At 42.3% G+C, this 71,498-nt stretch overlaps 4 protein-coding genes across 7 annotated transcripts; 2 read left to right on the plus strand and 2 right to left on the minus strand.

The window, feature by feature from the left end:
* The first annotated feature begins 13,769 nt into the window (after positions 1-13,769).
* Positions 13,770-17,067, plus strand: LOC121567437 (calcineurin B homologous protein 2-like). Of its 2 annotated transcripts, none has more exons than XM_041877479.2 (7): positions 13,770-14,047; positions 14,663-14,735; positions 14,862-14,942; positions 15,114-15,238; positions 15,333-15,394; positions 15,792-15,914; positions 16,139-17,067. In XM_041877479.2, exons 1-7 carry the CDS (start codon positions 13,981-13,983, stop codon positions 16,190-16,192), a joined length of 585 nt encoding a protein of 194 aa, XP_041733413.1. In that variant the 5' UTR covers positions 13,770-13,980; the 3' UTR covers positions 16,193-17,067. The 2 variants fall into 2 exon arrangements, with proteins under 2 accessions (XP_041733413.1, XP_041733414.1); XM_041877480.2 differs by having other exon boundaries at positions 13,982-14,063.
* Positions 17,068-17,376: 309 nt separating this feature from the next.
* On the minus strand, positions 17,377-20,721 carry LOC121567438 (cytochrome c oxidase subunit 7A2, mitochondrial). Its single transcript, XM_041877481.2, has 4 exons — positions 20,615-20,721; positions 18,262-18,348; positions 17,652-17,736; positions 17,377-17,538 (listed from the first exon to the last, which is right to left on the minus strand). Exons 1-4 carry the CDS (start codon positions 20,627-20,629, stop codon positions 17,483-17,485), a joined length of 243 nt encoding a protein of 80 aa, XP_041733415.1. The 5' UTR covers positions 20,630-20,721; the 3' UTR covers positions 17,377-17,482.
* A 411-nt stretch (positions 20,722-21,132) lies between these two features.
* Positions 21,133-26,771, plus strand: LOC121567440 (ribonuclease T2). Its single transcript, XM_041877485.2, has 10 exons — positions 21,133-21,222; positions 21,568-21,671; positions 21,905-21,962; positions 22,055-22,122; positions 22,305-22,362; positions 22,445-22,512; positions 25,278-25,391; positions 25,511-25,559; positions 25,973-26,053; positions 26,343-26,771. Exons 2-10 carry the CDS (start codon positions 21,580-21,582, stop codon positions 26,538-26,540), a joined length of 786 nt encoding a protein of 261 aa, XP_041733419.1. The 5' UTR covers positions 21,133-21,222; positions 21,568-21,579; the 3' UTR covers positions 26,541-26,771.
* Positions 26,772-26,825: 54 nt separating this feature from the next.
* LOC121567439 (transcription elongation factor SPT5) lies at positions 26,826-49,220 on the minus strand. 3 transcript variants are annotated; one of them, XM_041877482.2, is made up of 31 exons: positions 49,078-49,220; positions 48,592-48,707; positions 48,017-48,176; positions 47,822-47,887; positions 47,491-47,496; positions 46,736-46,747; positions 46,475-46,544; positions 46,295-46,360; positions 46,117-46,182; positions 45,979-46,009; positions 45,823-45,891; positions 45,384-45,635; positions 45,174-45,263; positions 45,012-45,082; positions 44,798-44,903; positions 44,574-44,667; positions 44,319-44,455; positions 42,679-42,834; positions 42,412-42,558; positions 39,589-39,735; positions 38,428-38,553; positions 38,205-38,289; positions 37,924-38,034; positions 37,474-37,576; positions 37,229-37,356; positions 35,085-35,190; positions 34,716-34,874; positions 34,397-34,565; positions 29,429-29,632; positions 27,383-27,478; positions 26,826-27,229 (listed from the first exon to the last, which is right to left on the minus strand). In XM_041877482.2, exons 2-31 carry the CDS (start codon positions 48,676-48,678, stop codon positions 27,089-27,091), a joined length of 3,261 nt encoding a protein of 1,086 aa, XP_041733416.1. In that variant the 5' UTR covers positions 48,679-48,707; positions 49,078-49,220; the 3' UTR covers positions 26,826-27,088. The 3 variants fall into 3 exon arrangements, with proteins under 3 accessions (XP_041733416.1, XP_041733418.1, XP_041733417.1); XM_041877484.2 differs by lacking the exon at positions 47,491-47,496; XM_041877483.2 differs by lacking the exon at positions 47,491-47,496 and having other exon boundaries at positions 46,736-46,750.
* Positions 49,221-71,498: the final 22,278 nt, after the last annotated feature.

Raw genomic sequence — 71,498 nt, forward strand, 5'->3', positions numbered from 1 at the left:
CCATTGCTATTATAGTTCCCAACACAACTCAATGTGTCCGTTATTACTCCCAACACTGTGGACCATATATGACTGACTAGGCAAACACTACCACCAAGCTCTCTCCTGTATGTAGAGCAGTCTTTGCTTGGTGTTTCAATAGTATCCTAAACTCTCATGTATGCTTTTGTGATTGTTAAACAATTCCTTAAAACATGTTTAAATAGTTACTTCCTAGATGCAGGGAAGCTGCTGCAGGTGTAGCTCACAGGCCCTCTCCTTGGTATGGTCTAGATGGACCATAGATCTGGTCCAGGGCGTTAGTGCGCGTTCCTTTACTAACAGTTAGTAGAGGAACGCGTATGGTAACACTTTATTTGCGTCCTTTATTTAAATGGGGAGATCAAGCTGATCCTAACTGTTACAGGCCAATTTCTATCTTGCCCTGTTTTTCAAAAGTGTTGGAAAAACTTGTCAGTAGTCAATTGACTTGCTTTCTTGATGCCTATAGTAATCTCTGGTATGCAATCTGGTTTCCGCTCAGGTTATGGATGTGTCACTGCAACCTTAAAGGTCCTAAATTATGTCACCATTGCCCTTGATTCTAAGCAATGTTGTGGTGCTATTTCATTAACTTGGCCAAAGCTTTTGATACGGTAGACCATTCCATTCTTGTGAGTCGGGTATTGGTGTCTCTGAGGGGTCTTTGGCATGGTTTGCTAACTACCTTTCCCAAAGAGTGCAGTGTGTAAAGTCAGAACATCTGCTATCTCAGCCACTGCCTGTCACCAAAGGAGTACCCCAAGGCTCAATCCTAGGCCCCACACTCTTCTCAATTTACATCAACAACAAGCTCTCTCATCCAATTATATGCAGATGTTACAGTCTTATACTCAGCTGGCCCCTTCCCGGATGTTGTGTTAAATGTTCTACAACAAAGCTTTCTTAGTGTCCAACAAGCTTTCTCTGCCTTTAACCTTGTTATGAACACCTCTAAAACAAAAGTAATGTGGTTCGGTAAAAAGAATGCGCATAGCTGATGTTTTGGTGTTGTCGGCGGTGTAGCTGTGTTGGAGCTGCCAAGGCGGATTTACCACTTCTGTTGAAGGTGAGTCACATGGAAAAGGAAGATAACACGTGTCAGAAATCATCGTAAACATATGACTTGACAAAGTGTAGGGAAAGATATTTCAAAAACTTTCCATGTTCTAGATCTTGGGACTGGGTTTTCCTGTGGCCTTGGCCTCAAAAGTTCTTTATGGCATAACCACAGCCGTCTACTTGGGCATTTAACCTACTCTGCCAATTAGGCCTACAGTATGCAAGCAGTAAAAAACAACTTTTGAGTTAATAACAACTGTATAAATTAGATATTGAAGATTGATCTAACATAAACCAGATAAGTAGCCTAATGCAATGAAATGTTCTTTAACTTTTGCATTTAGGGCATTACACGCATTTAAAAATGAACTAAATACCTAATCTCCATGTGGATCAGGAATCTCAGGACAATATTTCTAAATATAATTCAACCAGTATAACTCTGATTCTGTGGGAATCATCTAAATTCCACAGTTCTTGCCATTAGTGATTCTTATCAAAACAACAACAACATATATTCAGATAAGACTAGATAGGGTACAGTCAAATGTGACATGATACGTTGTTTGGTTCACCCTTTGGTCTTTGAGAACAGTGAAGCACAGAGTTGATATCAAGCAGCGTTAAGTTCCTTATAATTACCCTGATTATTCTACGTCTTTCCTCTTCTTTCAAAATCCAGAAATTCCAGATGGGCTTGGCATAAACAAACACTTTGGTGATTTTCTCCCATGAAATGCTGCCATGAAATAGATGGCCACTGAAGGGCATCATCTATTTAAGTGTTTGGAGTGTGTTTCAAAACTGAGGGCCATACCAAACCAAACCACATACCGTAATGGCCTCTTGCATATTATGAAATGTAACCCTTTATGTTCCAATGGCTATTCAAAACATCATTCTTCATCTCCTCACCTCTCCACACCTGTTCTCAGCTAGCTCACACATAGCATAGCTCTGAGTCATAGAAGCACACCTCTGCAATATGCAACCAGTCAGAGATGGAGAGACAGAGGTTATGATGCATCCATCATTGAGATTGTTCCTTGGAAAGACATCGCCAACAGGCTAAGTGTTGTCACCGAGCTCCTTGATATCTCAGTTTTCTCTCTGACTGTACTAACCACTTTCCCCTATTCTGTCTTTACCATGCAGGTCACAGTGAAGAAATCACACCAAAGCGCTGCTCTCTTTTTCTATACAGGTAGATACTAAGGTATTCATAAAGGTATGCACACGCAAGCATTTGTGCACGCCCCCACATTTATTTTCTGTGTCGGGAAAGGTTGATTATATCACGTGTCAATAAACTGCATAAAGGTTGTGAAAACAGGTATTTGACATGTATTAATGCTTAAACATCATTAATAGATGTGTAATACTGTAATATTCCTCAAATGTCTGGTTCACCACATAGGTTTAATAGTGTTGTAATGACTGTGATGGCTTGCAGGGCATTTATGTTGACATTGTGGCTGGAAAATCCAATACTTTTAATATCTTCCCAGAAAAGGGAAGGGGGGAGCTTATCATAATGCAAATCAGTAACTTATCGTAAAAAACAGGAAGTAATGTGTTGCTGACTCATAACTTGGGCACCAGCCAACAATAGTTTATGTGAGACAAAGACACTGCAGCCTTGTGCTCGTAAATATCCATTAAACATGACATGACATAAACATAGCAGTTAAGATAGCAAGGGTGTTAAATACCATGCCACACTGAAAACATTCAGCATCATAGTGAAACTGAGATGTGGAGGATTATAGCTTAGGATAAAGTCTGTCTTACATGTACCTGTTTTAGTAAAACTAAATGTCAGATGAAATCCCTATGATATGCTTGAATAGTTTCACAGTGGCAAAAGTAATGATAGTGTGGAATAACTAAACAGACGTGGAACAACATTACTTACTAATGAGGCCAAATGTATTCACTAGGTCTAGGCTAAGTACGTTGCCTTCAGCAGCTTGTTATGAGAATATCGTAAGAATCTGAGTTCTCCTTGGAGGAGGAAGTCTTAGTAGGAAGTCTGAGAGTCTCAGTATCAGTCCTGACATGTTCCTTCAGGAGAACCGTGATTCCTTAGAACATCCCTCAACAACCCCCCTTTACCAACGTTTTAACACCCTTTGCACTGGGCTTTCCCCCTTTTCCCCATCCACTATTAGATTGGACAGAGAGTCTGGTGAGTCAATGCTGACGGAGTCAAAGAGGAAGTTAAACCGGAAGCTATTATTTAATCTTCTGAGTCCCAACCGTATCCCATAATGACTACTTATCGTAAATCACAGCTCTGAATGGAGCACGTTACGTAAAGAAACCAGTTTCAACTGAAGGGACTTGGAAAATCCCTTTCGTAAGGTGTTGACAGGTTGTTGTGTAGATTACTTAAATTTTTTACATTTTTAGTCATTTAGCAGACGCTCTTATCCAGAGCGACTTACAGTTAGTGAGTGCATACATTTTTCATACTGGCCCCCCGTGGGAATCGAACCCACAACCCTGGCGTTGCAAAAGGAAGAGATGTTTTCACGCGTCTATATGGAAATATATCTATGGCTTTGGTAGCCTCCCACTGTTAGACATGGCTGACCTTATACCTCTTCAAGTCAGATGCCTAATCATAAGAAACCCACATACACTAACTCAAGAAAATATCAAGACCTAGGGCTGGATTCAATCCGTATTGCTGATGTTCAGCGCTATAGCGCAATTGAAATGTAAAGGTAATTTTAGATTTGAGCCAACATATGCAGCGTTTACCATGAATGCAGTCTCTGCTAACGCGGGAACATTGCCTATCACTCTGTAGAGCAGCTCTTGTCATCCATATGTAAGCCATTAACTCCGCTGTTTACTTGGTAGATGCTTACATATTTACTGAAAATGCAACATCTGTTCTACATTGGTTCAGCAAAATTTCATTGAAATGACGTGGAAACAAAATTAATTCAACCAGTATGTGCCCAGTGGACAATGTGTCCAAAAGCCCCAAGCAGGAAGAAACAGTGTAGTTTACAATAGTTACACAGTGTGACTCATTGCAAAGGAACACTGTGGTTTCCCAGTACCATGATCAAGGGACAAACACCTTTGGTCCACATTATCTATTCCCGCATCTGCCACATGCTAGGTGCTACCACAAATACCCAATGATGCGGACAGGATTGTAGGTGACCTCCTGAGTGGCGCAGTGGTCTAAGGCACTGTATCGCAGTGCTAGCTGTGCCACTAGAGATCCTGGTTTGAATCCAGGCTCTGTCGTAGCCGGCCGCGACCGGGAGACCCATGGGGTGGCGCACAATTGGTGGAGGGAATGGCTGGCAGGGATGTAGCTCAGTTGGTAGAGCATGGTGTTTGCAACGCCAGGGTTGTGGGTTCAATTCCCACGGGGGGCCAGTATGAAAAATAAAAAAATAATGTATGCACTCACTAAGTCGCTCTGGATAAGAGCCTCTGCTAAATTCCGTAAATGTAGGTGCTTCTTTGGCCACATTGAGGACGTGTCTTTGAGAATGTGTTGAGACATCCAAATGAGAGCAACAAACATGAATATCAGTACTGTGCTGACTTGGTGTAACCCAGACATGGGGTATTATCTGGAGTGCAAGGAATACCAGGATGACAGTTTCTCAGATATATAGTGGCTATGGAGGAGGGCTTACTTGGAAAAGAGCCTACTCAGACTGGAAACAATTCTGGAATGAAATAAAACACTGGTGGCCGTTAAACATGATGCAATACTGATCCGTTACCTTTCTTCTTTTGGGGTAGTTTCATTCCTGCCTAATACATTATTCACTTGTTTCCTTTCAACCCCCCCACCCCTTTAGTGGAGAACAACCCATTCCACAGAAAGCTAGCTAGTGTTTAAACCAACAATATGTGTATAAATCATTGGTTTAAACAGACTGAACCAAAACTATTGGAGCACCACGGCTTTTGCTGTCTCTCCCATTGGGTTCCAAACGTAACCAATTTATCCAATATTGTATTTTCTTTGGCCCAGTAGTATCCCACACTCAAGGCCTAAAGTTACATAAGTGGAAGGTCGCTTCTGGCCTTGAGACCTGTGGGGCAACAAGGGCGTAACTCCAAACCCCACCCCCATCTCCACCACCACCAATCACCCCAAACCCCCCCCCCCCCATCTTCCAACACACACCTCCCGTTCTGCAGTAGGCCAGTGTGGTGGTGGGGAGGCGGGTTGGCAGTGACGGTGCTCCAGCAATTTGCGCAATTAGGGTCAGGGCAGGGCTGTCAGCCCCCAGCGCAGCGCGGCGCGGGGAGAGCCCATGTCAGCCTGCTCCTCGCTAATGAGTCCAGCGCCTTCCATTCAGACGCTCAGTAATTAAGAGCTGGTCCTCTTCCAAGAAACATTCTCCTCTCCCCGCCATCTGTCAGCGAGGCAAGAAAGGAGCCCGCGTTGTACTGTTCACTCCTCAGCTCTATTACTTTTTAAGCTCCAACTTCCAAATGAGAAGAGAAATCTCAGCCTGGCACTGAACGTCCCCTCAGAGAGGGGGTAGCTGGGTTTGGAGCCGTCACAGAGTTATGTTAAGCACTTTGACTTTGAGGTGCGTTTGTGTTGAGGAACGAAGGAGTTGTTTTATAATCCATCATTTGGCACAGGGGAGAGAAACTTCATAAACTGGGAAATTAGTGTAAACAAGCAACAAACATGACACCCTGCCCAACCCCCTACAAGGCAGCACCTCTCTCACAATCACTCCAAGGACTCTCCTCCTCTCCTCCTCTCCCCTCACCTTTCTTTTCCTTTCCTCCTCTCTCATCTCCTCCTCTCTTTCCCTCTCCTCTCTTCCTCTCTCCCCTCAGTGAGGGCCCTGTCTGTCACAGATGAGCCCTGCTCCAGGGCATGTCTTGATTAAAAGGCCTTCCACAGTGATCAACACCCAGGGTCCCAATCCTTGGTCCCGGAGAGCCACCTCCCTGCCCACCTGGTGGCCCCAGAGAACCTCTACCATTTCATCTAGCTCCATTCTGCCCTTCTGTTAGACGAAAACGTAATCATTAGCTGAGAGAGGGGGGGGGGCTTGTCTCCTTACAAGCCCCAGGAACCCCCTGGCCTCAACTCGTGCCCCCCATGGCTGCCCTTTCATTTGGATGGCAATATTAATTAGCCAGAACTGCTCAGTGCATTGTGGGGGATAGGGTGGTGCATCATGGTCTGATGGGCCTCAGGATGGTGGATGGGGTTTTGGGATAGGGTGCTTCATCTGGATTTTGGTTGTTGTAAATTGTAGTTCAGATATGCTGTGCCAAAACAAGCTGGTGGATAGTTATGGTGTGTTATGGAGTGTGGTCTGTATCCTGGTGGCCTTGGAGTGTGGCCTCAAGTAAATAAAGTGAAAGGGGATCTTGTTTAGACAGGGCACTGATGTGTCTGAAGTGAGGTTTTGGAGATAGGTAGTTGTAGCAGAGCGGCCCCCGCTCACTGTTATTTCCTGTGCCTGTCGCATTGAGTCTGGTCTCTCCTGCACTCCACTGGCCCTGAATGTTCTCCCTTCATTATCAGCCTGCCCCAGCCCAGCAGGACTCCCCTTCCTCAGCTCCACGTCACTCCCCCACCCAGCCCAAGCCCCCAGCCCCAGCCCCAGCCCCAGTCCCAGCCCCAGCCCCAGCCCCACAGACGAGGGGGAAGACAGACAGGGCAAAAGACTCCATCTCCAGCCAAGGTCAATTGACCCAGTTTGTGGCTGAGCATACTGGAGACGTTGCTGGTGTCGCCTGCTCAGGTCGCATGGCGGGAGTTGGCCAAGGATGGCGCCTAGATGTGTGAGGGCGCCAGCGAGGACCACCAACAGAGGGAAAGGATGTGGAGCACCATCCTCTTACATTATGCATTATTATTTATCCATATTAATATTGGCCATTGATATTAATTAATCAAAGGGTAGACTATTATTTAGACATATTGATTTTTTTTAAATCATCATAGTAACTGTGAGGTATTGTTATTAAATTCTCAGGAAATGCAGGGGGTGTAAAGAAGAAAACTGGCTGACAACCTGGTATGACACTAAACGTTGAACTGCTCTTCCTGTTTTTTAAAGTAACATAACATAATTTCTATGCTTAACCTGCCATGACATGTAGGACAATTGAAAATGTTCTACTTTTCCAGTTCAGACAGACTGAGAGGGCTCTCTGCTTGTGAGGCCGTTAGTTTGAGATGAATGTAACATGGACCAGAGTTGACCTTCCCATTCACTCAGACTGGGGACAGTGTTTACAAGTCTTTTATCAGCCATGGCAGTTCAAATAGCCAGCAAAGCTTCGTTCTTCCCCAATTGGCACACTGCCCATCTCTGACATGCTTTCACTTTCATTGCTTGTGGCACCAAGGACAAAACCGCGAGAGGTTTGTGCAAATTACTCAAAACGAGAGAGGCGGGCTTTCCTCAGTCCGCTTTTATCTTTTTATTTTTATGCACGGTCATGCTCTCTTGTTCTGTTAATCGGTTCTCTGTAGTTAGTAGTTGCTTTGGACAGACAGGTTCCAATCAAGGCCTTTCTTGTTGGTTAATCCTTGCCTTTTGTTGTCATGGGCATTGAAGATCCATTAGTCTTAATGCATTTGATGGTTGAATGCAAAAAATGGCCAAACAAAGTTCCCCATGAGCGACTACTAGACGGCTGGAATGAATTTGAATCTTTGTGTTATGTGTCACACCTTGTCAGTGACCTGTGGCACATGTCATGAAACGGAACCTAAGAGCCTAGATAGTCTCACTTTGCTGGCTGGTAACAGAAAGTGAGATTGAAAAAGGTGTGGATTATAGAAAACAAGAAATATAGAACAGAAATGAAAGATAAACATGGAATAATCTCCTATCATAGAATAAACATTATGAAATAATCTATAAATACTTTATATTTGGTGGTGAAAGACTATCGACACAGAACAATGCATGCCTGTAAAGAGTCCAGACTGCTCAGATCAACTTTTCTTGTTTCTGCAAAGTTGTACTGAAGGCAACTCACTCCTTTGGCTGTTTAAAACACTGCTTTATTACTGCACATAGGTCAACATCTGATAGGGAGAAAAAAGTAATGGGGGCTCTGAGTTAATGGTCTCCATTAAGATAAACAAACTGTATGTGGTGAAAAAGGAGATGTTATCTGGGAAAAATGGCAGCTATCAAAAATGAAGAGCCTTCCAAATGTAGAGGCTGCTTACTTGTGTAACAATAATAATAAGCATTTGTATAAGGCCAGGATTCAATCAGAGGCACGTTATACAGCAGCACACTGGACAGCCGTCAATGTGCTAAATTTGAGTCTGACTTCTTCTTTGTGTTGTGTGTGTGTGTTTGTGTATAGTCTGGAGGAGGCCGATGTGTTAACATCTAGTGAACCACCCAGTTGTGTAAAGTAACGAAGTAGAAATAAGTAGTTTTTTTGGTATCTGTACTTTACTTTACTATTTATATTTCTGTCGACTTTTACTTTTATTTCACTACATAAAAAATAAAAAAAGTATACTTTTACTCCGATACATTCCCCTGAGACATTCGTTACTTGTTACAAAATCAAATCATGTTGGGAAAAAAATGCAAGCAACAACGGCACACTCATGGGTTAACAGGCTAGCTAACTAGTCGTTTCCGAATCTGGGCACATTTTAGTCAGCTAACGTTAGTCTAGCCAAATACCTTTTCTCTAAACATCTGGTCAAGCTAGCGAGCTAGCTAACTAATGTTAGCTTTCGGGTGTTAGCTAGCCATTTTAGTGCTAGTTGATAAAGTTGTTCTTACCTAGCTAATTACTGTAGATTTAAGTTATTGACGTAACCTACTAGCTAGATCAATTAACATCGTTTTTTCTCATTGTAATATTAAATGGTGGTCACAAACTCTCACTTAACTAATGTTGTTTATAGCTTTAAAACTAGGATCCTATACCTTAAGTATTTGGTGATGGTAGTTATGTAGCTAAGTAACGACCTTTCTCTTTTTATTTTCTTCTTATTTCAGAGAAAGCATGTATACCATCTTAAGAAGTATGGAGAACTGACGGCAAACACACTGAAGAGAAAACATGCCCCTAAGACGCCCTCCACCATCAAGCAGAGCACATTACTGAAGACAGTGTCTCAAAAATCCATTGACAAAGCTGTGGTGAAGTATGTGGTCCAAGGGCTCCAAACATTCGCTGTTGTGGAACAAGAACCGTTCAGAGTTTGTCCAGGATCTGCAGCCTAACTCAAAGATCTTATCAAGGCCCACACTGCGCTCCAGGATTGATGAAGCCTCCACAGAAATGAAGAAGAAGGTGACTGAGGCCATGAGAGGAGTTGACCACATCGCCACCACCACCACCGACTGCTGGTCTGCAAGAAGACGGAGCTTCATTGGTGTTACAGCCCACTGGATAGACCCTGACAGTCTCAACAGATGCTCTGCAGCCCTGGCCTGTAAACGGTTGAGAGGATCGCACACCTTTGATGTGTTGGCAGGCGCCCTAAATGACATCCATTCTGAGTTTGAAATCCGGGGTAAGATTTTGAGAACAGCAACAGACAACGGCTCTAACTTCTTGAAAGCTTTCCAAGTTTTTGGAGAAGATGAAAACAACGAAGCAGTGGGTGGTGAAGCAGCTCAGCCAGGACAGGAAGATGGTGAAGAGGAACAAGAGGAGAGTGAAGAAGTGGAGTTTGTTGATGTGGCAACAATCCTGAATAAAGATGATGGTTTTGAGTAACAGCTGCCAAAGCACCAGCGCTGTGCTTGCCACCTACTCAACTTAGTATCTACAGTCTATGCCCTGAAAGCAACATCCAGTGAGGTTTACAAAAAAGTGTCCCGTTCAACATTTGGCAAGTGCCAAGCACTTTGGAACAAATGCGGAAGATCCACACTTGCAGCCGAAACGGTTGAAGATGCTTGCGACCTCCAGCTGCTGCTCCCGAATGCTACAAGGTGGAACTCCTGGTTCATGGCTGTAGAAAGACTCCTGAGGATCGTCAAAGACAAAGGAGATGTGGCCGTCAGAGTTCTCTGCACAGACTTTGAGGTTCCAATGTAAGTAAGGATTATGTATTATTTTGTTATAATTTAAGGTTTTGAATGTTGTCTAAATCTGTTGCAGTGTTTCCTGACCCTTTGCTTGGGGACTAATAACTGTTTCACATGTTGTAGCCATACACTATCATTGATCCATTTAGTCAACTACTCATCCAGCCATTGATTACTGTAGTTAAATAAGGTGAAATGGTTAGTGGTCCCCTTTGTATAGGGTTAGGAAACAGTATTATAAAAAAATATATAATCATAGGTTCAATCCAGCTGAACTCGCCTTCCTCACAGAGTATGCTGCCACCATGAGCCCAGTCGCAAAGGCCATCAACATCCTGCAGGCTGAAACCAATGTCCAGATGGGGTGGCTACTTCCAACTATCAACCTGCAAATCACAAAACTTGACCGAATCAAGTTGTAGCTGAAGTACTGTAAGCCTCTGGTGGATGCGCTACAACTGGGACTGAAGAAGCGCTTCAGCCACATGTTTCACAACCCTGAGCTGATCGCAGCTGCAATCCTTCTCCCCAAATGTAAAGCAACGTGGACAAAGGATAACGCCACCATCAGAATGGGTAAGACAACGTGGTTAATTAACAGTATTTTATTATTCGTAAACAACTGTATGGTGTACATTTTGACACTTCATAGATTTGAGATCCACCCATTTAAACTACAATCCTGACTGTGGTTCAGTCCAATGGGTAGCCTACTTCGCCCTGTTGCTTGGTTTATATAGATAGGGGATGGGGATGGATCATAATGGCATGATTTCTATTGTCATCTTTCTTGTATTTCAGGAATGGACTACATCAAGGACCACCTGGAAGAACCCTTGCTGCAGCTAGGTGATGGCACCAGTTCATCAGATTAGGAGGACTTCTTCTCTGCCATGAAGACATCTTAAGCACAAGAAAGCTCCAAACAGGTGGACGGATACCTGGCCTGTTCAGCTGATCATATGGAGTTGCTCAAGTCCTTCCCGGCAGTCTGTAAGCTGTCTCTGAGGCTAAACACACCCTTACCTGCATCAGCTGCATGTGAAAGGCTGTTCAGCATTGCAGGACTTGTTTTCAGCCCCAGGAGAGAAAGGCTAGATTCCAGAAACTTTGAAAACCAGCTTTTACTGAAGATGAACCGTAAATTCTTCAACTTCAAGTAATGACAGCTTAACGCTAGCAAGCCCAAGGACATGGATGCCTTATGCGTGTTGTTAATTTATGTTTAAAATTCACAAGTTATAGGTGTCCTTGTTACAAAGGCATGACCTGACACTGATTTCTAATACAGTTCTATCAGTGGTGATGTCCTCATATTCCTACAGTGAGGTTGTGTGCAGTTCTGTACATGTACTTTTGATAAGCTCATCACATTTTTTTATTTTTATGTATAGGGTTCTATTATAGGATGTTTTTTCTAAAGCAAAGTGACTGTGATTGTAAGTGCTTACGTTTACTGACTATATTCCTTCATTATTAAGGCATAATACTATTTTGTCTGCAAGAGATGTATTTTGAAGTGTTGCCTATTTGAGAATCCACATTCTTCTGTATCCGTAAGACTGTTACCTTTCAGAAAAGCTCAAACCAAATAAAAGGTCTGGCTTTTTGGATTTACGGCTCTTAGGTTTCATACTTTTACTTTTGATACTTAAGTACATTTACCTTACGGCTATTTAGTATCAGGTACTCTAAGACTTTTACTCAAGTAGTATTCTAATGGGTGACTTTTACTTAAGTCATTTCCAGTAAGGTATCTTTACTTTTACTCAAGTATGGCTTTTTGGTACTTTTTCCGCCACTGCTTAATATAAGGAATTTGATGTATAACATTTACTTGTTACTTTTATTCAAGTATGATGATTGAGTACTTTTCCCACCATTGTACTTAAGTACATTAAAAACTGATATTTTCAGACTTTTACTCAAGTAGTATTGTACTTGGTGACTTTCACTTTTACTTGAGTAATTTTCTATGAAGGTATCTTTACTTTTACTCAAGTATGACAATTGAGTACTTTTTCCACCACTGAAACCACCTTGCATGTTGACCTCTGCCACCAATGAGAAATTGAACAAAAAGGGAGAAGAAAAACACTAGCTATCTCACTCTCGTTGAGTGGAGAGCACTGATTGGACCACTCTGACACTTGCTTCCTAACTCTCTGTACATTCCAATATGGAAGGAATGTCCAGCTCCATCCAGTGTGTGTCAGTGCTGTGGCTCCTGAGTGACTCGCCACATATGGTGTATGTTAACAACTAATGATAGAACAAGACATGGGGAGCAGCTTGGTAATGTCTCTCTTGGGCACTTGGGAGTGTGATCATGAGGGCTGAGAGGTCTTTGCTGGCTGGCTGCTTTGGCATGGAGCCCTGGACTTGACAAGCACATCTACTCAGTCGTCCTGGTTACATCTCTCATATTTACATGTGTTATTACACTACTGTTTGGTTGAATGAAGGTAGCCTGAATTATTGTATCGAACAATTTTTGGGGCATGACAGCAGCAGAGTGGATGGATTTGATGTCTATTTCATGTGAGACCATGAGACATTACCCATTGTATAAACACCTTTATTTTCCCGAAAAACATGATTCAGCTACAAGGGAGACATGTTTTATATTTATGGACAGAAAAGGAGCATCATTTTGTTTGTTTTTAGTTGTTAGTGTTGAAATCTGATGTGAGTAGGCCTACTAAAATGTTTGTGTTGTTGGCCGCAATCTTTTTAGCCCACAGATGCTTTTTAATGGTTCAAATGTCAGCAAAGAGAATGATTTGAATCTAGGACTATATAAATACATGAGCAAGGCAAGCGTCACAGCTGCCAGTAATGAAAACAAATTGAAACCGTCGCTGACAAATTATCAGCAAAAACGTGTCATCCAGGATGCACAAATTGTATGTATTTGTTGATGAAGAGAAAAACATAATTTTGTTGATGTGGAAACCTGTTGCCTAGAACTTATATAAATATGAATATTTTTGAAGATCTGGATTTTATAGCACCAGGTTAATTCAGAAGGAACAGTTTCTGATGGACTTGGAGCCTTGAGTCTAATAACGGTTTGGGAAAAGCAGTATGCAGAAAATGCAGAGCAGTTCATTGACTCATGACACACACCAGCTTTCCAACTGATAGCTGATGACTCTCAGAGCTGCCCCATACTAAAACTAGACTACTCAGGATGCACACATTGTCCTACTATGCTGTAGCCTGTTTCCTTGATATCTGAAAGGGATGGTGCCATCTAGTGTCAAAGGACCAATGTAACAACGTCTACAAAGCATGTTTGATTTGCAAGTAATACGTTGTGTTGGACAGTATAGTGATTGTCAGGCTACTCAGGAGCATACAGGCTAGTAGCCTATTATAATCATTGGGTTAAAGATTCCATTACGTAATGGATTAGTGTTGGTAGTAGGCTATTAGTGATGATATAGCTATAATGCAAATATATTAATCAAAGATCCACTTTGCTATATATAATGCTATCCATGCTGGATAGTAAATCCAGGCTGTTGCTAAAATTATATGTCATTCTTGGAGATCTGTTGTAAGAACAGACTTGGTTGAATTTGTGTTCTTGAAAACATATGTCACGACCCCATTGGTCATTTGGTCCCCTTGGTTTAACAGCGGTTGGGTAGATATGATGCCTATCATTAGCGCTGAACTGACGTTCAATAAACCCTTGCTCTAGTCGAGGATACTAAAGTTTATTTCATAGCTACACTCGTTTATCATTTCTAAACCACAGGCAATGGGAAGTTAACAGGAAAATCTGAAGTTCTGGGACCTGACGTTTATTTATCGAGTGAAACAGGTGTTATTGTTGTTTGTTTCTGTAGAAATGGGCTCGACAAACTCCAACCTGTCAAAAATTCCAAACGTCGAAGAATTAATGCAAGAAACGGGTTGTAAGTTCTCGGATGGGTAGGACTGTAATTTAGGGTACTAGAAAAACTGTATTGAGATTGTCATGATTGTACAATAACGTCATAGTTTATGCCAAATTCGAGGACAAATCTTTGAGTGGGCGAATAACGGGATTTCATTATAAATGTTATTGTGACAGCTGTATGGAGCCCAAGTTTTCTATTGCTTCTATTGCATTTCGTCCTCAAAGTTTTAGAGTGCAGATACGTTGAAATGTGTGCAAATTATTAATCGCTTTCGCAACCACAAGATTGATGGTTGACAGGTGCGCAAATTGTGCGCGCAACTTTGGCTGGCCAAAAGACGCATGCGTCTTACCCGACCAAGTACAGTATTGAATATCTAAGCTTTGAACAGATACTTATTTTGACATATACATGTGGCTTTGAGAAGTTGTAGGTAAATGAATAACTTGGCCTTTAGGCTACTTTTACAAATGCTTGAATAATTCATGGAGTGTTTGCTTGAATGGAATCCAGAGCAATGAACTGGCCTCTATATGGTTATTGCATATATTGATTAAATTATTTGGTGTGCCACTGTCCTGCCCCATTACTAATAGCATGAATCGATGTTCTCTTGTTTTCTCATTATAGTCACCCCTGCACACATTGTTCGACTTTATGACCGTTTCGAAGCATTGGACAAGGAGAAGACAGGCCATCTCCGGTAAGTGGTGGGACCATGTCATCTTTATGGAGTTTGTTTGTTGAACCAGTGTTGACTAAAACAGTGCATTTCAGAATAACTTATGTCTGAATGTCCTGTCTTTGTTCTATCCCCATTACTGTGAAGCCCACAGGATTTCGGAGCCATTAATAGGTTGGCGATGAACCCCATTGGGGATCGGATCATTGGGGCTTTCTTCTCTCCAGGGTATAGAACAACATTTCTTACATGTTTGAGTAACATTACTGACTTGATAACCTCGCCAATGAAATGGTAAGGTGAAGGTTAATGCCAACAATTTCTTTTTAAATCAAATGTCCATGTATCCTCTACTTTTGGAATGTAAGCGTTCTGGTCTTAAAATAATATCTCTCTCAGACAGGAAACGGTGGACTTCCACTCCTTTGTGAGGATCCTGGCCCACTTCCGGCCTGCGGACAAAAACCGTCCCAAAGATCCCAGTATGCCTGAACCTGTCAACAGTAGGACCAGTAAACTCAAGTGTGAGTCCTCTGGCAGATAGTTGACTCACAAAATAAATTTTTGCACTAAAATTCAACTCAGTCAGTTCCCCACTGGTTTTCTCCTTCCTTTCAGTTGCCTTCCAACTATATGACCAGGACAAGGATGGCAAAATCTCCAGAGCTGAGCTTCTACAGGTCCGTAATAACTGTTAGCTTTACTGACAATAATACTCTGTATGTTGAGCAACACAATATACCACCAATAGTTAGTGATGCAAATTGTTTCTCTGTTGTAAACCAGGTCTGGTATGTCCCTGCAATTGATGGCTAAAATGCCAACACCCTATACCAGAGGTATTCAAATCTTACACTATGAGGTCCGGAGCCTGCTGGTTTTCTGTTCTACCTGATAGTTAATTGCACCCAACTGTTGTCCCAGGTCTAAATCAGTCCCTGATTAGAGGGGAAGTATGAAAAAAGCAGTGGAACTGGCTTCAAAGTCGGGATTTTGAATTTGAGGGCCCAATACAATAGAATGAAGCCATTCTCCAATGGGTTTGGAATGTGATTGACAGCTGAGGGTGATTGACAGGTGCTACGGTCCATGCTGGAGATGCAGGTGACGGAGGAGCAGCTAGAGAGCATTGCCGACCGCACCATCCTGGAGGCTGACCTGGACAAGGATGATGCCATCTCCTTTGAAGAGTTCCGCAAGGTACCACCGGGAGGAGCTCTAACACTGACATATCAACATGGTGCATTGCAGCACAGTGCACCCAGAATTCTAAGACATACAAAGTTCATGCACATAGAAAATGATGTTGGCCATTGCAGTAGTCAAACAGCATACTGTACATTGTACGATGACAGTGTTTTGCCTATCCTCTCTCATATTCCACCATTTGTTGGTCTACCTTTGGCTTTTCTTTTTCCTTACAGTCCCTGGAGAAGGTAAACATCGACCACAAGATGAGCATTCGCTTCCTGCGCTAGCTAGAGTGGTTGCATTGGGTCAACTGACCGTTCACAGAGATGTAGCCCACTTTGTGTGTACTCATCCCTCCATGGTAAAAACAAGGCTTCAGCAGGGAACTATTACTATGCTACTGATTCCTTTAACTGGATGACTAACACTAAATATCGTAAATGACTGACTAAAATGCTGTAACTTAATATGTTGTTTACTGCATACTGGAATATGGGGATCATGTTCCAAAGTCTAACCGCACTATAGGCCTACTGTATAACTACATAATAACTGCTTTTATATAATACAGTAAAATGCCATTTAATAATAATAATTATACATGGGACTTATAGCACTTTTCAAGGACCCAAAGTCGCTTTACAATTGTAGTTTTTTTTTTTGTTGCAGAACCTACATTTTAAATTATGTTAGTTTTGACAAGGGCAAACATAAGCTTTTAGGAAGGGAAACAGATACTTGAAGTTCACTCTTCCTTGAACATTTTTAAAAAGTAAGACTTGACTGTAATAAGTCTCTAGATGTAGCAGTCGGTGTCCAAATACACTGAACATGAGAACTATACATATGAGTATGAAAGTGATAGAATATTTCTACAAATAAATATTTTTGTAAATTATATCATTAATTTACAGAGTTGCTTATGAGGAGAAAAGGCCATGAAAAACTTAAGCTTGGCTATAATTGTGTTTCAATAGATTTGTTTTAGAGAGAATGACAGTCCAACAAAAACTAAGGTGTACATTTTGACCCAGAGTAATGAAAGGGTCTGTTTGTGACTGACTGGATGACATTGAACTAATGTGTGCCAAAATCTATTTCTCAAATCTATGAATTTTTTTTGTCAGATACATGGAATCATAATTAAATAACGCTATTGGTGTTTGAGTGGAGTATTTTTGCAACTGATTTTCATATTTCAAGCATCAGTACATTTAGCTTTTTGATGTTACTGATTAAAATAGTCACACCTCCTGTTGCTATCTATGGCCGTATAACATGGGGTTATTTCCAAAGTTTGTTCCTTGTGAAATGTTCCTTATAATTTCTCTGATTGAACACAGGGTGGCAGGAATATATATTTTCACTGAGGTTAAGTGAAATAGCACATGGGTGATAGTGGAAAATAAAGTATTTCTTAAGTGGTTGACATTCACACACACTGACATTCAGGCTTGCCTTGAAACAGAGGCATAATGGATAAATTTATTTTGTACATAAAGTGTGCCATAACATTAGAAGAAGGTCATAAAGAGGAATTGATTTCAACAATAAACACATGCATTAGCAGGGCTTCCTCATTTGCCCTTAGGCTGACAGGCACATAGAATCCAGAATAAGGAGTATCCAGTGCCTAAAAAGAACAGAGAGACACAATGATTAGAACGTATATGATGCAGCATAGAAAACCATCAGCACAATACTCCAAATGTACAGAGTGCGTTGATGGAAGAATGTAACAGGGACCTGCGAGGGTGATGGTCATTGTTAGACGGTAGAGAAGGACATCAGTGGTCCCTCCCTTGATGTGGACTGGCAATCCATTGTCCGCCTGTAACCAAAGTTAGGGGTCAAATACCTATTCATGATCATGAATCACTGGGCTTTCATTGCAAGCCAAAAATAACTTTGTGATATGTGATGATAAACCAGACTGAATTGCATTCCAGACCATTAATCTGAAGAACGGAACAACTATCCCGTTAGGTCCCTTTAAAACCCGTAATGCTCTTTTTCAATGTTCAATACTGTGATAAGACTGAGGTGCCGACCAACAACGGTGGACCTCAGGCAATTCATAAATCTCGCAACATGACACATACAGTAGATCACAATCAGGTCAATGTTGCTCTGAAGAACTTGATTAAACATGTTCTGTACACATTGATGAATGATGTGACAAAGTTTACATTTGTTTGCTGCCAAAATCACATATTGTAGACATTGTTGGCCCATTGGTTGCCAATAAAAATCTAAATTCACTGATAAGACACCTCTTGTTTTCTTAGTTTGGGATTGTTTCTCATACAGGTTGGGATTGTTTCTCAACCAGGAATCCTAACGATGTCATGCTCACCTGGAATAGCTTCTGATGATCTGGCACCTTGTTCTTCATCTGTTTGGTTGTTGTGCTGAAGGCTCTGGTAGCCAGCCGGGGCAGCTTCTGAAAGGATCCCACAGTCATAAAATCAGCCATGCTACCCTTTGCATCCCTAACTGCCAAATGTCCCAAACAAATCGGTTGGATTCTTAATGGGACATGCTGACTGAGCGGCTGAGGCTAGGTGCTATTTTCATAGTGTTTCTAGTAGAATAAACCATTTGATAATAACATAACAATAGTATAGTATGTTATTTAGAGAATGGATGATCAGTATTAAATGGTAATAATAGCTTGGGATTTACCTTTGTGGTTCAACACCTGTTTTTCTACTTTCACTTTTAGAGGGATGTGATAGTAGCCTGTTGTTTCCTATAAGAGGAAAGCGCTATGGAAAACTCTTTGGGTTACTCTTACTTCCCTCTCCATTTAAATAGTGTTTGTCATGACGACAACTGCTATTATATACAGTCTTGGTTATGAGAGGAAATATCCACTTCTAACTGGTTTAAACCTTTTGAGTGGCAAAAAAAGTATGAGTGGTTCGCATACACAAAAACATTAGACAGAGCTACAAATGTTCTTTTTTCTTTTCTTTTAACAGCATGCAGGGGGGAAATTTCACAGACTTTTAGGTGTGTATCACCTTCAGTATGTTTTAGACCTTTTGAGTGAATGTACCATTTTGGCATCTTAGACATACTTTCCATCCAAAGTGGTGCTAGTTTCAAAGACAGCTGGTTTGTCACATCAAAATGCTTGATTAAATCAACATCCTCCAAGATACAAACAACCAAAAGCCTTCTCTGTAAACAAGGCAGAGATTCAGCTTCCTTTGACAAATAATCTGTCACTCCTAATGAAATATGAAATCAGACCACCTATCGATATTCTGTAAAATGACACTGTCAAGTAATTACCGGCATATAACCATTATTGTCAATGAAATAATCTGTTGAAAATCGGGGTCAAACCATACCCCCTAACCCATACCACTTGTTCTGACCCAGGTAGTTTAGTGGTGGGTCATAGTGGTTAAGAGCGGTGTGCCAGTAACCGAAAGGGTGCTGGTTCTAATCCCCGAGCCGACTAGGTGAAAAATCTGTCGATGTGCCCTTGAGCAAGGCACTTAACCCTAATTGCTCCTGTAAGTCGCTCTGGATAAGAGTGACTGCTAAATGACTAATTATTATTATAGTTCATTCATTATAACAGCACTATTTCAGCACTGAAAGAAAGTAATCTCTATTCAAGTTTTTAATCTATTGGTCTTTGTATCACGTAAACATTCTCTGTGAGGTGAATCTCTTACTACTTTTTACTATCACAGGCAAAACCTTTTCATTTAATTGAAGACCATTTTGTATACTTTTGTTGACTTGGGTTCTGTCCCTTTAAGAGAACTGTGCCACAGTGTGATCTCTACCAAGGTCAAATTGGGTGCCTGAACCAGTGGGCGAGAACTGGCATTGCTGCCAGCCAATGACTGCCACTCAACCTGTGACCTCAACCAATTAGATGATATATTTTGGAGGGAGGAACATTAAACCCTTCCCCTTGGACTGGATTCCCTGTGTGTGTGTGTACGTGTGTGCGTGCATGTGTGTGTACATGTGTACATATGTGTAAGCTATATGTGGACATGGCACAGTTTGCCTAGATAAATCATAAAGGAAAGATAGAGGAAATGTGAATCAATGAAAATATACAACACTAATATACAATAGCATTTTTCCACCTCACTGAGAAGTGAGAGGGATATAATTAAAATAATATGACCTCTCAGTAGGAGCTTGTAAACAACATATTTTAAAATATCAATAAGACCCAGTTTTTTATTAAATTTAATCTGAATGACAATATGAGTCCAATACGACCTTACAGAGAGATTATCTAGACAGATAGTAATATATCTCAGTAACTACATTTCTCTAGAATGACATCAGAATCTCCTGGGACCACCCTTCGTGTTTTACTGTCTAAAGTTGCTTATATGCAGGCCTCACTATCAGTCAACCACCGGGGCAGAGACGGGGCCTGCAACAGGTTATTTGAGGCCATAGTCCGTCTAACTTATCCCCCACACATACTGGAATGTATTTCTTTATCTAATACTTAGCAACAAGTAATCAGGAAGACATATAGCACAACTCATTTTGCCTTCTACTCTCCACATTAATAAAAGGTGGTACAAAGGTCAGTCCAACTGTACTTTTCTATCCAAATAAGATCCAAGATTCTATTAAAAATATTATAAATCTTTCTATGATTCAGATTACCATTAGCAGCAGAGAGAACAGAAAAAGTAGGATTTTTTAAACGTTTTTACCAGTAGGTGATTCATGGCGGAGGTTGTACTCAGTGTGAAGCCTCTTGCTGCTTGTCTAGCCGTGGCCCGTACAAGGGCACAGTCACATATTGCAGTATTTCTGAATGGGAGCCAAACTATGGTCACCAGGAGAGACCAAACTCTCCCAGCGCTATGGAAGTGCTCAAGCCTTCACTCCTAAGGTCTAAAATTGCTTCTTTGGTTCCCGTTGTTCACACTGATTTCTGTCCTCACACATCATTAAATATAAATATGTTTATTTGAATTGAAGTGAAATTCTTTATATGGAAAATGTATGCTTCTCATTTACAGTTTGTACTTAGGTGATGTCATTCCTGTATTTGCATCATTCTAATTGATTCACTTGTTTTCGGGCACACCATCCATCTTCCAGTTGTGTGAATAATATTATAAAAGAGTCTCAAAGCCAGACACTCTTGGTTTCATTTCTGGGTTGAGGTCCTCAGAAAGAGGAACTGAGTCTGTTGTCTCACCTCTCCCCAGCTGTGATCATGAGATCAGGCAAACAGAGAGCTTTGGTTTAGCATTTTTCTCACATTAGTAGAGAACTGTCATCATAGATCAGTCACACATGATCACTGTCTCTGGTAAGTCTCATAACACATTTGTTATAGTTGTACTATATGGTTTGTGTAAACTTGATGTTTATAGGCATACATGTATGTCTCTAGCTGTCCTTGTTTGTAGTTAGATATGGAAACAATAGTACGATTTAGCGGTGTAGACAAGGCCTAACTCAACAGTAAGGCATGCACATGTGAAATGTATGATACCTCTTCAACTGGTGTCTAACACAAGATGTTAGCATAATTTGTTATGACATTTCTATGAATTGACAAGTTTGCGGTGTCTTTAATGTTTATGAGAACAACATACTTCACACTTTTTTCGCATACAATTGTAGCCAATATATTTTTGTCACACACTCCTAGACTAGCATAAATATGCTTTCACCAGTGCTGCTCATGGTGGCCTTGCTTTCTGTCCTTACCCTCACCATGGAGTCTGACCACTGGACAGCAGACCAGCAGGAAAAGTAAGATCAGGATCTTGCATTGTAAATATATCAATCCAACGGTGTAATGTAGATCAACCAAGTGCAGAAGTTGGATTTTCAACTTCTATAGTACATGTCGATTTTTGACTATAATACTATATTTTGGGACAAGCATAGTTGCATGTGCCTCTATCATGAGTGTGATGTATTGTTATGTTCAAATATGAAATAGTCTTGGGCATTAGGATACAGAATCATTCTATCTCTCCCAGGTTCTGTACATGGCAGTGTTTGAAGTTTACTCTGCAGTGGCCTGGGAGCTTCTGTTTGGTGAGGTCAACCACTTCTCCATAGCACTTCACCATCCTCATCGTCGTCAATCACCCATTCTTGTTATTCTAACTCAATCTAACTCTGCACAGGGTCTAAAGAATTCATCTCAATGCAGAATACCTCCAAACATCCAGAACTGGACTATCCATGGACTGTGGTAAAAACACATTTTTAAAGGGGAAATGTGTGAATGGTACATCCATGTTTGAACTTTTAAATTAATTGTATATACCCATAGATTTTTGTCATTCCCCATCAGAATAAAACCTTTTGACTGATCTTAATAAACTGAATGAGAATGCCAATTCATATCTGATCATTTTTCTGTTTTTGACCTAGGCCTTTGAAAGCTCATACATGTTGCCTCTGCTGGCCAATATTCCACTCCGACCTCAAGGTAAAACATGTCTCTGGTTACAGTCACCATCGAAGGACAATGAAGAATCTGTGTGTTCAGAAGTGATCCCTCTTTCTTTCAGGACCTGGACCCTGAACTCTCTCAACTTTGGCCATCCCTACTCAAGACCCACTCCAGTTTTCTCTTCTGGTAAGAGGCAGGATGGGGGTCAATTTCGAATTGAATAGCTTCTCCTTTTCAGTTTATTGAGAAGTCATTAAAAAGAGATGGCCTTTTTTAAATTATTGAATTGGAATGTCAGTTTACTTCCTGAATTGACTGGCTTCAATTCGAATGGACCCCAACCCAGTTAAAAGGTCTTCTTACCAAATTTGTTTCTTCAACTTTTACACTACCTGTTTCACCATCTATCTCTAATATACAGTGCATTCGGAAAGTATTCAGACCCCTTTACTTTTTCCACATTTTGTTACGTTAGTCTTATTCTAAAATGGATTAAATTGTTTCCCCCCTCATCAATCTACACACAATACCCCATAATGAAAAAGCAGAAACAGGTTTTTAGACATTTATGCAAATGTGAATAAAAAACGGAAATATCACATTACATAAGTATTCAGACCCTTTACTTAGTACTTTGTTGAAGTACCTTTGGCAGTGATTACAGCCTCGTGTCTTCTTGGGTATGATGCTACAAGCTTGGCACACACTCTTCTCTGCAGATCCTCTCAAGCTCTTTCAGGTTGGATGGGGAGCGTCGCTGCACATCTATTTTCAGGTCTCTCCAGAGATGTTCGATCAGGGTTCAAGTCCGGGCTCTGGCTGGGCCACTCAAGGACATTCAGAGGCTTGTCCCGCTGTCACTCCTGCGTTGTCTTGGCTGTGTGCTTAGAGTCGTTGTCCTGCTGGAAGGTGAACCTTCGCCCCAGTCTGAGGTCCTGAGCGCTCTGGAGCAGGTTTTCATCAAAGATCTCTCTGTACTTTGCTCCGTTCATCTTTCCCTCGATCCTTACTAGTCTCCCAGTCCATGCCGCTGAAGTCCATGCCGCTGAAAAACATCCCCACAGCATGATGCTGCCACCACCATGCTTCACCGTAGGGATGGTGCCAGGTTTCCTCCAGACGTCACGCTTGGCATTCAGGCCATAGAGTTCAATCTTGGTTTCATCAGACCAGAGAATCTTGTTTCTCATGGTCTGAGTCCTTCAGTGGCTTCCGTCTGGCCACTCTACCATAAAGGCCTGATTGGTGGAGTGCTGCAGAGATGGTTGTCGTTCTGGAAGGTTCTCCCATCTCCACAGAGGAACTCTTGAGCTCGGTCAGAGTGACCATCGGGTTCTTTGTCACCTCCCTGACCAAGGCCCTTCTCCCCCGATTGCTCAGTTTGGCCGGGCGGCCAGCTCTAGGAAGAGTCTTGGTGATTCCAAACTTCTTCAATTTAAAAATGATAGAGGCCACTGTGTTCTTGGGGACCTTCAATGCTGCAGAAACATTTTGGGACCCTTCCCCAGATTTGTCCCTCGACACAATCCTGTCTCGGAGCTCTACGGACAATTCCTTCGACCTCACAGCTTGGTTTTTGCTCTGACATACACTACCAGCAAAAGTTTGGACACACCTACTCATTCAAGGTTTTTTCTTTATTTTTACAATTTTTTACATTGTAGAATAATAGTGAAGACATTTAAACTATGAAATAACACATATGGAATCATGTAGTAACCAAAAAAAGTGTTAAACAAATATATTTCAATTTGAGATTCTTCAAATAGCCACCCTTTGCCTTGATGACAGCTTTGCACACGCTTGGCATTCTCTCAACCAGCTTCATGAGATACTCACCTGGAATGCATTTCAATTAACAGGTGTGCCTTCTTAAAAGTTAATTTGTGGAATTTCTTTCCTTCTTAATGTGTTTGAGCCAATCAGTTGTGTTTTGACAAGGTAAGGGCGGTATACAGAAGATAGCCTTATTTGGTAATAGACCAAGTCCATATTATGGCAAGAACAGCTCAAATAAGCAAAGAGAAACAAGAGTCCATCATTACTTTACGAACAATGGCTTCCTGTGTTCTGATAACCATGCACCTGCCAAAAACAAGGGGGATTGCCAGCAGCCAAACCAGTTTAGGAGGTAATAATCAAAGGCAGGCAAAGTTACTGTAGGATATACACTACCAGTCAAAAGTTTGGACACACCTACTCATTCAAGGGTATTTAATACATATGGAATCATGTAGTAACCAAAAAAGTGTTAAACAAACCAAAAAATATTTTATATTTGAGATTCTTCAAATAGCCACCCTTTGCCTTGATGACAGCTTTGCACACTCTTGGCATTCTCCCAACCAGCTTCATGAGGTAGTCACCTGGAATGCATTTCAATTAACAGGTGTGCCTTCTTAAAAGTTAAGGTAGGCGGGGTATACAGAAGATAGCCCTATTTGGTAATGGGACCTTACATAGACAGGTGTGTGCCTTTCCAAATCATGTCCAATCAATTGAATTTACCACAGGTGGATTCCAAGTTGTAGAAACATCTCAAGGATGAGCAATGGAAACAGGATGCACCTGAGCTCAATTCCGAGTCTCATAGCAAAGGGTTTGAATACTTATGTAAATAAGGTATTTCGGTTTTTAATTTTTTATACATTTGCAAAAATTGCTAAAAACCTGTTTTCGCTTTGTCATTATGGGGTATTGTGTGTTGATTGAAGAGGGGGAAACATTTTTTAATCCATTTTAGAATACGGCTGTAACATACCAAAATGTGGAAAAAGTCAAGGGGTCTGAATATTTTCCGCATGCACTGTATAATTTAACATGATTTTCTCTGTTAGATTGACTGGAGTCCCCACAGAATGTTATTACTGTATTCTAGTTCACAGAATATAAATTGTGTTACAGCTGCATAACAGAGCGTGTCACTGAACGTGCATGTGTTTCTCCAACAGGAAAGATGAATGGATCAAACATGGGTCTTGTGCTGCTTGTGTGGAGGGCATGAACTCTCCCTCGCGTTACTTCCAGATATGTCTGAAACTACGCGGCCGCTTCGATATAGACCGGTCAGCCCCATTGCTCACATTCACACACCTAACCTGCCTGTTTCACAATTACACATTGTCAAACCTCTGTTGACAGCTTTTATCCTGGCTAAGCTACCTGTTCTCCACCCGTTATTCAGAGCCTTGGAGGATGCAGGCATCAAGCCCTCCTGTAACCGGTCTTATCAAGTAGGTAATCACCATCACCTTGGGGAAGGGTTAAGAGACATCTATAGGCATTGCATTGTGGGGTTTACAGAAACTAAATTACAATGCTTTTCATGTACCATTATTTGGATGTACAGACTGAGACACTGCATCCAAATAAGGATATGAAGTCTATAAACATCGTAATTCAATTATCTTGTCTTTTTGCAGCATGTGTTTTAGTAGGGATCTTATAAAATAGAACCACTTAAGTGAACTTGTTTGGTTGAGATCAGAAACATAAAAGAGAAACCCTGAGAACATGACAAATAATTCATATTTATGACAAAGGCAATTAACTTTGAACTTAAAAAGTTTACATGGGGAAGTAGGATGAAACTTGAAGAATTCCAGCTGAATAAGTCACTTAATGCATTGTTCTGCCATCTGTTTAGTACGATGAAGTCAAGCATGCTCTGGCCCCAGTCATTGGAGATGACCCCGGTGTCCAGATTCAGTGTATAAATGATGAAAAGGTAAGCTAACAGCTAGGTAAGAATCCTTAGCCTCTGTCTGTGCCATCATGCCAGCTCTTTGTCACTCAGTGTCATGCCAAACTGTTTGGAGTAGACAAGAGCAAAAACAAATCTGTGACCAAGCTAAAGCGTCACTGTAGTATTGTACCAAACCACACATTATCACCACTTGAGTGTTGTCCGTTTGCCTTTGGTGTAATTCGGCAATGGCACTGATGCTTCAAATATATTGCAGACGTAGAGAAACATTGTTCATTTGTGGGCGTGTAAATGGAATCCCTTCCCCCAGGGACGAGAAGTATTGGTCCAGGTGAAGATTCCTCTGTCTCAAAACCTCACCCTTGGATGTCATCACGAAGAGGACCAGGGAGCTGAACCTCAACCTACCCAGCTCTGGCACACCTCTCCTGGGCACCCCTGTCCAGATAACTCCACTGTCTTCCACTTCCCTATAAACCACGACCGCCCACACCAGCCCTGTGACTAGTGTTACGTCTGCCCTCACCACAGACGGGGCTGCCATGCCTGCTGGCTTAACCTAATGATAAGCAAGTTCTTGAATTGCAGGGCTCACATCTTTGAGGTAGATGACATTTAAGGCCCTCATGTAATATAGATACACTTTAAGTCCTTTAAGTATTTTTGTTTTGCAAACATGCTTTTGGTGATTCCAAAATATATATATTTTGTTAGCAAAATAAATGAGCATTTTAAAGCACCTTATTGTTACGTATATACAAAACACAATGTTTATAAAGACACCACACAGTGCAACAGTTCACATTTTATTGACATTGTACAGGCTTACCCAAAAGGTCGTTTCTATAACAAATAAGTAAAGCATAGACAGAAATTACAATCACAGAGCACGAAAAACCAATGGGAGTTCACTTAGAGTACAAGTTTGACTAACTGAAAAAGAATGAACGGGCAATTTCTAATTTTAATCGTTGATAGTGAACATGGGGGCACATATTCTGCTTGTTTTGAGTGACGCTACTTTGCAATGAGGGCATGAGGTTGGGGTGTGATGGCTCAGAGCTCCAGCTTGCCCAGGAAGCGGAGGTTGAGAATCTTCAGCTGGTCATCCAGCTCCATCCTGACAATGCCGTCGTCCCCGTCGATACTCAGTAGGATCCCCGTGGCCTCACGGTCCTCCCCTAGAATCACCTTCACCTGGAGAGGCGCACCACAGACAACAGATGACACACCAAGAGCAGCCAGGGCCTTACAAACCCAAAGAACCATGCATCTATCCACTGTCCAGTCCTCCAGACCCAGAGCTCTGTGAGTCCAGTAAAGGGGTGTTGTGGTGAAAAACAGCCTTACCTTGTTGTTCTTAGTTGGAGTGACAGGCTCCAGGTGTTCACTGGAGATGCTCACCACCTTCTCTGTGTCCTGGAGGAAGACGGAGCACATGCCACCCTGAGGAAGGAGAAGACGCATCAGGTCAATGATGGAGTACTTGATATAGGAATCAGGTTAAAAGTAATGACGAAATGTTCCACCCTTAAATATAGTTGTGAAATGTTCTTGTTTTAAGTATGATTAGTACCTTCTTAGTAGTGACTAATTATTACACTCTGAAACTGTGTGAGATGTTTAGAATATACTACCTGGTAATGTGTGAGTGTAGGACCAGTAAAGATTATGACATTGTGCTACTATTTAGCAATGTGAGTAAGAGTTAGGCCAGACAACAGACAACAAAGGACAAGGAGAACTGTCTACAGGCAACTGAGAAACCAAGATAACTGAGGAATTTAGGGAGGAGAGAAACTGTTAGGCTTGTGTGTGTGTATGTGTGTGTGTGTGAACTGATGGTCAGGGGAGCAATTATAAAGTGGAAAACTACAGCCTGCCTACAGAGGGGAGGGATTTTTTTCTCTGACGTGTGCATATAAAAATATTGTACGACCATTTTGTTTTAGAACGTTCTCAATGAATAAAGCCTGATGATTGTATGCTGGGCTACTTGGTCTGATTATTAGAGATTTACAACCTCTGGGATACAGACTGAGTAATAAGTTCATTTTTTAAACATTGGGATAGAAATTCACGTAACAGTACTTTTGGGGGGGGGGGCTTCTATTTGTTTATAGTATAATAACAATTATATAATATAGGCCATTTAGCAGATGAATTTATCCAAAGCGACTTAGTAATGCATGATTACATTTTACGTATGGGCATCCCTGGGAATCAAACCCACAACTCTGGTGGTGCAAGCGCCATGCTCTACCAACTGAGCCATAAAATGCTATTTTGTCCTGCTACAGTGGTAAATATGAAAGTAAAAGCTTATTCCAAATGAAGCGAACACCCCCACCTCTCCATCATGGTTTAAACCAGTGACAGTTTGTTCAGGTTGTTTCAATCGCAGTAATCTCTTTACTCCGACTGTCTGGCTCTCTCTCGGTCTTGAGCTTTTGCTAGCAAACTTGCAATATTGTTTCAACTGGGTCCAGCCAGCTAGCGAACTTGCAACATTGCTTCAACGGAGCCCTCACAGTTTCCTACGCCAATGAGCTCAGGACAGACACAGATGGCTCTATTTCCGTCCCGTATTTCAGCCCCTTTTCAGGTGTCGAATTTTCTTTTTACAAAATAGGTCAATTTACCAGCATCAATTAATTCAGGTTACATGAGCGTGTCATTACACTTTGATGTTTTGTAACATGTCTCTTTCTGTTCATTAAATGTTAGGTGCACTGTTTGGATGCTGGAATTATTTTGGAATGGACGAATGTGCGCAGGTAGCCTACTTTTTGAAGTGATTTGTTTGACAATCAGACGAAAACATGACTGGTTGTGTTCACGTCACATTAAAAAGGTAATACATTTTTACAGTGAAAATACATGTCTTTACCATTAGGCCCATAAAAATGTTTCACAAATAGGAAGTCCTGTGGAAAAAAACCCCCCCCGCCGAATGTCAGTATAATTCCCACTCTGTTCTAGTGTGAATGAAATAAAAACATTTTCTAATTAATTCATTTTGAATTTCAGTCTGTATGGTTTGTATCGGTTACATCAAAAGGCAATGGGATATCAAATATGCAGGATGATACATTTTGATCAAATGTGAAGGGGGGGGGGGGAGTTGCTCCATCTTAGCAGTGTCTTTCTTCCATCAACAAGACAAAATTATGGAGACGTTACTGTCAGGAATCCACAGTTAATTTCTACTCACATAAAACAGATTACTACATACAATTTGTTATGGTGACGAATCACAAAAATTAACATTTCTATCCAACAATTTTTCCCCTAAAAGCCAGTCATGTTCCCTCCATTTCACTCCAGACAGAAAACCTTTCTTCACCCCTGTAGCATCTAGGTACGTGGAGGAGTGTTGTGGTCTTTGCTACTCACCGTGACACTGCGGATGACGCCTGTCTGGTTAACCACCTGGCTGTCCAGGAAGGTGTCCTTAACGCGCACCAGGATGTCGGTGGTGACCCAGTCGCAGGAGGTCTGGTCAATGTTGGAGCCGGGGGTGTGGGGGTTGTAGCCGCCAGGGGAGGGGGCGCCGGGGGTCATGGGGCTGTAGCCTACCGGGCTGGGGCTCGGACTGGCCTAGGGTGGGGTGAGACGACAGGAGGAGACGGAGATCAGGGCCGGGTTTCTAGATAGTGATGGTACTTAGGCTTAAGAGTGTTTTAACAATGCATCGTTCCTACAACAGCCGAAGATGTAATGCGCGTTTCTCAAAACACCACGCAGAGAGAACGTTCGCTTAGTAGTTGGGAGCACGTGTCGATACTGATGGGAACAAAAGGAAGGCAACGCTGCTCTCTGATCAGCGTTCTCTTTTCAAATCTTACTTTAGACACCTTACCTTAAAAAGAAAACACTCAAAAAAGACACACACACATATATATATTGCTTTTTTTGTTCATTAGTCCACTGTTAATACAGTCCCAAAATGTTTTGCATGCCAGTAGTCAAGTTTAAGATATTGGACTTTCAAGAATCAAAGTGTCACATCATCATGATGATACAAAATGCATGCAAGCGAACATTCTCTCTGCGTGGTGTTTTGAGAAACACGTGTTACATATTCGGCTGTTGTAGGAATGATGCATCGTTAAAACACTTAACAGTGCAGATTTTTCCTTTTAATCTAACAGAATTGTATGATCACCTATAGCTGCTAATAGGCCTATTGAGGCGGCTTATTCTATAACAAAGCACTAAATCACATATTTGGTATATCATTGTGCACGTTACACATATACAGTGCATTCGGAAAGTATTCAGACCACTTGACTTTTTCCATATTTTGTTATGTTACAGCCTTATTCTAAAATTGATTAAATTGTTTCCCCCCCCAATCAATCTACACACGATACCCCATAAAAGACAAAGTAAAAACCGGTTTTTAGAATTTTTTGCAAATGTATAAAATAAAAAGAAACTGGAAGTATCACATTTACATAAGTATTCAGACCCTTTACTCAGTACTTTGTTGAAGCACCTTTGTCAGCGATTACAGACTTGAGTCTTCTTGGGTATGACGCTACAAGCTTGGCAAACCTGTATTTGGGGAGTTTCTTCCATTCTTCTCTGCAGATCCTCTCAATCTCTTTCAGGTTGGATGGGGCGCATCGCTGCACAGCTATTTTCAGGTCTCTCCAGATGTTCGATTGGGTTCAAGTCCGCGCTCTGGCTGGGCCACTCAAGGACATTCAGAGACTTGTCCCAAAGCCCCTCCTGTCTTGTCTTGGCTGTGTGCTTAGGGTCGTTGTCCTGTTGGAAGGTGAACCTTCGCCCCAGTCTGAGGTCCTGAGAGAGGTTTATCAACAAGGACCTCTTTGTACTTTGCTCAGTTCATCTTTCCCTCGATCCTGACTAGTCTACCAGTCCCTGCCACTGAAACACATCCCCACAGCATGATGCTGCCACCACCATGCTTCACCGTTGGAATGGTGCCAGGTTTCCTCCAGGTGTGATGCTTGGCATTCAGGACAAATAGTTAAATATTGGTTTCATCAGACCAGAGAATCTTGTTTCTCATGGTCTGAGAGTCCTTTAGGTGCCTTTTGGCAAACGCTAAGCAGGCTGTCGTGCCTTTTACTGAAGATTGGCTTCCGTCTGGCCACTACCATAAAGGCCTAATTGGTGGAGTGCTGCAGAGATGGTTGTCCTTCTGGAAGGTTCTCCCATCTCCACAGAGGAACTCTGGAGCTCTGTCAGAGTGACCATCGGGTTCTTGGTCACCTCCCTGACCAAGGCCCTTCTCCCCTGATTGCTCAGTTTGGCCGGGCGGCCAGCTCTACGAAGAGTCTTGGTGGTTCCAAACTTCTTCCATTTAAGAATGGAGGCCACTGCATTATTGGGGATCTTCAATGCTTCAGAAATGTTTTGGTACCCTTCCCCAGATCTGTGCCTCGACACAATCCTGTCTCGGAGTTCTACGGACATTTCCTTCGATCTCATGGCTTGGTTTTTGCTCTGACATGCACTGTCAATTGTGTGACCTTATATAGACAGGTGTGTGCCTTTCCAAATCATGTCCAATCAATATACATTTACCACAGGTGGAGTCCAATCAAGTTTTAGAAACATCTCAAGGATGATCAATGAAAACAGGATGCACCTGAGCTCAATTTTGAGTCTCATAGCAAAAGGTCTGAATACTTATGTAAATAATGTATTGTAGTATTGGTAAGACATTTGCAAACATTTCTAAAAACCTATTTTCGCTTTGTCATTATGGGGTATTGTGTGTAGGTTGATGAGGATTTCGTTATTTTTTAATCAATTTTAGAATAAGTCTCTAATGTAACAAAATGGAAAAAGGGAAGGGGTCGGAATACTTTCCGAATGCACTGCATATTGAGGCAAGAATTACATAGCCTAAAATTAGCAACAGAACTCGATTGAACATCAAATTGATTTCAATATATAGGCCTATGTAGCCTACTTTATTTATATTATAATGCAGTCATCCCAGTTTGCATTTTAAGCATCTTTTTAACCTTCACTTGTTTGAAACATTTGCAAAGACATTGGCAACTTTGTATTTGTAGTCAACTTCATTCTGGAGTTAACGGCGGTCAAAGAGACAGATAAACATCTTGATTCTATGTTTGGTGGAGAACTGAGTATAAGGTGACACAGAAGGGCAACAAAGCATCTGGACCACTAGAATAGCTGAGGCAGTCAGTAAATAACGAGCATTTTTAAGAGCAACTTCAATAACAATGGTTTTGAGAAACAGCTCGGAGATGAACGTTGCTCCTGTAGAGGTTCTAACGATGAATTTAGCAGATTAGCATCCAAACGTGTTTGATCGTAATACTTTTCCCCCCCTGGTAAGACATGCCCATTGTATAAACCAACAGCATTAAGTCTTACTAGTGGGAAAGAATGACATGTCAACACACTGAAAGCTAAAATAGCGTATTGCAACACACTTAAAGAGAAAGACAGATGTCCTGGAAATAATATGAAGTGCGTGGCAGGGCACGACATTAACGCTTGTCCGGGACAAGTAAAATAAAACAATAAAAAATTGGACAAGAATATTATACACTGAGTATACCAAACATTAGGAACACCTTCCTAATATTGAGTTGCACCCCACCTTTAGCCTCAATTCGTCGGGGCATGGACTCTACAAGGTGTAGAAAGCGTTCCACAGGGATGCTGGCCCATGTTGACTCCAAGGCTTCGCACAGTTGTGTCAAGTTGGCTGGATGTCCTTTGGGTGGTGAACCATTCTTAATACACACGTGAAACGGTTGAGCGTGAAAACCCCAGCAGCGTTGCAGTTCTTGACACAAACCGGTGCGCCTGGCACCTATTACTATACCCAATTCAAAGGCACTTACATTTTTTGTCTTGCCCATTCACCATCTGAATGGCACACACGCAATCCATGTCTCAATTGCGTCAAGGCTTAAAAATCCTTCTTTAACCGTCTCCTCCCCCTCATCTACACTAATTGAAGTGGATTTAACAAATGACCTCAATAAGGGATAATAGCTTTCACCTGGATTCACCTGGTCAGTCTGTCAGGGAAAGAGCAGGTGTTCTTAATGTTTTGTCAACTCAGTGTAGATTGAAGTTACAAAAACAACACAATATCAAACAATTACGCCGATGAGAATTTGATCAGAGAAGCCAACATTGGAATAATATTCTAATCTATTTTTCATGTACATAATAAAAATAAACATAAGTCAAAGTGTAGGTGATATGCATATCGGCTACAGCCTCATGTCCAAACCGATGCTGACATGAGGGAGGCGCCAAAAAATGTAGCCAAACTTTAATTACATAAATATAAGCTAAACGGCAGTCATGTTTGACAAATATAATGAAAGATTATTCAAATTAACGTCTAAAGGCTTGATTCTGTCGACAGGCACGGTTCGTTCAGATCAAACCACCACAAGACCGGAGAATGAAGGACAATGCTTTTGCGCACCGCACATCACCCACCTTGAATCTGAGCAGATGCGGTCAGCATTTTGAAACTATTTAACCATAAACTTAACTCTTTAAAACCTGGACATTTTATGTCATTTTATAAAGCATGTCTTACCTTGTTTCAAAGAAGCTTAGCCTAGCCAAAACACAACCATACAAATGTTGAGGGAATTATTTGATAAACTATTCATATGCCATTGAAACCAGCATCTCTCTTATGTTCTTATTGGTTTCCAAATTAACTTATTTTATTGTTTAGCAGCTAAAGGCACAATCCTGGTCATATTAGTAACCCATGCTAGTTGCTGCATCTTTAGATCTCCCCTCTTCATTTCTAACGGATATTTTCCTCTGTCACATGAAAACGCTTGCGAGTGCGGTGTGCTTTTGTGAACGTGTTTTCCCGCTAATTGCATTTTGGAACATTCGTGTGTAGCCTACAGCCATGTGCACATCAACATTTCTATCAACATTTTAAGCTCAATGGTCTGATCGGTTGTGTCAGCTTCATTGCTTTAAAACAATGTTATGTGCAGTGGGTGTATGAATTTTATTAAGACATAAAAAGTATTTGGTTGTAATTGTAATGTTGCAATATTTTCATAGGCTTCCAAGGGTGGCCCAGCATCCTCCATGGGAGCCTTAAAGGGGCAGTGTTGTATTTTGAGACAGGCTTGAATATGCAAAAAAGCCAATGGGCAGAGTGTAGCCTACATTTGTCTGATTCTCTATGGTAAAAAAAGATAGTGTTAAAAGTAGTTCCTTGCATCATACAATGATGTAAAAATGGTGTTACAGACCAATTTCTATTTTTGGACAAGTGACTTGAGCTTTCAGACAAGTAAAAAAAATAAGTTATACTAAGTGGCAAAACATTTTTATGTCAAGCGTGGTGGGTCTTACCTGGTATGCCATGGGTGAAGGGGTGGGATGGTAGCTGGCTGGTGAGTGTGTGTTCTGGTAGCCCACTGGGCTGGGGGCCACCTGATGGTAGCTCTGGGGACTGGGGCTGGGCTGGTACGAGCCCTGTGGGGAGGGGGCAGTGTACGGCGAGTACTGTTCAGTGTTGTACCTGAGGAACACACACAGTTAGTGGACTTGGCTAGGACAGAGAGAATCAAACCCACCTTGAGCAGCTGGTCGCCACTGTAAAAGGGGCCTAGAGACATTGAAAAAGATAGCAAACAGACAATGGAATACCGTGCGTGTGTGTGTGACTCACATGGCTGGGGTGCCTGGGGTCTGGGGGTTGTACTGGGGGTTGACCTGGGGTGAGGGCACCTCTGGGTAGCCGGGGGTCTGGGGGTTAGGCGTAGCCCCGTAGCCCTGAGGGGACGGGGAGGGCTCGTCATCATAACCAAACTCATAGTCATCATCCGCCCTAAAACAAGAGGAACAGAGAAACAGGTTAAAGGCGGTTTCCAAAAAGTTATCCTACTAAGGAAACATATTTTCAGGATCTGTAGAAAGTACAGAAAATAGCTGTATTCACTTTGACAACTCTTGACCAAGACAAAGACCAACAAACCCTTATCAACCATAGACTGCTGAGGCACTTTTCCACATTTAGTTTTTCCCACATGTAGCCTACCTGGATGGTGTGTTGGGGTTGTTGGGGTCCCACGCACCGCTCTGCCCTGGCGTCCTGCTCCCATCATGCAGCGGGGTCTGCGAGCCGTAGTGAGGCGTACGGCTCCCTGTGGGGAACAAGGATTACCACAATGAGAATAGTTCTATTGCAGGTCATAGATATACAGTTGAAGTCGGAAGTTTACATACACTTAGGTTGGAGTCATTAATACTCGTTTTTCAACCATTCCACAAATTTCTTGTTAAAAAACTATAGTTTTGGCAAGTCGGTTAGGACATCTACTTTGTGCATGACAAGTAATTTTTCCAACAATTGTTTACAGACCGATTATTTCACTTATAATTCACTGTATCACAATTCCAGTGGGTCAGAAGTTTACATACACTAAGTTGACGGTGCCTTTAAACAGCTTGGAAAATTCCAGAAAATGATGTCATAGCTTTAGAAGCTTCTGATAGGCTAATTGACATAATTTGAGTCAATTGGAGGTGTACCTGTGGATGTATTTCAAGGCCTACCTTCAAACTCAGTGCCTCTGCTTGACATCATGGGAAAATCAAAAGAAATCAGCCAAGACCTCAGAAAAAAATGGTAGACCTCCACAAGTCTGGTTCATCCTTGGGAGCAATTTACAAACGCCTGAAGGTACCACGTTCATCTGTACAAACAATAGTACGCAAGTATAAACACCATGGGACCACGTAGCCATCATACCGCACAGGAAGGAGACGCGTTCTGTCTCCTAGAGATGAACGTACTTTGGTGCCAAAAGTGCAAATCAATCCCAGAACAACCGCAAAGGACCTTGAGAAGATGCTGTAGGAAACAGATACAAAAGTATCTATATCCACAGTAAAACAAGTCCTATATCGACATAACCTGAAAGGCCGCTCAGTAAGGAAGAAGCCACTGCTCCAAAACCACCATAAAAAAGCCAGACTACGGTTATGTCGATATAGGACTCGTTTTACTGTGGATATAGATACTTTTGTACCTGTTTCCTCCAGCATCTTCTCAAGGTCCTTTGCGGTTGTTCTGGGATTGATTTGCACTTTTCGCACCAAAGTACGTTCATCTCTAGGAGACAGAACGTGTCTCCTTCCTGTGCGGTATGACGGCTACGTGGTCCCATGGTGTTTATACTTGCGTACTATTGTTTGTACAGATGAACGTGGTACCTTCAGGCGTTTGTAAATTGCTCCCAAGGATGAACCAGACTTGTGGAGGTCTACAATTTTTTTTTCTGAGGTCTTGGCTTTGCAACTGCACATGGGGACAAGTATCGCACTTTTTGGAGAAATGTCCTCTGGTCTGACAAAAATATAACTGTTTGGCCATAATGACCATCGTTATGTTTGGAGGAAAAAGCGGTTGGCTTGCAAGCCGAAGAACACCATCCCAACCATGAAGCACGGGGGTGGCAGCATCATGCTGTGGGGGTGCTTTGCTGCAGGGGGGACTGGTGCACTTCACAAAATAGATGGCATCATGAGGAAGGAAAATTATGTGGATATATTGAAGCAACATCTCAAGACATCAGTTAGGAAGTTAAAGCTTGGTCGCAAATGGGTCTTCCAAATGGACAATGACCCCAAGCATACTTCCAAAGTTGTGGCAAAATGGCTTAAGGACAACAAAGTCAAGGTATTGGAGTGGCCATCACAAAGCCCTGACCTCAATCCTATAGAAAATGTGTGGGCAGAACTGAAAAGGCGTGTGTGAGCAAGGAGGCCTACAAACCTGACTCAGTTACACCAGCTCTGTCAGGAGGAATGGGCCAATATTCACCCAACGTATTGTGGGAAGCTACCCGAAACGTTTGACCCAAGTTAAACAATTTAAAGGCAATGCTACCAAATACTCATTGAGTGTATGTAAACTTCTGACCCACTGGGAATGTGGTAAAATAAATAAAAGCTGAAATAAATCATTCTCTCTACTATTATTCTGACATTTCACATTCTTAAAATAAAGTGTTGATCCTAACTGACCTAAGACAGGGAATTTTTACTAGGATTAAATGACAGGAATTGTGAAAAACTGAGTTTAAATGTATTTGGCTAAGGTGTATGTAAACTTCCGACTTCAACTGTATATTCTGATTGAGGGCCATTGAGGTATTCCCTTGGTGGGGTGTGTCTCACCATCGTGTAAGGGGGTCTGGGAGCCATACATGGGGGTACGGGAGCCTGTCCCGTACATGGGGGTCTGGGAACCGTACATGGGGGTGCGTCCGTGGGTGGAAGTCATTCCTCCATGCCTCTTGGCTCCCCTGAATGTAACAAAACAAGTCAACACACATTAACACACTAAAACGGTGAAATACTGCATTAATATCACTGTGTTCACAATATATAATTGTAATAGATCTCTGATGATTTGAACGAACATTGTGGTGAGACGTTGTCGGTCCACAGAGATGGTCTGGCATGTCGAGTGCAGCTCCACTCTGGCTGTCGACTCTGTGGCATCCTTCACCACTCCAATGTATCCTGGGAAATAATGGCAAGGGTTAGGCCAAAAGATTCCCCAATGAGAATGATCAAGTGTTGAAAGTCCAACACCCATTGTGCAACATCCTCTTCTGCTAAACATGTTTATTGTTCATTCTGCAGCAGAGGACAAGCCCATCTGGTTCCCATGTAACCTGGTTCAGTCCTTTTTCTGCGTTCATAAGTGGGAAACTCCGAAAATACTACTTGTAAACTGAGAGAAACGAGTTGTGTGCATTCACATGCTTTGAACTCATTGAGAACGCAGATTAGCTATCTCTCTCTCGCTCTCTCAGTTGTATGCTGGTATTTAACAAATTTACGAGATGTTATGAACGCAGCATTACCCTTGTATGGTCCCTGGGAGATGCGGACGGTCTGTCCAATCAGGTCGTTGTCCCTCCTGCCCCGGCCGCGCCCCATCTGTCCACCTCCTCCACCGCCCCTCTGCTGCTGGCCTGAAGGAGAGGACAGGAGTTGTGTATGGCCTCTGGTCTGATAGTTGATATTTAGTGATGTATCCTGCACTAAGCGACTGTTCCCTAATGTCTACAAATCAACAAAGGCTTATGGTGAGAGTGGGACTATGACCTCATGCTCTCTGTGAGCTGAGCTGTACTCTACTCACCACCACCTCCGGGATGCATGGGGCTGCTGATGCGTGGACTCATAGGAGCGAAGCCTCCCACGGTGAAGTTTGTGACGTCTCGGGGCTATAGCCAAAGAATGGAAGAATCAAATGTCAACAACAGCTCTGATGGTTCCCACTGGACAAGGTTAAGAGGTGATGGCATAGATGGAAGACTTGAAAGTGATGATGTAAAAGTGGTGAGAGCCAATGGGAGATGGACCTTGGAGCCCCCGGCCAGCACCACGTGGCGTGTCTTGCAGACGAACATGCCCCCGTTCTCCACCAGCTTCTTACAGTGCAGGAAGGCAAAGCCTCGGAAAATGTGGCGGATCTCTCCCTCACGCCCCTGAAAAAAAAAAAAACACACACCACTTATATGCTAACAATCTACTCATTCTAATCGCACCTTTGGCAAATAGAAAAATAGCTAGAGATGGGCGATAAGGCCTAAAACTCAACATACAAAAAACAACATTTTGTGAATGAAAATACGTCAAAGCTCTTCAAGCCGACTGCTACCAAATGTGTCAATGAGGGCTCAAGTCCAGACACTGGCTTTGAAAATACAGTAACCAAACATAGATGGAGGCCTATAGTAGCGCCCAATAAAATATATATATTTGCTAATTCCGTTGAGTTCCCCCCCCCCAAATTCCATTCGCTGTTTTGTTTTTCCTGGTTTCAGATGTCATTTTTTTCAGGTTTTGGCTCTCAAAATCACTTTGATAGAAAAACAACAACATTGTACGTTCTAAGTCCACAACAAGGCTTAAACGACATCAGGAGACCATGTTTGAGGTCTGGGAAAAATCTAAGGAATTTTTGTACACCAGCAAGAGACTTGTTTGGTTAGCAGTGTTTCTATAGCGCACAGGTGATTGCAGAGTTTGCTAAACAAATCGCCGCTGGATTGATGCAAATAATCACGGTTATTCTGCCAGGTAGGCATAGGCTACTTTGTAGTTAACATTTAACTGAGAAGGTTTTTTGGAAAGCCTCTCCATCTACCAGAATAGGGTTATCATTAGCATCATCGCTAACGGCTACAAAGTGGTAGACAAACGCAGACAGGCAATTCCGCGATGCCTCTTCAGAAAGTTGAAGGAAACTAAGAATCACTGATGCATTTTGTTCATGTATTATGATAATCTTAGGCAAATTAATAAATGTTCTAATAAGTTCAATACATTTAGTTGATTTCCTACTAACGTCAATACATTTTTGAATATTGTTGAATTCCGTTTTAATGTCTGGAATCCGTGATTCCGTCCGCATTCTCTGCATCGCAGATTTTATAGGGCCCTACTATAGATGGAGTTGAGAAATACATTTTCTATGAGTTTAGACCTATAGAAAAAAGAACTGTGATAATGAATCTTACCGAGTGTGGCCCGTCGATGACCTTGACGATGTCTTTGACGTGGATGTTGTTCTGCTCAGAGTCCAGCGCCACGGCAAAGCGGTTGTCTTTCCGCCGATTCACTGCCTGGTGACGCACCGTCAGCACCTTGCCGTGCATGTTGAGGACCTGGGGATAAGGGGGAAAACACGTATTCTTAGCTTCAACCCCGCAGCGCACACACACACACACACACCAATTGATTAATGGACTGTTGAATGTATATTGTTTTTTTTATCTTACTTTGTTTGCTCTTTTCAGTATTAAGCTACCCAGGAAAGGGCTGAAAATAGCCCATAATATATGTAGCCCTAGAAATAAGGTTCATGAAATCAATAACTTGCTAACATCAGATAACATTCATTTATTAGCCATTTCTGAGTCTCACTTGGATAATTACATTTTATGATACAGCAGTAGCAATACAAGAATATATCATCTATAGAAGAGACAGAAATGCTTATGGGGGAGATGTTGCTGTATATACACATATATACACTGCTCAAAAAAATAAAGGGAACACTTAAACAACACATCCTAGATCTGAATGAATGAAATAATCTTATGAAATACATGTTTCTTTACATAGTTGAATGTGCTGACAACAAAATCACACAAAAATTATCAATGGAAATCAAATTTATCAACCCATGGAGGTCTGGATTTGGAGTCACCCTCAAAATTAAAGTGGAAAACCACACTACAGGCTGATCCAACTTTGATGTAATGTCCTTAAAACAAGTCAAAATGAGGCTCAGTAGTGTGTGTGGCCTCCATGTGCCTGTATGACCTCCCTACAACGCCTGGGCATGCTCCTGATGAGGTGGCGGATGGTCTCCTGAGGGATCTCCTCCCAGACCTGGACTAAAGCATCCGCCAACTCCTGGACAGTCTGTGGTGCAATGTGGCGTTGGTGGAAGGAGCGAGACATGATGTCCCAGATGTGCTCAGTTGGATTCAGGTCTGGGGAACGGGCGGTCCACAGCATCAATGCCTTCCTCTTGCAGGAACTGCTGACACACTCCAGCCACATGAGGTCTAGCATTGTCTTGCATTAGGAGGAACCCAGGGCCAACCGCACCAGCATATGGTCTCACAAGGGGTCTGAGGATCTCATCTCGGTACCTAATGGCAGTCAGGCTACCACTGGCGAGCACATGGAGGGCTGTGCGGCCCCCCCAAAGAAATGCCACCCCACACCATGACTGACCCACCGCCAAACCGGTCATGCTGGAGGATGTTGCAGGCAGCAGAACGTTCTCCACGGCGTCTCCAGACTCTGTCACGTCTGTCACATGTGCTCAGTGTGAACCTGCTTTCATCTGTGAAGAGCACAGGGCGCCAGTGGCGAATTTGCCAATCTCGGTGTTCTCTGGCAAATGCCAAACGTCCTGCACGGTGTTGGGCTGTAAGCACAACCCCCACCTGTGGACGTCGGGCCCTCATACCACCCTCATGGAGTCTGTTTCTGACCGTTTGAGCAGACACATGCACATTTGTGGCCTGCTGGAGGTCATTTTGCAGGGCTCTGGCAGTGCTCCTCCTGCTCCTCCTTGCACAAAGGCGGAGGTAGCGGTCCTGCTGCTGGGTTGTTGCCCTCCTACGGCCTCCTCCACGTCTCCTGATGTACTGGCCTCCATGCTCTGGACACTACGCTGACAGACACAGCAAACCTTCTTGCCACAGCTCGCATTGATGTGCCATCCTGGATGAGCTGCACTACCTGAGCCACTTGTGTGGGTTGTAGACTCCGTCTCATGCTACCACTAGAGTGAAAGCACCGGCAGCATTCAAAAGTGACCAAAACATCAGCCAGAAAGCATAGGAACTGAGAAGTGGTCTGTGGTCACCACCTGCAGAACCACTTCTTTATTGGGGGTGTCTTGCTAATTGCCTATAATTTCCACCTGTTGTCTATTCCATTTGCACAACAGCATGTGAAATATATTGTCAATCAGTGTTGCTTCCTAAGTGGACAGTTTGATTTCACAGAAGTGTGATTGACTTGGAGTTACATTGTGTTGTTTAAGTGTTCCCTTAATTTTTTTGAGCAGTGTATATACACACACATACATATATATATATATATATACACACACACACATACCTATATATACACATATATACACATATACAGAGCCATATCCCTGTAATGCTTAGAGAAGATCTTATGTCAAGTGTTATTGAAGTGTTGTGGTTGCAGGTTCACTTGCCACATCTAAAGCCTTTTCTTTTGGGGTGTTGCTATAGGCCACCAAGCGCGAACAGTCAGTATCTAAATAACATGTGTGAAATGCTTGATAGTGTATGTGATGTAAACAGAGAGGTCTACTTTCTTGGGGACCTGAATATTGACTAGTTTTCATCAAGCTGTCCGCTCAAGAGGAAGCTTCTTACTATAACCAGTGCCTGTAATCTGGTTCAGGTTATTAATCAACCTACCAGGGTGTTTACAAACACTACAGGAACAAGATCCTCCACATGTATTGATCACATTTTTACTAATACTGTAGAACTTTGTTCTAAAGCGGTCTCCGTACCCATTGGATGCAGTGATTACAATATAGTGGGTATATCCAGGAAAGCCAAAGTTCCAACAGCTGGGCCTAAAATAGATTGCGCAATATCACTCAAGTTCCCATTTGCAGAACAGATTCTGGACAAACCATATCTCCAGCAGGCACACAGCCACGACTCCAAGCCCACACACCCAATCACTTATAAATTAACATTTATTTTGTCCTGATCTGAACCTGATCATTTCTAAAGGGGAAATGTATTTTGTGGAAGATTAAGAGTACCAACCTGGAATGTCTCCCTCTCCAGCCTGACAATAACTCCCACGGTCTGGGGGTCCAGTTGGACCAGCTCTCCCCACTCGTGCTGGCCCCCGGCATCTACCCCTGACGCTGTCTCAGAGCACAGCTGCAAGTCCCGGGGCAGGACCTTCAACTGTAGAGCACACACAAACCCGTAACATCGATAATGGTTCACTGAAGTTATGTAGGAATTATGCAAAAATATAATCACAAAAAAGTTGATGTCCCAGTCCAATAATGTGACATTGCTTACCTCGTGCATGGTGAGGTCAGAGAAGAGGATGACAAAGTTCTCCTCCACGCGTACGATGAGGCCGGTGTCGCCCTCGTAGCGGCCTGCTATCACCTTGACGTGGTCACCCATGCGGAAGTACTTCCTCAACTCATGGGCCGGGAACTCCAGAGGATCCTGCACACAGACCAGGCATCAATGACAAACCATTATTTTGTATCAATGCCAATAAGAATGAACAGAACACAGTGGGAATGTCTGGCCGCCTCATGTGAACTTTTTGATCCCATAATTCTATCCCTCCCACAATTTTGCCAATGTCTTCATCATGCTGTGATGTGGGTTAGTTTGCTGGTAGTTCTCTCTAAATTCCAGTTTATGTGGCTTGACTAATAAATAACCACATTGTTCCTATGCAAACAAGAATCTGGTTTGTAACCGCTTGACCCCAGGTCATTCAGTGTCTTTGGGTATTCTATCACTCCTGATTTTTGGGAAGCATGATGAAGTAGTCTATTCATGACTACAGACGGCACAATGCTTTCTTCATGCTGTGATGGAATCGTGTTTCCTCTGCAGGCTATTTGCCTTGGCTGAACCAGGATCTGGCCTTCCAGCCAATTAAAAGCAGCCTGTGTTGGATTTAATAAAAAATAAATAAAAGAGCTTGTCTGTAGTCAAATGATTGCGCCGCTTAGTTCATAGAACTGCAGTTACGCAAGTAACCTCCGATGTCCAATATTAGCAGATTTTGGCTCTAGCTTTTGAACGGCTGGAGGAACTCAGAAACACATACATTCTGTTTTCCTCTACGACACTCATAAGCCGCGCAGGACACTTTAGAAGGGACTGTGACAAAACCGCAATTGAAAGCAATGCAGATTATATTTTTATACACACAATTATTACCTGATGAGCTTCCCTGAACTTTACAAAACCTTTGATGCATTTCAGTCACTTTGTGATGCATTTAATTTTTTACACCTTTCCTATATTAAAGTAATTTCACATATGTTCTTATTATCTGCATAAACATAGAAATATGGTTGCAGTTTGTAATCTTTGCTAGAATGGTTATAAAGGCCATAAAATGGAAAATAAAATTAAAATAAATCCACATTGGTGCATCTCTATAAATTATTATTTTGGATTGAAAAACAAATCCAGGCTACACTTGAACGTCTAAAACCAGATAGAAAGTATGCAGAAATTATAACGGACATTGGAAACAATGGAAATAACCGCCCTTTTTCTGGCCCGCAAATTGATGCAAATATCGGTCCAAAAACACAAAAATCATCCCTCCGTTGATTGCCCACCCCGGTTTACTGGTAGTTCATTAAAATTCCAATTTATGTGGCTAGACTAATAAATAACAACATGTCATTCCCATGCTAACAAGAATCTGGTTCATAACGGCTTGACCCAGGGTCATTGGCTTTGGGTTGTTTTTAACACATGTAGACTGAATATCTTACTTTAGGGCCTGAGAATATATCTGCACAAAATTCTGTCGAAAACCTGCAGAACATTATGTTCTGTTTTGACAATTCTAACCAATGTGAACGTTTTTCCACAGAATTTGACTTTAGGCCCAACTCTAGTAGGACAAATCTGAAATGTCCTCCCAATTTCATTGTCTGTTTGGCGCTTGTCATTACCTTGAGGTCCTCATGCTTGGGCATGATGGTGATCTTGTTGCCATCCACACTCAGGATCTTGCCCTGCAAGTTGATCAGCTCTCCTTCACACACCTCCACGTTGTCCCCGGCCTGGAGGTTGTGCTCACGCTCTTTACCTGTGGTCACACAACAAGATATGTCTCTTACAAAAGCATATACACACATGTAAATGAAAACCAGCAAGTAAATACCAAATCTCATATATCCTGAGTATGCCTTAGAAGTGGCTGTTACCTGCGGTTTCAGTCACCACCTCCAGATCAATGCCTTCTGGCTGGTCCTCAAACTTCTCCAGCTCTGACAGAGTGGGTTTCACTCCTTCAGTGATCTGTAGAAGACGATAAAAAGAAGAAGCCATTGGTACAGATAACTAAGACCACTTTTCTGCTCCGTTTTTCCCTATAGGGCTGTCAAATGGTTAATAAAACAGTGGTATTGAGGCAACATGGTCGTCTTACCACAGCAGACATGGCAAAGCTCTTGAAGAGGAACCCTTTGCGGCTGTAGCGGTTAGCTTCAAATATCATGAAGTCCCCGTCATGGCTGACATCCCCGCCAAGTGACCTGGAAGAAAACACCATCATGAAGTAACCGAGGCTGTGATCTTACCCATTTAGGATAGTGTAATCAAATCCCCAATAATGATAGTCTTTAGGACATGTTTCTTTGTACCTGATCTTTTCTGCATCGAAGAGTCTCTGGGCTGGTCTCTTGAACTTCTTCCGCTTTGCAAACCAGTCTTTCTGAGAGACAGACAACAAGAAGAATGTCAGGGGATGTCAAAGTGGAGGGTGGTGAGTAAACGGGTGGTAACAGAGTGGTGCTGTTGCTTACCATGCTCATCCGGGCCTTGATTCTGTCTAAATCTATCCTGGGAATCATCTTCAGTGATATCGTGTTCTGACTGGGCTCCACATAGTCCACCTAAAGGAGGAGAATACATGTATGTTTCAAGAATATGGTAAGGATATTTACCTTTGTCTTCAAAATCAATTTTCATCAGTCTTCACAAGTGCTGACTTCCACAATGTGTTTCAAGCATACCTGGGCGATGTCATCTTTGTATAGGCCTCTCTTGAGTCGGACCCAGGACTTGGGCTTGAGGTTGGTCACCTCTTTGACCACCTTGAGGACATCTGTCATCTCCTTGATGGGAACCATCTGCTGGTTCCAGAAGCCCATCCTCAGGTTGCCTATTCCGTCAATTGCAGCCTTGACGTGCGTCTGCTTGTACGACTCCACATAGATGTAACCTTTGACATGTTCAGGAGCCACTACCGACTTGATTTGGAGAGGCTGTGTAGAAATGGTGTATAGGAAATGTAAACGGTTTCACAGGTTGTCAAAGCTCCCATTTATTTATTTTGTATCTACAAGAGATGTACAGGCTATAAAGAGATCAATCATATAACACACTAAGTGCAAACATTAGCGTCTTAATACATGGAACATTTCCATGCAGAGAATGAGGGCGGGGACATACCGTGTCTGTGAATTGATAGGCAATGAATTTCCTCATCAAGGCGATGGCAGTTGCTCTCTCTTCTCCAATCTGTAATGACAAAATAATGCATGACAAAATTACTTTTTTAATTGTGTGCTGAACTTTAGGATGTTTACACAAATATAAGCTTCATACCTTACACTTGACCGTCCAAAGATTAGGATCCCTTTGAAAAAGAAAATATAATACCAAGACCATTGAGAAAATTAATATATTGGATCGTTGTAGTCCACTAAAAAATCCATTCCCCATTTTGGTTAAGGTGACACATACTTGACGCCAGGGAGCAGCTGCTGCTGGGTGATGTCATCAGACAGTTCCTCAGAACCCCCAGGAAAACTAGAGGGAATCAAAACCGATATTATTTCAGTCAAGGGGATATCTGGTCAAATAAATGTTGAAATTGAAATTTGGGCCAACTATTTTGACAGATTACTGTGAAACTACTCACTCATTTCCTGATTGCTTGGCATATTTCCTCATGTAATATTCACCCAAGGCCTCCTCTCTGGAATCTCTGAAATATCCAAACATTCAAATGTCAGACTTCCAGAACACAGCTTTGCATAGTAACAACTGAAATATCAATGGAAAGAAGCCTAGCCACTCATAGCCCATAAGAACACATTACCTCCAGAGGTTCTGCAGCCTGCGGGAGCCAGAGTTATCCTCATCCAGGACCACATGGTCAATATTGGACACTGAAGAATAAAGCAGACTCAGTAAAGACATTACAATCACACAAAAAACTATTTAATGTACAAGATTGAATGTAAAAGTTTCCTTCAGCTCAAACAAGTGGTCCTTTAAGAACCTATCTGTGTATACCTATGTCTAGCCCCAAGTGATAGGTGGGTCTTTTTCATATTGGAAGAAGTAAGATAACACTTACCCTCAGCTTCCTCTGCTCCGGGCCAGGCAGGTTTAGGTAGAGGAACACACATTAACAGCCAAATGAGATTGTCATGTGCACACAGCAAAGAGTGACATGGGCACAGATAGGAACAAGTGAAAAAAACAAAAAAAACATTAATTATGGTAAAAGACTAGACCGTATGGCACGAGACCATGAATGATTGTAATGTGGATAATTGTAATGTGGATGCTAATGAGTCTTTGTGATATGGCTGATTGATGTGCCACGAAAAGCTTAAACAATATCAGTTAGCTAATTCACACATTCGCTTTCTTGTAACAGGTAGCATTTCAGGCAAATGGTCACATTTGGTTCACGCTTTGATTACATGCCTAGAACACCATGGTCAGATTATTGACAAGTCATAACTCTGCTGGTGTCAGGTTAACATACCATCCAACAACATTTCTACAATATTTTCCTGACTAGTAGGCCATCACTGTAAATAAGAATTTGTTCTTAACTGACTTGCCTAGTTAAATAATGGTTAAATAAAAAAGTAAGTAGGTCAAAGCTGTCAAATAAAATATAATAATTTACTACTTCATACAGGTAGCCTCAGTTATTATAGGAGATCCCAATAATGTATTTGCCGTCTGTGCTCCTTTAGATTAGATGTGCGGAAATGTGGGTGGAGTTATAACAGAATGTGACTTGTTGAATGAGAGATAACTAATCCATTGAATTAGATACAAGGAAAACAGACAGCAGAAAATCTGGAATTGATTTACCGTTAACTGAAGGAGGCATGCACAAGAAAAGGAATTATTAGCACAGGAAGAACAAGGTCAATAATCTCACATATAATAATTTGGGCTTAGATTTTATTATTGTATTTGTAATGATTCCCGTCCCTTCCTGAATCCAAACAATACTACAGACAAATCCATCATACCTAAGCATCTGCACACCACCCATAGGAAAGTCATTTTCTAATCATTTAAATGCAACAAAGTTCATGACCTGAGTCCTCATCAACAGACAACTGCCCCAACGTTGTTCATATAGAATTCCCTCTCAGGTATTAGATATCCTTAAACACGGCCGCAAGTGTGACCTTACCTTTCTCCAAAATATCCTCAGCGCCTTCCTCCCACGGGTCTTCATCTTCATACTCATCGTCCACATCTAAACAAAACCAGAGGAAAAAGTAGAGTTTCTTTCAGATACATTAAACCAAAACGTTTTGGTGAGCAAGAACATGTGGACAACTATTCTACACCACAATGGTATTATTAGAGTGAAGATTTGTCTTACCGGCTTCGTCCAAGATGAAACCTCCATGCCTGGGTTTCTTTCTGGGACGGTCATCATCGTCCTCTTCCTCCTCTTCGTCATACTCCTCCTCATCTGCCAAGTCTTCCCCTTCCTCTTCTGCTGCCTTATCACTGCCAGATAAACTTGCCTGCCCATCTTCCTATATAGGGGGAAACATTCAAACCACTCACAAGTTATGTGAATGCAGTGAAACTTGCAATGTGAATTTGGAGCCAATCTAGGTTTGTTAGCATACATTCTGATACAGTAGCAAATTGAGGGCCATGCATGCACAGGTGCATCTGTTCCACCACCCACCCATTCACACTGGGCAAGTTCCATCCATGAACAGCCAGCTACTTTGCATAACCTGACGTTAGCGCTGTGTTGTTACAGATAGCTAGTTACTACTAGCTAATAACAGTGCCGGGAACCCTATCTTACACGAATGACAACGCTGCCATGTGACCAAGCTGTTAACAGCTATCTACCTAGCTATCTAGTTAGATTAGCTGGCTTAATGTTGTTAGCTGGCATGCAGTGTTAGCCAGAGCCTTGTTAGCTAGCTAGCTTACCTCTGCCTCATTTTTGTCCACCTCCTCGGCTTCGCTGCTTTGTTCACTCTGATTGTCAGAGAAATCGCTGTCCTCACTGTCCGACATTCTTGGAGCCGGGGTCTCCTCTAAAGAGGCTGCGTTGAAAAGCACAATGATTTTAGTTTTCTAACTGGTGTTAGTTCAGACAGTCCTTGCTTGGGTGATACTGAAAACTAAATACTAGCTGCTATCTACCACTGTACTGGCTACAGTAATTAGCCAAAAAGCTGGAGTAAATATGTTTTAGGATAACAAGCTTAGCTACCTTATTCTCCAACAATGCATATTAGAGTTAGTTATTTAGCTAGCTTATTAAGCTAATGTAACCACCGAAACCATAGAGAGAATGTACAATGTTGATAGCTAAACGCGAAGGCAAGGCCTAGTAGTAGGATCACGCTAGCAAACAATCCACATTTGCAAGTATATTTTCATAAATATATTCCAAGCATAGTTATATCTTACCTTTCTAAAACACGCGTCTTGGTTTGGACTTAACTAAAACAAAAAAAATATGCTATTAAATAGATACTTTTCTGTCACTTCCACGTCTTCCTTCAATAAACAGAATCACGAGATTTGGAAGGCAAAAGACCAAATTCTCGCGATGGTTCGAAATAACGGTTAAAGTGGTGCAGTCTCATCAAAGATGTCTATGTCTGTGGTCTCATGTCCATAACAGCACACCTGATTTTATGGCTGTAATAATAATGGTGAAGGTGCATAAAGATGTCGGCCCCCATGTACTTACCACAAACGCCTCATTTGCTAAGTTCGCCATTTTGTACAGAGCCCTCCTTTACTATTTTTTTATTGGCATTATAATACACATGATCCCAATTCTAGCTCCAAGACTGCAGCAAAAAAAAATATTTCAACGACAAAGTAGATTGTGCTGATTTATAGGCACATTGAACCATGCCATAGTTTAAAACGTCTGTGGATAGATAGTGCTCATAGGAATACATCATATCTGAATTCCTCAATCTTTATGCACCATAGTGACTTGAGATACCAGTATCTGACTCTATGCTTATGTCGTAGTAAATATATAATGTTATAGCTTGGTCTGACTAAAATCTTGTGCATGACCCATTTTGTGTTGGGCCTTTGTATTCAATACAATGGACAAAAAGAGTCCTATCTTGTCAGCCTTGTCAGCAGGTGGCTATGGACAACACCCACGCCATAGGTCTCTCAGTTCTTCCAACTCACGAGTTCTTGCTCTGAGGACACACACACACACACCCCCACACACACACACACACATACACACACACACACACACACACACACATACACACACATACACACACACACACACACATACACACACACACACACACATACACACACATACACACACACACACACACACACACACATACACACACACACACACACACACACACACACAAAAATCCCCTTCTCTTAGGCTGAACATCTGAAGACAGAGAACCCGACTCAGAGCCAATGCAACAGTGACACTAGCCTGGAGGTGACCTCGCCCAACTCATCAGGACCAATCAGAAGATCAGAACTACTAGATTCAACCTACTTCATTTTATTGTATAAAATGTCAGCACACAATGTTTTGGGGCTCTCTCAGATATCTCCCTACGAGATTGACGAACGGGTCTGTGCACGCGATTCCAGATATCTTTACCTCTGAATAAACTGCCTTATATTATACAATTATCCACCTTGTCCAAAAGTCTCTACTTGGTCTCCGTTCTCCAGTAAACTTGTTTTATCAACAAAATTGGTAGCAGAGGATGGTTTTCTTCTCTGAATTCGGTCCATAGAAAGTTGATAGAGAAAGGAGACAAGTAAGAGACGGATCAGAAAGGACGGGTGACCTGTTCGCAGGAGCAGCCGGGAATCCAGCTCGCCTCAGGAAACTGATCTAGACGGCCGTCAATACAAAGGTAAGCAGAACCTGTTAAAACAAAATCTGCATATTGTATTATAGGATAAACCAAAATTAAGATCAGTAGTACTGAGCGTGAGTATGGATTACTGTTAAATTTATAACATATCTATTATGACTCAAAAGGCACATATGTAAAGATATCTGAAATCTTAGGCTTTTTACTGTTGAAATGTGACTCTAGAGAGGAGTCTAGTTACAGTGGTTCACAAGAGAAGGACCGACTTTTATTTTTACTGTTGAAATGTGACTCTCTAGGTGAGGAGTCTAGTTACAGAGGTTGTGGTTCTGAAATCTTAGGTTTTTACTGTTGAAATGTGACTCTAAGAGAAGAAGTCTAGTTACAGTGGTTCACAAGAGAAGGACCGACTTTTATTTTCTGTTGAAGTGTGTCTCTCTAGTGAGGAGCCTATTACAGAGGTTTTGGTTCACAAGAAATGGACCCTTTTATTTGATCCACAAGAGAAGGATCTGGTGGCTTGATAAAAAGATTCAGATAGTCGGATTGAGTTAATTCCGTGAGAATCCAAGTCCAGAAAAGGTTCTCCCAACTAGACACCAGTTGAATGGTTTAAACGATTGGGAGTCTCCTTGAGGAGAATCAATAAAATAAAATAAAAATACAAGTTCAGATAGTCGGGCAATGGTTGACTTGGCACTCAACTAGATGTACTGTGAGGAACTCAAACTGAATTCATGTGTTGATGTTGATATGTAAATGCAAAATGTAAAAGTTGAAATGTTAACCTGAATGTTGTGTAAGATTGGCCGTTTCATGAGACTAACTAGTTGATCATTTTTAAGAGGACCACCGAGTCTTATTTGGCCTGTTCTGCAGCCGCTGCGCTAAAAGCTGACTTGTACTTTTTCCCTCTTGTGGTGTTGGTATTTCCCTAAATTCTAAAATTAAATTGATAATTATTTTAGGAGCGCTCAAGTTTGCTAATATATTCTTCCAAAAGGGCGATTCTGATACCTTTTGGGAAAATATATAATAACTCGAATACCTGAAAAACAATAATAACTTTTGCAAATAATTCCTAGAATTAGATTGATAATTATTTTAGGAGCGCTTGAGTTTGTTAATATATTCTTCCAAAAGGGCGATTCTGATACCTTTTGGGAAAATATATAATAGCTCGAGTACCTGAAAGACAATAATAACTTTTGCAAAATAATTCCTGGGATTAAATTGATGATTGTTTTGGGAGCGCTCGGGTTTGCTAATATATTGTTCCAAAAGGGCGATTCTGATACCTTTTGGGAAAATATATAATGGCTCGAATAACTGAAAAACAATAATACCTTTTGCAAAATAATTCCTAATAATAAATTATTGAAAATTCTTTGTGTACGAGGGTGGGGCACCTGAGATAAGTCGGTGTTGGCACCAAGAATACATTGCTGGCCTCGGCCAGTGACGGGCTAAGTACACCAAGATAGTCGGACCTTACCCGAAATTCTATATACATATATATATATACTGAAATAGCCATGGCCGTCACTACTATCCCTGATAGGTTGTGAGTTTCCACAGTTAAAAGGTCCTATTAATAGATAGGTTGTGTGGTAGGTGTGTTTTGACGTATGAGTGGATAAGATTTTACCCACGGGGGCCAGTATAAAAAAATATATATATGTATTCACTAACTGTAAGTCGCTCTGGATAAGAGCGTCTGCTAAATGACTAAAATGTAAATGTAAATTAGGTGGGGGAGAATCACCGAAATTGACCAGAGGTACTAAATTCTCGGAGATGCCAGCTATCTCTGTAATTTCACATTTAAAACATTCCATTTAAATGGTTGTGTGAAAGGTGCAGTTAACCTGAGAAAAAAATCTCTAAGGGATCCAGTTGCTTCTGTGACTTCACATAATGAAGGTGCCTAAATAAGGCTGTGTGAAGGGTGGCAGTCGAACTGAGAATGTGTTCTAGGACGCTTTGATAGCCTGAATACATTAAGCATTGTAATTCCAATTGGCTTTTTGGGTTGTGTGTTTTTATGTATTATAACAGCGTTAATGGGTGATGGGAAGTTATAGTGAAACTTATGAAACTGAATACCAATCTGTAAAATTGTGAGAAAACTGACGGAACTTTCTGCAGCTCTCTCCAAACAGATTCACGAGGTCCAAGAGGGGAGCTGACGGGAGATCCGGGCGCCACTGAAGGTAAAAGTGGGAGACTGGGTGAGGGTGAAAGTCCACAAAAGAAAGTGGCTGGAACCCAGGTGGACTGGACCGTACGAAGTGAAGGAGGTTACTTCACACTCAGTCCAGGTCAGAGGTAAATCAGGCGCACCCTGGCACCATCTAACACACTGCACTCCAGCCCCCACTCCTTCCAGACCATTGTCTGAAGTAAGAGCTGATTTGAGCAGCGAGAACCAATCCTGACAACACAATGAAGAAACCCTTATAGGAACAACAATCTCACCCAGGGTGAAGAAGAACTTTTTCCCCCTGGGAGAGATTGGGAGTGTCTGAATGTTTGTATGTATGTTTTCTGATAGGAATTGGACTCCTGCTGGGCACTCCTTATGAGGGGTTGTTGTGTGAAGCTATTTTGAATTACTTGTTAAATTGACTTATAATATAGAAGAGGTGGCTAAGGGATTTTTAACAGTACCAACCATGGGGGGCAAATCCTCACAAGAGGTCCCAGAATTTACTGGGGACGAGAAATGTTTGATGTAATTAAAATGGAATCCAGGAATAGAAGAAATCTCCATTATATAACCAAAGGAGGGGGCCAGTACCCACTGATAGCCTTACCTAATCTATTGGCGGGGAATGAAAGGGGCCCCAGCAACCTTAGATGTATACAGTAATAATAATATGCCATTTAGCAGACAGGCCATGAACACAGAGGACGTGGCCAGAGCGGTAGAAAGAATGACCCACCCCATGACAGGAATAGTAAGGTTTGGGCTGCCGTTAGAGGGCAGTGGGTTTCAGGGGATGCCCATAGGACACTTTTGCCATGGGCCGATTACGGAGAGTATGTTGGGAAAATAACTGAATTGTGTAATAGTCTCAGAGAGACATGCAATCCATCAGACAAGAGAGGAGAGAAGTCCATCCCCCAGCTTTGAGCGTGAGAAAGAGGAAGATAAGGCGTGATTAGTCCTTGAGGGAGAAATAGTAGACTCTAGTGGGGGGAAGACTAAGGAACCCTTTTGATCCAAATTGTGAGGTGTTTGAATTGGCTACTATTGACTCAGCACTTCAACAGGAACAGAGAAACCTAATTTGGCATTGACAGTAATGGGTATGAAAATTAATTGGATGATGGGGTTTTGTGTTGAATTAGAGACAGTGAGACTATTAGTCAATACCTAGGAGAGAAGAGAGAGTTACGGTAGCAAAGACAGACAAGAAGGAAATAGTAATAGTGGAGACAGGAGTGAGTGGAAGTGTTACAATTGTGACAAAACGGGACATTTTGCTAGAGAATGTGAGGAACCGTGGAGTTACTGCAAGGAAAGGGCACCAGTTAAGAAACTGTAGGCAGAAGGGGAAGAGAGAAATCAGGAGTCCTCATGACCTGGCTGTCTGGTTGTTGTTTTTTAATTGGGGTTTTCAAATAGAAAACAACACACCTAGTATGATGTTAATAAAGTCTTGTTGTTTCAATTTTGGAGGGTTTTCAGCAGGTCAAGGGTTATAGGTCTTAAAGGTGCACACAGTGAATTTTATGGATTTTTTAGGTTTTGGCTGAGTTTGGGGATATATGATTTCTTATGAGAATGAATGTCATGAGGACTTAATGAACACTTGGGATAACTAACATTTATGAAATATTTAGAATAATGGTAATGTTTAGTATACTATGGGATTAAACAGTTCGTTAAATGATTTCAATGGCCTCTGAACTCTGTTTTAACATTCTGGTGTTATTTTAATCATCCACACTAGTAAATTCTAAAGGCATGAGAGGAGGACTTTAAGATAGTTTATTTTACTAAGTTGAGGGTAAAATAGGTAGGTGGTAATATTGACACATGGCCAAATCATGTGTCAAAAAAGGGGGATGGTTGGATTAAATATTAAATATATACGAAGGAGAGGACAAAATACTTAAAAAAAAAAAAAAAAACTTGTATGATAGTTTATTAACCACACCTGTATGTCAGAGGTTTTGTGCCCCACAGGTGAACTAAAGGAGAAGGTGACCTATTCTATCTAACCCAGGAGACTGAATCAGGCCTGGCGGGAAGGGGCCCTACCAAGTACTGCCTTTGCCAGCAGAATAGCTGAGAGATCCATCTGGGTCCATGTCACACACTGTAAAAAGGCAAAACCAGCTACACCTGACGAACAAACACAGAGTTAGGAGAAAGATCCGATTACCACTAGGGCTCGGGGGTTGGCTCCTTAACGAAGATTCCCTTACCCTGTCTGATCATCCCTGTGTGAGGTCGATAGAAGGTAAAGCAATGGGTTGGCCTCTGGCATCTGACATGTTCTCAGGGCAAGGGTGGGGATTCACAGGTCTCCCGACGGTAGGTAGCTGTCTGATTGTGGGGGCCATATTCCTAACACACACGGACCCTCCTGTTTCAGCCAGAAGTGGTAGTTAACCTAACACAAGTTGAAAAGGCATAGGAGACAGCTAGACGTAGGGGAAGGGGAGAATTCTAGAGTAAACCTCTCTGAGGGAGGTAGTGAGACCGGGGCTGTGATAAAGATAGTGCAAAACTATAGACCTGGAGGAAGTAGTACAGGTGGAAACGGGGTATAGAAATCTTAACCTGTGGTTGGAATGGATTCAGTATATGGCAAAAAACGATGTCTAAAGAGGACTGTTTTGCCTGTGGGACAGCCAAACCAAGGTTAACAACTACTCAGTTCCCTTTGACAGGCTTTGACTCTCTGTCAAGTTTATCCTCCATGCAAGCCACCCTGGGAATGTGGTGAAAGAGTCTTATGGTAACTTGCACTATCTGTTTCCCCCGATAACAAAGTCATCCCGACCTGGGTTGCCTCAGTTTGAAGTCAAAGGGGATTCTAATTGTTTTTCTAGGACTAGTAAGGATAGGATACAGGGTAGGGCCTTTTAGCTCCTGCTCCCACACAGAGAATGTCACACCTAAAGAGACATGACTAATCTCTCCTCTTTGTTGCAGCCAGAGGATTTTAGGAGCCAAAAACCAGACCCGTGCTGACATCTGATGGATGTGTGGTGATAACTGATTGTGAACTCACCTACATACGCAAACAATCAAAGCGTGTCAGAGACTGGTGAGTTGTCACATAGAAAGTAGGACCTCCTCCCGGGATCCTTTGATGAAAGGATATATATTGATGGGATCCACAATCAGATCGTCAGCTGGGTTTGAATCAAGTATTTTCTGGTGGTCAACAATTAATAAAAATGTAGATTGGATAAATTATATTTAATATAACCAGCAAAATGTATAAACCACACTCGTGATGCAATAAAGGGATTAGCTGAGCAGACAGCGGCAACTAGCTTAATGACATGGCAGAATAGAATAGCTTTAGATATGCTTTTGGCTGAGCGGGATGGGGTTTGTGTTCTGTTTGGATATATGTGCTGTACTTTCATCTCCAACAATATAGCACCGGACGGGCCCGTGACCAAAGCGCTTGAGTGACCATCACCACGCTGGAGAACGAACTGGTTGAGAACTCTGGTATTGATAGCTCCATAGACGGTTGGTTTGATAACATATTTGGTAAATGGAAAACTATTGTTGTGACTATTCTGGGTGAACTTATGGCCTCTATGGGTATACTTGTTCTTTGTGGATGTTGCCTTATTTCCTGGCTGAGTGACTGGTTTGGTGAGTACTCTTCTATTGTGGTTACTGGATTTCTGACCCTAGTAATTGTGTTTTTGCTGTTAATGTGTTGTGCTGCTTGCATCGTCCCCTGTCTCAGGAGGTCAGTGGTAGGAGTGGTGCAGGCGTCAGGTATGATGCTGTTGTTACCGGCCCAGGATGATGCAGGTGACTCTGCTACTGACTCTGAGACCAAGCTGGATGATCCATGTTTTGCCTAGTAAAATACATACACGCATTTATTTTCAGTTCTTGCTCATTTATTACCTTATGTTTTTACTAACCACTGTGATTGTTTATTCTTCCTGATGTGAAGGTAAAGGATTCCTGGGTGGCTGGTAGCCAACTCAGTACATGTTAGGTGTAGGGGAGGAATAGAGGGTTAAAATTATTATTTTTATTTTTATTAACATTAAATGTTGTGATTTAATTTCCATATCCTGTTATTCTTAAGGGTGATTATACTCTGTTTAGAGTGACACCATAAAATTGTTGGCTTTTATTTTTAATTGGATCTGTATGTGATGAATAGCTTGGAAGGAATGCATTAAGGAGGAGCACTGTACTGATATGCATTGTTTCACATAACAGGCTGATAAGAACACTCTCTCTTTGTTGTCTGTGAATCTGTCCTTGAACATGGGTACATGGAGTACAGTTAGTGTCTTTTGGGTGCTGACTGTTATACCATTAATAAAAACGTCGATAGAATTAACTACATACATTAATGTTCAAAAATTAGGCAATTGGACACAGCAAGGTTTTGAGGAGGTGCATGGCCAGTTGGCTGCAACCTCTCTCATGGCTTTCCAAAATCGTATTGCTGTCGACATGCTCCTGGCTGAAAAAGGAGGAGTATGTGCTATGTTTGGTGAACAATGTTGTACCTTTATTCCCAACAATACAGCCACAGATGGCAGCTTGACTGTCACCCTGGAAGGGTTTCCGAACTCTTAATGGCAAAATGAAGAGCCACTCAGGGTGGATACTTCAATGTGGGACTCTTGGATGGATGCGTTTGGTAAATATAAAACGCTTGTTTCTTCTATACTTGTATCCATCTCTGTTTTTGCTGCAATTCTAGTGCTTTGTGGATGCTGTTGCATTCCATGCATACGGGCGCTGACAACCAGGATTATAACCACCGCTATTGATCCACATCCTGCAGATAACGGTCAGATGTTTCCTTTGCTTGCTATTGACGATGCTGACCAAGGATATCTGGATGATGAATAGCATTTAAGCTTTTTGTCCGTCTCTTGTGAGGCGTGAAGAGGGGGAATGTAAAACTTTATCTTCTGATAAAGTTTTCCCTATTTTGCCAATTGCAGCATTTAAGCTTTTTGTCACGTCTCTTGTGAGACGTGAAGAGAGAATGTAAACTTTATCTTCTGATAAAGTTTTCCCTATTTGCCAATTGCACTATTAGCTTGTGTCACATCTCTTGTGAGACGTGAAGAGGGGATGTAAAACTTTATCTTCTGATAAAGTTTTCCCTATTTGCCAATTGCAGCATTTAAGCTTTTGTCACGTCTCTTGTGAGGCGTGAAGAGGGGGAATGTAAAACTTTATCTTCTGATAAAGTTTTCCCTATTTGCCAATTGCACTATTAGCTTGTGTCACGTCTCTTGTGAGACGTGAAGAGGGGGAATTAAAACTTTATCTTCTGATAAAGTTTTCCCTATTTTGCCAAATTGCAGCATTTAAGCTTTTTGTCACGTCTCTTGTGAGACGTGAAGAGGGGGAATGTAAAACTTTATCTTCTGATAAAGTTTTCCCTATTTTGCCAATTGCACTATTAGCTTGTGTCACGTCTCTTGTGAGACGTGAAGAGGGGGAATCAAAACTTTATCTTCTGATAAAGTTTTCCCTAGTTTTCCTTCTTTACTGTTACTTGGTCACGTCTCTGGGGAGACGTGAAGAGGGGGATTTGTCGTAGTAAATATATAATGTTATAGCTTGGTCTGACTAAAATCTTGTGCATGACCCATTTTGTGTTGGGCCTTTGTATTCAATACAATGGACAAAAAGAGTCCTATCTTGTCAGCCTTGTCAGCAGGTGGCTATGGACAACACCCACGCCATAGGTCTCTCAGTTCTTCCAACTCACGAGTTCTTGCTCTGAGGACACACACACACACACCCCCACACACACACACACATACACACACACACACACACACACACACACACACACACACACACACACACACACACACACACACACACACACACACACATACACACACATACACACACACACACACACACACACACACACACACACACACACACACACACACACACACAAAAATCCCCTTCTCTTAGGCTGAACATCTGAAGACAGAGAACCCGACTCAGAGCCAATGCAACAGTGACACTAGCCTGGAGGTGACCTCGCCCAACTCATCAGGACCAATCAGAAGATCAGAACTACTAGATTCAACCTACTTCATTTTATTGTATAAAATGTCAGCACACAATGTTTTGGGGCTCTCTCAGATATCTCCCTACGAGATTGACGAACGGGTCCGTGCACGCGATTCCAGATATCTTTACCTCTGAATAAACTGCCTTATATTATACAATTATCCACCTTGTCCAAAAGTCTCTACTTGGTCTCCGTTCTCCAGTAAACTTGTTTTATCAACACTTACCAACTGTTTAAAAAAAGAAGTTTTTGTGGTATCATTATGTTGTTGTTTTCTTTTTTTCCACATAGCCTAGTGATACAATGTAACTACTATATATATATAAAAAAAAAGAGAGATACACCAAACATTAGGTAGCCTAGGCCCACTATTAGTGATGGGGGAAAAATCGATACAGATACATATCGCGATATTACAATGTTTTATTTATTTAACATTTTAACTTGGTAGCTTTAGCTAGCACCAGTCGGCTGTAACTGCACCAAAACTCTGCTATTTTTAGTCCTATAGCTTGTTCTCCATCTTCTTTTTAAAATAGTGAGCCAATATGATTTCAGCAGTTTTATTTCCATGACTAGCTAGTTTCCATCCAATTGTTGACAGATTTTCATCCAAATATTCTAAAATCTGCATAAAGAAAATATGTGCATTTCCCACCAGTGGTGTTTCCTCCAGGACTTGTTGCAGAGAAAAATCTGTAGAAAAATCAGTGTGTGATGATGTAGTGCACACAAAATGTACTTTTTCGCTTAAGTTTTCATGTACTGAATAAAAATCTGAAGTTCAATGTGTTTCCATCGCATTTTCAACTCCACTGATAGTTTTGTCACAAAAACGGTTGCATTAAATAGCACATGCACCATAGCAACAACTCGCAGCTACAGTGTGGTTAGGCTGTGCTGGTAGGCTATATTAATCTACATGATGAGACTATTATGGATAAGAGTGAAAATATTTGTATTTGTCAAACGGCAGTAAAGCATCGATCATCATGTCACCGGAATAAGACCCTCGATATTCACCACCCTGTGAAGTTCATCATAACTTATAACTTATAACTTATTATAGCCCAGTCCTTCTCAAATAGTGGGGCGCGCCCCCCTGGGGGGGCTCGGAGCGATGCCGGGGGGGCGCGTGTGACCCCGGGGAACATGCTTTTTTTTGCCGCAGGGAGTAGTTATTTTTTGCACCGAACAAGAGCACACAGCACAGAGCAGGAGATATGAAGTGCAGATAACAAACCCTTAGGAGACACCATGGAAAAATATTTAACAGGGATGAAAAGAAAGGCGGAGAGAGACGGAGATACTGAGACAAACGTAAGTCTCCCGAAAGCTAAGACGAGGAAATATGATGAAGCGTATGTAGCGCTTGGCTTCACTGTGACTACGGTGGGAGACGAGGAAAGACCGGTATGTTTACTGTGTCTAAAAATGTTGGCAGCGGACAGCATGAAGCCAAATAAATTAAGGCGTCACTTAAAGACATTACACCCCAATCACGCTGATAAGCCGCTTGAGTTTTCAGTGAAAACGTGCCGAAAATTGCAAACAATCGTCCCGCTTTGTGAATGCTACTTCAGTAAACCAGCGAGCACTGTTAGCATCATATAAGGTGGCGTACCAAATTGCTCAGTGCAACAAAAAAAAACACTCCATAGCAGAGGAGCTGATACTGCCTGCAGCATTAGACATGGTCTCTGTCATGCTGGATGACGCAAGTGCTGCAAAAATAAAAACTAGCCCTCTGTCCATTGACACTGTCGCCAGACGTATAAATGACATTGCTAACGATCTTAAAGAACAGCTGGTAGATAAACTCAAAGACAAACGTTTTGCCTTACAGTTCGATGAAGCAACTGACAGCAACAAAGACTGTTTGTTTATCGCTTATGTACGTTTTGACATGACAAACTCCCTGTGTGAGGATCTACTTTTTCGTAAATATGTCAGAGACAGAGCCACAGCTGAAGAGCTATTCAAAATGCTGGACTGCTTCCTGACTGAGAATGGGCTAAAGTGGGAGAACTGCATTGGTGTTTGCAGTGATGGTGCACAGACCATGGCAGGGATGAGAAAAGGACTTCGGGCACTCATCAAGAAGGCCTCACTTAATGCTGAGTGGACACACTGTGTTATACACAGAGAAGCACTGGCATCAAGGCACATTTTCTCTGAATTAAGTGAGGTTATGACTGACATTGTAGGTGTAGTCAATTTTATAAAGACCAGACCACTAAAAACAAGAGTCTTCTCTGCTATCTGTGAGGAGATGGGAGCTGAACATCAAGCTGTGCTGTTTCACAGTGAAGCAAGGTGGCTGTCACAAGGAAAAGTCTTGTCCCGAGTTTTTGAGCTCAGAGAGCAGATAAGAATGTTTTCGGAGCAGGAGCACAAGTATGACCTCGCAGAAAAATTTAGTGATGAGAACTTCCTGGCAAAACTGGCCTACCTGAGTGACATATTTGGAAAGCTAAATGAACTAAATCTACAGCTTCAAGGGAAAGATAAACACCTCCCTCAGGTCACAGACAAGATCAGCTCTTTCACTCGAAAGCTTGCAATGTGGGGCAGGCGACTTGATGAAGGAAATACTGATTCATTCGAGAACCTGCATGAATTTGTTGACACTACTGACTATGATGCCACCTCAGTGATTCCATATATTAAGGAGCATATTTCATCACTGATGGGATTCTTTAAAAAGTACTTCCCTGAAAACAGTTCCCAATATGACTGGGTGAGAGATCCTTTCAATGCACCAGCTCCAACTGGTTTCAGCTCTGCAGAGGAGGACCAGTTCATTGATATGACGTCTGACTCCACATTGAGACTGAGGTTCACATCACAGACACTGAGTGAATTCTGGCTGAGTGTAGAGAGGCAGTATCCACTCATAGGGCAGAGGGCCATGGGCATTCTTCTTCCTTTTGCAACATCTTATCTTTGTGAGACTGGCTTCTCTGCTGTTGCTGCACTGAAGACCAAGTGCAGGTCCCAGCTAAACATTGAGCAGGAGCTGAGAATTGCAGTATCATGCTTCAAACCCCGCTTCGAAAAGCTGTGCACCGCAAAACGTGCTCATTGTAGCCATTAATCCTGACTTCCTCATTTTGATTTAAATAATAATAATAATCAGCACAAATTGTTTTATTCATTTTTGTTTTATAGGTCAAAGTGTTTCATATATTGTGCTCCTGAGTTAATGTTGCTGATCAATTTGAATGTATTATTATTTATTGATTATATTTTATTTTATTTTTCAGTATCAAATGGTCAAAAAATTTTTACAGTTTAAATAAGGTTTGCATTTTATTTAAAATTTCAGGCAAATTTATGCACTTTTAGTATTTTCTGTTACAGACTAAAAAACAATGTTAATAAAGTTATTATTTGTTGTAAGTTGATCTATATTTTTCTTTTTTCTTTTTTTGTTTTCTTTAATGTTAATAAGGATACAATGTTATGCAGAGGTGTACTTATAACAATTTTATAGACAAATTATACTATTTACAGTTGCGGCGGAGAGTTGGGGGGCGCAAAATGTTTACTTCTTCCTAGGGGGGGCGTAACAGAAAATAATTGAGAAGCACTGTAATATAGCCTAATAAACTGCATGGTTTCCAGAGTCCTAGTGGGAATACCACACAACATTTCATCGCGTGACTCCAAGTTTAATTCGATATGATAGTTATTATATAAATATTTGAGCATAATGGCTTTTCCACCAGAATTTTTCTCATAATTCATTTTACATACACAAAAAGATCCCACCATGTAAAACGAACAAAGGCATTTATAATTTAACTCAAGCATAAAAACTGTGTATGATAACAAGGTTAGTCAGCGAGATTATTCTTATTTGTCAAATAGCAGTCAAGCATCGATCATCATGTCACCAGAATAAGACCATCAATATTTATTGGAAAGGAACACAATGCACTTTCACCACCCCTGAGAAGTGCATCATAACATAGGGCCTATTTCATCTGTAGCCTAATAAACTGCATGCTTTCCCAAGTCATAGTGGGAGGACCACACAACATATCATCTGTGACTCCAAGTTTACTTCAATATTATGGTTATTATAGCAATATTGTGCATAAAGGCGTTTCCGGATCCACCTCCACTTCTCGCATAAACATTTTACAAACATGAAAAGATCCCACCTTGCATAGCGTATTTTGTTTTGTCGACATTTGGAAAGTTTACCTACAAATTTGCTGTTTCCATCAGGCCCGTCATGACATTTTTTTAGGTACTCCCATTAAAAGGTTGGATGGAAACCTGGTTACTGATAAAAACATATTTTATAATGCTCTCTATTGTCTCTCTGCAGCAGACATATAGTTAGCAATAGGTTTGGAACATCAAATCAAATCAAATTGTATTGGTCATATTGTAAGGGTTGAGGTGAGGTGTGACCCAGGTGCGGTGCAGGATATACAGTAGGCAGTAGGCAGAGATGGTGAAACAAGCATCTTTACTGGTGGTCCCGAAGCCAGAATACAAAATAACGGATTTATCACGATAAATGAAAGGCAGATCAAATAAGTCTCCAAAAACCGTCTGACAGTAAAAATACGAAATATTACCTAAGACCGAAACAAATAACGAAACAGGGAGAACACTACTCAAGTACCAGTACATAGGTCTCCGATCACACACTGCTGGACATAGAGAAACTAGCAGAGAAAACTGAGCAAGGGAACACAGGGAAGTGAGGGCATAAATACACAGGTGACAACAACAGGATGATGATTCGTCCCGACTGTGAGTGAGGAGGTGCCTAAGATTGTCGGAGGATGACACCTAGTAGATCACTCTGGAACTACGACCCTCTCCAGTAACAGTGCCCCCCCGACGAACGGCGCCTACGTGTGGAGGCAACGGAATCTTGTTATCAGCCCTGGGTCCAGAATGTCCCTCCTAGTTACCCAGGACCGCTCCTCCGGCCCATAATCCTCCCAGCCCACCAGAAATTGGAGACCCCTCCCCACCTGCCGGCAGTCCAGGATGTGGTCCACAGTAAAAGCAGGCTGCCCTCATCTTTTTAAGTGGGAAAACTTGCACAATTGGTGGCTGACTAAATACTTTTTTTCCCCACTGTACATTACATTTTTGGACTCACCTTGTTGTGCTGTGCTCACTTGAACAGGACAGTGGCGCTGAGGTCCTTGTGGGCAAATTTTATCATCAAACGTTGTCATCAAAGTCTGGCATTCTCTGGATTTATGGTGCTCAGGTTACTGAAATCCCTGTCAGCCTCAGCAGACCAGCGGAGCCGGGACGGCCCACCCTTCAACAGGGAGGTGATGGGAGCTGCAACCTTGCCAAAGCCCCGGATAAACCTCCGATAGTAGTTGGCAAAGCCAATAAAGCGCTGCACCTCCTTTACCGTGGTTGGATTCGGCCAATTACACATGGCTGAAATGCGGTCTCCCTCCATCTCCACACCTGAGGCGGTGATGTGGTATCCGAGGAAGGACACGGACTGTTGGAAGAACAGACACTTTTCTGCCTTGGCATATAGGTCATTCTCCAACAGTCGGCCCAGCACTTTGCGAACCAGGGACACATGCTCGGCGCTCGTAGCGGAATACACCAGAATGTCATCGATGTAGACCACCACTCCGCGACCCAGCATGTCCTGAAAGACCTTGTTCACAAAGGACTGGAAGACTGATGGAGCATTCATCAACCCGTACGGCATCACCAGGTATTCATAATGCCCCGTGGTTGTACTGAATGCTGTCTTCCACTCGTCCCCTTCCCGAACACGCACCAGGTTGTACGCACTCCGGAGGTCTAATCGAGGTATTTGGGGGGAATGCTCACGGTGGAGGTAGTGCCTGGACTTTCCACTGTGGTTGCACCAATGGAAACAGCTAGACACCTACCCTGACACTCTCGCGACCACCCCGTGAGAACCCTCTACGACAATGAAAAGGTGGGGTCGTGTAGTGCGAGCCAGGGAAGACCCAACACCACAGGGAAATCAGGGGACTCAATAATATAGAAGGTGACTTGCTCCCTATGGGTCTCCTGCATGATCATCGTGACTGGTGCTGTAACTTCCCTAACAAAACCTGACCCTAATGTTAGACTGTCAAGTGCTTTGATGGGTAATGGAATGGGTAGGGGAACCAATGTAATACAGAGACTATTAGCTAAAGGTCTGTCCATAAAGTTCCCAGCTGCGCCTGAATCGCCCAGCGCCTTACACTGGGGAACTACCAGGTAATCAGGGAAGTTTACGCGTATGGTGCAGTGCGCAGCAAAGGGCTCTGAACGAGTGTGGGTTTGCGCTACCTGGGGTGACATGAGACTGCCCTGCCTGTCGCCTCCAGACCCGGAAGAACCCTGACGACAGCGTCCAGCCGAATGTCCTCTCCGGCCACAAGAGTGACACTGGAGCTGTCGTCCTCCGTTCTCCCAGATCGCTGCACCACCCAGCTCCATCAGAACTGAATCCGGTTGAAGGGGGATGAAACGGGCAGGCCACTTCCAGGACGTCCTCTTGAAGCTAGCAGGTTGTCCAACCGGATGGCCATGTCCACCAGTTGGTTGAAAGTCAACGTGGTTTCCTGGCAGGCTAGCTCCCTTCGGATGTCCTCTTGCAGGCTGCACCTGAAGTGGTCGTTGAGGGCCCGCTCATTCCACCCGGACCCAGCCGCTAGAGTTTGAAACTCCAGGGCAATGTCCTGCGCGGTCATCGTCCCCTGCCTCAGGTGGACTAGTCGCTCGCCCGCCTCTCTTCCTTTGGGGGAGTGATCGAAGACTGCCAGGAAGATGCAAGCGAATGCCCCGTAGTTGTCCAACGCATTTCCTCCTTCACTCCAGACCGCGTTGGCCCACTCCAGGGCTTTCCCCGAGAGGCAGGAGACGAGGGCGGACACCTTATCCCGCTCCAATGGAGCTGGGCAGATGCAGGAGGAATCCCTGGCAACGGGCCGCTGTCCCGTCGTACTCCCTCGGTCGTGATAGGTGAATCCCTCTGGGCACTCGGTGTAGGTGGCTGGATTCGGTCGCTCAGCTGGTCCCGAAGGGTTGGGTCCTCTCCTCTCCAGGTGTTGGACGATCCATCGCTTCTCCCAAGCTGGTTAGCATGTTGGAGTGATCCCGGACCCGCTCCACAACTCCAGGCATGTTCTCCGCTCCTGCTGACTCCTTGATACTGGTGTGTGATTATGTAGTGGGTGATTTTGGACGGAGTCAGGCGCAGGAGGTTAAATCACAGAATATATGGTTTATTCAGGAACACAGTGGTATGTAGCACAGCGGTTAATATGGCACACTGGAGAAAAACATGGCACAAGGGTGAATATCCCAGCAATACAAAATACAAAGTAGCTCCACCGAGCTAGAGTCACCTCCACAATAACTAATCACACACAAAGACAGGGGGGCAGAGGGAACACTTATACAGATACTAATGAGGGGATAAGAACCAGGTGTGTGTAATAAACAAGACAAAACAAATGGAAAGATGAGATGAGGAGCAGCAGTGTCTAGAAGGCCGGTAACAAGGAGAGGAGGCAGCTTCGGAGGAATTCGTGACAGTATGATGTTGACATGATCAGTCCAATCAAAGCTACAGTAGATATAACGTGATTTGACGTCATTTTGTCTGTGGCCAATGACCTTGAGCCTTCTTGGATGGGCACTTCTAATGTAACTCTATGGCAGCACCCAAGGGGCTTGAATTTTCAAGCTCTCCCCGTAGATTTTGTGGTGACGGAGTGTCCCCATGAGTGATCGAAAACTGAGCCAATCACAGCGCATCTAGAGAACATAACCAACCCCTACACGCCGTATTTTCCACTGGCTGCCCCACCACCACCACAGAAAGCACTGAGCTAGGCTGAAACACCTGTATTTTGGAGCTGCCTTACTCAAGAAAGCAAAAAAGAGACCATGTTTGTATGAGGCTTTATTAACTCAAAGATTTGTTTGTACATTGTTTGCAAACTGATATGTGACACGTATTAATGCCAAAATAACATGCAAAACAGGCAAAAAAAAGAAAAGCTAAACAGGTGGGTCTCAAAACAGGTTGGACTATGCCCCACCTGCCCTGAATGACGGGTCGCCACTGCATATCATATCAACATCTAAGTATCAATACATAGTGAGGTCCCTGGCAACTCCCATCCCTACCTACTACACACACACAAAAAAGGTTCTAAATAGCGCCAGGTGCTATATAGAACCCTTTTTTGAAGATTCAATAAAGAACCATGCTCATTGATGAAAACCTGCTCCAAAGCACTCAGGACCTCAGACTGGGGCGAAGGTTCACCTTCCAACAGGACAACAACCCTAAGCACACAGCCAAGACAACGCAGGAGTGGCTTCGGGACAAGTCTCTGAATGTCCTTGAGTGGCCCAGCGAGAGCCTGGACTTGAACCTGATCGGACATCTCTGGATAGACCTGAAAATAGCTGTGCAGCGACGCTCCCCATCCAACCTGACAGAACTTGAGAGGATCTGCAGAGAAGAATGGGAGAAACTCCCCAAATACAGGAGGGCCAAGCTTGCAGCGTCATACCCAAGAATAATCAAGGCTGTAATCGCTGCCAAAGATGCTTCAACAAAGTACTGAGTAAAGGGTTTGAATACTTACGTAAATGTGATATTTCAGTTTATTTTATTTTATAAATTTGCAAACATTTCTACAAACCAGTGCTTTGTCATTATGGGGTATTGTGTGTAGATTGATGAGGGGGAAAATACAATTGAATCCATTTTAGAATAAGGCTGTAACGTAACAAAATGTGGAAAAAGTCAAGGAGTTTGAATACTTTCCGAATGCACTGTATAGTATTTTGCTACATCTAGCAATTGTTCAGGTAGCCTTCTGCCCTTATGTGAGTCCTTGGATGTTCCTGGCTATGGATGTGTGTGTACATCTCAGTGGCTGGCTGGCTACCGACACCCCTGATTGTTCATCCACTCCAGAATGTCTAGTAATGTTGTTAAGAAATCGTTTACTGCCTGTTCTCTGTGGACCTCACAGTGTGGACAGTTGGCACCATTCGCCTGCAATACAGAGAGGAAAACACTCACAACATAGGCATAACATTGTCGAAAAAGAGAGGCTCTATGATACAGCAAGTGAGAGAAAGCGAGAGAGACAGAGAAATCATTATTTTAATATTATAATAATGCAATAATGATAACATTTTAAGTACTAGTTAGAACACACAGAAAGAGATAGGGCCAATGAGATCAGACTGATAGTAACATAATGGTCGATGTCAATGAATTGACAGTTAAATATTCACATCGATCTACCAGTCTCTATCATTTACACTTATGCAAATGGTCTCTACAGTAGGCATGTAAGATGATACTAGGGCATTTTAAATTATTTCACTGTTTGAATACTCACCTTAAATTATTATCAAGTATTCGCAAAACAAAACTATGTTGAGAATATCTAATGCAGGCACATTTATGTTAATTTGCCTAATGCCAGCCATGACATTTTTTGTCAGTCTTTTTAACCAAGGTTTCCAATGTCATACTTGAGTCAACAATGAAAAGAAAAGGTAGATATGTCATCAGAGCTGTGGTGTTATGCTTTACTTATTTGGTCTAAATCTGAATATCAGTTATAGAAAAATATAGCTACAAGCAGCAATTCTGGGGGCCAAGCATGCAATAGCCACATTTAAGCCACCATGTGGTCAATCGGAGTGACCTTAATCATTGCGCAGAGTTTATTGGGCCTTTTTTGGAAAAACATATGGGAAACAAACGTCCATGTATATGCAAAATTACATGGACTGAAGCTCAAACGGGGCAGGAGATATGCTTGTTCAAAGTTTGATGTGGGACAAAAAGTATAATTTGCAGAAAATCTCAACGGAATTGAAATTCCAGTTGGACTGTGGCTTTTGTTGAGGAGGTTTTCATTTGTTTACCTGCTTATTGTATATTATTAAAGGACTTGAGTTGATGCTCTTTACATTTTTAGCAAAAAGGATGACAGAATAATCATTTTGCAAACTTTGGCTGGTGTATTTCTTACTATTCTGAAATTGGTTTTCACTTTGTTCCATAAAAGTGCAAATGTCCCGTGTAGCTCAGTTGGTAGAGCATGGCGCTTGCAATGCCAGGGTTGTGGGTTCGTTTCCCACGGGGGGCCAGTATGAGCGACTGTAAGTCGCTCTGGATAAGAGCGTCTGCTAAATGACTAAAATGAAAAATAGGAAACGTGTTGCTTACGAGGGGCTGCATAAACTCAGCCAAAAAAGAAACGTCCCTTTTTCAGGATCCTGTCTTTCAAAGATAATTAGTAAAAATCCAAATAACTTCACAGATTTTAATTGTAAAGTGTTTAAACACTATTTCCCATGCTTGTTCAATGAACCATAAACAATTAATGAACATGCACCTGTGGAACGGTCGTTAAGACACTAATAGCTTACAGACGGTAGGCAATTAAGGTCACAGTTATGAAAACTTAGGACACTAAAGAGGCCTTTCTACCAACTCTGAAAAACACCAAAATAAAGATACCCAGGGTCCCTGCTCATCTGCGTGAACGTGCCAAAGGCATGCTGCAAGGAGGCATGAGGACTGCAGATGTGGCCAGGGCAATAAATTGCAATGTCCGTACTGTGAGACGCCTAAGACAGCGCTACAGGGAGACAGGACGGACAGCTGATCATCCTCGCAGTGAAAGACCACATGTAACAACACCTGCACAGGATCGGTACATCCGAACATCACACCTGCGGGACAGGTACAGGATGGCAACAACAACTGCCCAAGTTACACCAGGAACGCACAATCCCTCCATCAGTGCTCAGACTGTCCGCAATAGGCTGAGAGAGGCTGGACTAAGGGCTTGTAGGCCTGTTGTAAGGCAGGTACTCACCAGACACCACCGGCAACAACTTCTCCTATGGGCACAAACCCACCATCGCTGGACCAGACAGGACTGGCAAAAAGTGCTCTTCACTGACGAGTCACGGTTTTGTCTCAGCAGGGGTGATGGTTGGATTCGCGTTTATCGTCAAAGGAATGAGCGTTACACTGAGGCCTGTACTCTGGAGCGGGATCGATTTGGAGGTGGAGGGTCCATCATGGTCTGGGACGGTATGTCACAGCATCATCGGACTGAGCTTGTTGTCATTGCAGGCAATCTCAACACTGTGCGTTACAGGGAAGACATCCTCCTCCCTCATGTGGTACCCTTCCTGCAGGCTCATCCTGACATGACCCTCCAGCATGACAATGCCACCAGCCATACTGCTCGTACTGTGCGTGATTTCCTGCAAGACAGGAATGTCAGTGTTCTGCCATGGCCAGCGAAGAGCCCGGATCTCAATCCCATTGAGCACGTCTGGGACCTGTTGGATCGGAGGGTGAGGGCTAGGGCCATTCCCCCCAGAAATGTCTGGGAACTTGCAGGTGCCTTGGTGGAAGAGTGGGGTAACATCTCACAGCAAGAACTGGCAAATCTGATGCAGCCCATGAGGAGGAGATGCACTGCAGTACTTAATGCAACTGGTGGCCACAACAGATACTTAACCCCCCCTTTGTTCAGGGACACATTATTCAATTTCTGTTAGTCACATGTCTGTGGAACTTGTTCAGTTTATGTCTCAGTTGTTGAATCTTGTTATGTTCATACAAATATTTACAGATGTTAAGTTTGCTGAAAATAAACGCAGTTGACAGTGAGAGGACGTTTCTTTTTTTGCTGAGTTTATATGCCATGACTGTAGATCAAACGGGACAGGATATATGCTTGTTCAAAGTTTGGAATTTCAGTTGATTAGTATATATATCATAGAAAGGGGCCAGTAACCGGAGGGTTGCCGGTTCGAATCCCAGTGCTAATTGGTCTTTTGAACAATCAGACCAGCTCTTTGGCCAATAATGGGCAAAATATCAGAATTGGGCTGCCTGTGTAAACACAGCCTTAGTACCGCTGGAATTTCTCAACTATTCCATTTGTATCTTAAAATATATATGCTATTAGTCAATGGCGGCATGAGGCTTACGTTTCTCTTATAAACACAGATGTAAAATGTTAAACAAATGTGTGAGAACTGTCTGAGAATAATTATAGTAAAAGCAAACAGCAACATGGGAGTCCAAATCATCTATTCAGACTCTCTCCATTTTTACCTAGACAACAATATGCTCTATAGCTGGAATTAAACTATACTCAGACAGCCAAAGGACAAGGTAGAATCAAAAACATCTCAATGCACATCAAATGTAGCTGACCTGTGTCTCCCTCACACTGATTGGCTTACCTGTTTTATCAAGGACGTCAAGTAAATCATTCGTCTGGTTAGTTTGTTCTTGTGTAAGGGTGAGGACTTGTTCCTAGACTCTAACACCAGGACCTTCACTTCTTTTGTAAAGCATTCAAGTGTGGACCTGGGGCATTTCTGCTGAAGAGAAGAGGGGATAATATGAAACTCAAACAATGGATGTAAAACATCTGGAAGAATCCAGATCAGATTTAACAGATCCAAATATGTCTATTTCTTTGGTGGTGAGAGAGGAGAGTTACCTTCATGTAATGTAAAATGCTTTCGAGTTATAAGCCCATTATAAATGGGACACACAACTAATCTTCTCCTTTGCCCCTTCTGATAACCAGGTGGCGAATCGCATCTCTGCATGTCTGGCAGACATATCAGTGTGGATGACGGATCACCACCTCAAGCTGAACCTCGGCAAGACAGA

This window comes from Coregonus clupeaformis, chromosome 6 (genome assembly GCF_020615455.1).
Source record: "Coregonus clupeaformis isolate EN_2021a chromosome 6, ASM2061545v1, whole genome shotgun sequence".
Taxonomy (NCBI): Eukaryota; Metazoa; Chordata; class Actinopteri; order Salmoniformes; family Salmonidae; genus Coregonus; species Coregonus clupeaformis.

Coding starts and splice junctions, on each gene's coding strand:
- LOC121567437 (XM_041877479.2), top strand. CDS start 13,981: ATGGGCTCGACAAACTCCAACCTGTCAAAAATTCCAAACGTCGAAGAA. Junction 14,048..14,662: donor ATTAATGCAAGAAACGGGTT/GTAAGTTCTCGG, acceptor TTCTCATTATAG/TCACCCCTGCACACATTGTT. Junction 14,943..15,113: donor GGGGCTTTCTTCTCTCCAGG/GTATAGAACAAC, acceptor TATCTCTCTCAG/ACAGGAAACGGTGGACTTCC.
- LOC121567438 (XM_041877481.2), bottom strand. Junction 17,737..18,261: donor ATCATCAGAAGCTATTCCAG/GTGAGCATGACA, acceptor CTTTGGTTACAG/GCGGACAATGGATTGCCAGT. Junction 17,539..17,651: donor AATGACCATCACCCTCGCAG/GTCCCTGTTACA, acceptor TGTTCTTTTTAG/GCACTGGATACTCCTTATTC.
- LOC121567440 (XM_041877485.2), top strand. CDS start 21,580: ATGCTTTCACCAGTGCTGCTCATGGTGGCCTTGCTTTCTGTCCTTACC. Junction 22,123..22,304: donor TGGACTATCCATGGACTGTG/GTAAAAACACAT, acceptor TTTTTGACCTAG/GCCTTTGAAAGCTCATACAT. Junction 22,363..22,444: donor TATTCCACTCCGACCTCAAG/GTAAAACATGTC, acceptor TCTTTCTTTCAG/GACCTGGACCCTGAACTCTC.
- LOC121567439 (XM_041877482.2), bottom strand. CDS start 48,678: ATGTCGGACAGTGAGGACAGCGATTTCTCTGACAATCAGAGTGAACAA. Junction 46,361..46,474: donor AGGCTGCAGAACCTCTGGAG/GTAATGTGTTCT, acceptor TGGATATTTCAG/AGATTCCAGAGAGGAGGCCT. Junction 38,290..38,427: donor TGCTGGCCGGGGGCTCCAAG/GTCCATCTCCCA, acceptor CTTTGGCTATAG/CCCCGAGACGTCACAAACTT.